The sequence below is a fragment of the Diabrotica undecimpunctata genome, chromosome 7 (genome assembly GCF_040954645.1).
Source record: "Diabrotica undecimpunctata isolate CICGRU chromosome 7, icDiaUnde3, whole genome shotgun sequence".
Taxonomy (NCBI): Eukaryota; Metazoa; Arthropoda; class Insecta; order Coleoptera; family Chrysomelidae; genus Diabrotica; species Diabrotica undecimpunctata.
In genome coordinates this window covers 54,347,653-54,419,741 of record NC_092809.1, presented here as the reverse complement: position 1 = coordinate 54,419,741, position 72,089 = coordinate 54,347,653, and the positions used below count along the sequence as shown (strand labels likewise).

The window sequence follows — 72,089 nt, the reverse complement described above, 5'->3', positions numbered from 1 at the left end:
GTGGACAAAATGAAAATATAAGTATTATAATGTGCTATTTTTAAATACTGCATACATACCCTCAAATAAAGACGATCACCTAAAAGTTAATATTGAAAGGGCACACGCATATGGAAGCAGATAGTGTTCATGCTTTGATCGAGAGAAAAAGAAAGAAACTCTTCAATGTTGCCATTTTAAGACTCTCAGTAATCCCAATACGATTCACAAAACATAAGTACAATGACTCAATTGCACTATTGCCTTGTGTTCCGTCGGTTTGTCATGCGTTTTATCAAAATTTAACACATAGCGATGTAGTCACAAACGATAACCCCCAGGAAGATGAAGATGGTGTGGAGCCTCCTTAATAATTTTGAGACTTTTCTATAATTTTACTTAATTATTATAACATTAAAATATTTGTCTTTAATAAAATAATAGTACCTATAGGCTGTTTAATGTGTTTGCCTTGTTTATTTTTTAGAGGCCTTATTATGCAATATCACATTATTTAAAAAAGTTTTTAGACGTAAACAACACCATGTCCAACTATACATTTTTAAAAAAAATTTATATAATGAAAGATTTATATGATGGTAAACTTCAGGTATATAACACTTCATGGAAGCAAAAACGATTATACACACAGCAATAATAATATATTTGAGTATTTACTGATTACAAATTTAAAAAATGATAAAACTTCTCTCCTGAAAAAGAAAAAAAAGGGACATAGTGCCCTTTACCTCCGGGGTACATATATATAAATATATATCTTCGTCTTGACTGGCTTTACAACTCGTGGTGAGTCTTCACCGTATCCACTATACTGCCCCCTAAGACAAAATAACTTAACTCAATATTATGCCAATTTTGCGTCAAAGATTATGTAGGGTCTTTATACTTATACTCATCAAATTTACTAAGCGAAACAGACGTACCTGGCATGAAACGGCTTCAAAACTGCTAATAAAATATAGCTATCATACCTCAAAAATAACTGAAAAACCCTGTCGAATTAGATTTAACTGTATTTTCCTAAGCAAAATTAACCTGTCTCAGAGTTAAGTTAATTTGTTCTTAAAAAATAATATAAAATAATCTAGACATGCGTATTTTATACTTAAGAGTAAATAGGCGGTCTGAAAATCAGCGAGGTAGTGTACGTTTTTGTTGATCTGTTTTGAGTGTTTAAAATGTATTGAAAGGAAAATGAAATTTCCTCTGATTTACCAGTTAAGACGTAAGAATTTATACTTAAATTTTATGTCTAAAATCAAAACTATCGTTAAGTCGTTCAGAACAAAAGCAAACATAACTTCACATCATCATGTGAGCCTCTTTATGGTAAACTACTCAAGAATTTCTCTCCAGTCGTCCCTATGCATCGCCTTTCTTCGCCAAGCACGTATTACATGACAGTAAAATACTGAAATTTCGTAGAGTGGTAAAAACTCGTTCTGACAAACGTAGTTGCTCATAAAATACAGTCCATCTAATTTACAAACCGTTTCACGTCATTATCTACGTCAGAAATCGAAGTTGACATAGTTGCCAAAGTATAAAAAAATCCTGAATCCGTTTTAAATCAAATAGGTCACATATTTATTATTATACTCTTTACAATGACTATTTAAATTCTTAAGTGACATTTTTGAAATAAAACACACTAATTTTGTTCTAAAAGAACAGATTTTATTAAATAGGTAAAAATATAAAACAAGAGGTATTAACTTTAAAATTTAAAATAATAAAGTACAAAAAGTGTCAACACCGCAACTGTCAAATAAGTGTTACCAATTTATGCCAAAATTTCACCTTCGTTCGATTACAGTTACAGTGTGTTTCGAACAAATGTTCTTCATAGAAACGCTTTTTAACGCATTTATACAAATTAAATGAAACATATTGTTGTCTATTTCTTTAAGTTAACATTAATAGAAATCTTTAAATATTAGTTCTACGCGTATTTATTAAAATATGTCTAGTGGCTGTAATGCCAGTGTACTCGGCAAAGTGATTCTAAAAAAGAACACACCTACCTCCTAAATATTTCGTGTTGGAATCATGTGACGTCACGGGCTATGACGCCGATGACGTGCAACGGTTTGAGATGGACTGTAAGTGCAGACTAAAATGTGTTTTGAACTTTGAAGTGTGAGCCAAATTTCAGAAGATAGACGTTTAGTTTTAAAATCCACAAGGAAACTAAATTCCTGTAGTTGGCTGTATAGCATGTATCACAAAAAATTTTATTTAAATTTTTTTTTATAAAAGGTAATAATAAAAACCCTATCGGGCTACATGACAGAACGTTTTCGGAATAACTATTCCATCATGAGTGCTATCTGGGTATACATGTTTAAAGCCACTAAATATATGGGTAAATTTTCTTTGAACGTAATTTGATTAACTTTTAGTTACATCTTTGATAATTAAAAACTACGATGTGAATTAATTACATGGCAACGTAAGACTCCACTGGGCTGCTATGTGTGTTGATAGCAACTGGTTTTTTGTTTATGTTATATGTATACTACAGTACTTCTGTTATTTTTTTGGTGTCCAGGGTATCCTCAGCATCGGTCTCTATGAATCCATATTTCCAATTCTGTTCATGCTTGATACTTTGAGTGTCCACACTCCTGCTTCATACAAAAGTACAGACCAAATATAGCACTTAACCATTATTTGCCTTACTTCTAGGCTGAAATGATTATTACCAAGAAATGTCTTCATTTTCATAAAAGTAGTTTTAGTCATTGCTATTCTACCTTTTATTTCTATGTATGGATCTAGTTTGTTCGTCATGGCAGGTCTCAATTATGTAATTTTGTGAACTTTTTCAACTTCGACTCTATTTAGTTTCAGTTGTGCATAAAATGATCTGAAATAACGTTGTGTATGTGTTTTATTATACCGTTTAACAAAATATGATTTATAACAAAAATAACTTCAGCTGTCCTATCATAAATTAAAAACTGCTCGTAAAAATAAAAAAAAATGCCACCCTTTTCCAATTTTCTCTCTAATTTTTCCTAAAAATATTGTTGGTTCTTTTATTCTCTAATTATTAATTGTTCAATTTTATGAGATCTGTATCTGTATCTGTAGAGTATGGAGGGCGAGTTAAGTTTCACAGCACTTAGGCCACAATTAACCCTTTGTGCATCCTCCCAGGGAGCTATCACCCTTAGCTTATTGTCCATCCTGCCATTTCTAGGACGGTGGACAAGTCACCAGGTCACATCTCTCTTATGTGGGCAGGTGTGGGCCAGGACTCGCCGAACGCATACTCTCGTATTAACGATAACTCTGGGCATTCACATAGGACATGCTCTACAGTTTGCTAGCCCCAGTGTGTGGAGGTGTTTGCTTAGTTGACAATGACCAGTTAAAAAACCAACTGCCAAACGTAGATTTTTTCTGGTCATTTCCAAGTACTTCTTTGATGTTGACTCTTCAAGGTTACTTAGTGTTACCCTGGCCAGTTTATATATTTTCCCTTCTTCCCATCTTTTACGGTTTGCGTATGGAAGTGACATTTGACAATTTCCGCGATTGTTGTAGTTGACCAACCAAAAAGATCCCCAGGACTTAAGAGTCTTAGGCCTGCCGCGTTCCTAGATAATTGGTCAGCAATGCGGTTTCCTTTATTTCTATTGTGTCCTTTAACCCACCTCAGGATGATGGTATTACCATCCGAAGCTTGAGTTAGTGACTCGTGACACTCTATGCAGGTCTTCTATCTATGCAGATCATTATAGTTTTCCCTGCTATACCTTTCTGGGTTATCTATTTTGCGGCTATGGAGATACCAGTCAGTTCTGTCTGAACTACTGTTGGAGCCATTGGTGTATATGCAATAGGCATTTGCCACGTTTGTCTCCATACACTGTCTTGCTTCAATTTTGTAGGGTTTGTTAAAGACAAACTTTGGTTCAATTCGGTCGCGGCCTGCCTGTAGCAGTGGTAACGCATCCAGCTCTCCCCGCCAGAAACGAGTTCTCAATTGTCCCATTCCTACATCAAGGTTTGCACCAGCTGAGCGCAGTCGCATCATTGTCACTAGCGCCACCTCTTTGACATATATATCTAGAGGCGTGATGCCAATGATCAACTCCATTGCAGCAGTTGGTGTTGTTTTCATGGCACCTGTTATATTTATGCAAGTCATCTGCTGAATATGGTTTAGTTTGTTAATCGCTGTTGCCTGTAGCACTTTTGGTACCCAAGAAATAGCTCCGTAAGTTAGCATTGGCCTAATGACAGCGGTGTAGACCCAGGCGATCACCCTGGGCGTGAGGCCCCAGGTGTGTCCGACCGTTCGTCGACACTGCTCATAGGCAATATATGCTCTTTTAGCTCTACCATCTAAGTGTGAGTTCCGTGTTAACTTTCTGTCAAGGATAATATCAAGGTACTTCACCTCGTCAGAAAAATTTAGACTGTAGTTTAGAATCCTTCGGGGTATTAAGCCCGTGATTCTTCTTTTCCTGGTAAAGAGGACCATCTCTGTTTTCTTAGGATTTATGGATAATGAGTGTTCCTTGCACCATGTTTCTATTAGTCGAAGAGCAACTTGTGATCTCTCACATAGTGTGTTCTCAAACTTACCGCTTTGCAGGACAGCAATATCGTCTGCATAGGCTATTGTGTAGAAACTGTTGCTGCTGAGTTGGTCAACCAGGGTATCTAGAACTATGTTCCAAAGTAGTGGTGATAGCACCCCCATAGCACATTGTACAGAAGAATTACTGGCATCATATAATGTAAAATTTAATGTCCAAAGCTTTCTTTTGTAGAAACTAATACAATTGTAAGTGATGAAGGCAAACAGTTTGCCTGGAACATCAAGAAGAAGCAGAACTAATCTGACTTGACAATGGCAAGTGTGACCTTGCCGAAACGTCGCCAAAACAATGGTTTTTCTAAAAACCAAAACTATTTAACGCGAGTCAAACCCGGAAAACAACTGAAACCACATATAGCTCCCGTGGAAATTTCAAATCAAATATATATATATATATATATATATATATATATATATATATATATATATATATATATATATATATATATATATATATATATATTTATATATATAAATATATATATATATATATATATATATATATATATAATATATATATATATATATATATATATATACATCTAGCGGTTAATGTAAGCTCCCTTCTAAAACGGTATTATACTAACTCCAGTAGAATATACACCGTGTATTTTATTATCTAAGTAGCGCTTTATGTAGACTCCGACCAACACGTAGGATTAAGTGGACTCCACAAAAGGATAAACCATTTTTGGGATCCGTATTTACGATATTGCATATACTTCTAAACTCCTGCGATGTTGCCAATAATTGTATTAGTAGTAGATTTTCAAATTTTACAGCAGATACATTCTGGAACTTGAAATTTATTTAAATATCCATCAATTTAATCATGGAGGAATTTAAGGACTATTTGGCTAATTTATGTAGTTAAATATAAATTGTTAACCGCCATATACCTTTATTTTACTTTTTAGTTTTAATAAGCAAGGCGGTAATTTATATTACTTTTATATATTTTCAAACATAAGAAAGTGTGTATTATAAACTTGGAAAAGCGAAAATTTCCGTTTTTATTAATTAGTATATTTTATTAAAATGCATTGGCACTAAAACATTTAGTACATAAATGTACGTATATCAAATAGAGTAATCGTGTAACAGTTTCTGAAATTAGAAGCCCCTTCGGTAAGATTATAAAGTTTGTTACCACAAAAAATCTACTAGCATGCACAGAGATGAGAGAGACCTACACAGAAGAAGATTTATTTTTAGCGAATGACAGGGCCATTTATGTAGCCAACCATTGGAAATACAAAATTTAAAGCTGTTGGTGTTTCGGACACGGAAAGTAAAGTAAGTACAAAAAGAGGTGAAAGTAAAATGAAAAAAAAAACTAAAATACTTATATAATATGTAGACCTGAAAGTACGCCGGAGGGTTTGAAATAAGAATTTACGTAAGGAATGAAATAAGAATTTACCTAATATAAAACAGATCTGAAAGAGAATAAAAAACAGATCAAAGAATTAATAGAGATTAAGTACATCCTTAAGTAACATATATCAAATCCGCCTGCAGTTTTTTTGGGTAGATCGAGTAGCTCGACAGAACTGTTGCCGGTTCCAAGCCCAAATAAAGGAGGAGGGGGTCTACAGCCAGTTTAGCACCCTACTAATAGACTTTAAATCCATACAGCTCATAGAAACAGAATTATGCCTCGGGACAGGAATGATTTCATTACGACGACTAACGGGAGAAATAGGACAACGAATTTGTGGTAAACGAGAAATACACTTCGCATCGGTGCTTTGAACGTAAAGTCTCTACAAGAGAGCAGAAAATTACAAAAGAGCTTGTAGAAAAAAAAATATAGACATGTGTGCGTTAAAAGATACAAAGAAAAAAGGAAAAGGGTCAAATTATTATAGATGACCATCTCATCATTTACAGTGGTGTTGCCAAAGAAACCAGAGCCAAAGAAGGAGTCGCTCTGTTAGTACACAAAAATTTTTTACACCAAGTATAAAAATAGTAAGTGTAAAAATTATACTGGATGTTAAACCTCTGAATGTGGTAGCAATTCACTTCCAGAGAACAACAAAGATACCACCACAAGGGAAAACTTCTAGGAACACCTTCAGACTGTAATAAACGAGACCCCAAATGATAAATATATTTATAATCATTATGGGTGATTTTAACGCCCGTGTTGGCAATGATTTCGTTCCAGCGATAAAACAGCGATATAACGAAAATATCAGAAATGAAAACGGAAACCTTCTAACGGACCTCTGCAGCAAAAACCAGATACGTAATAATAATACATTTTTTCCTCACAAAGAACAATACAAATACATTTTTGAAAACAGTAGAGGACAAAGATCTATTATAGACTATATTCTGTTGAATAGAGAGCACTAACATATATGTGATAACAAAACACCGAAATACACCACAAAGATAAAAGTCGAAAGCTTACAGGATGACTCGACAAGATACCTATTCCAGAAAAGAAGAACCAAAAAAAACAGAAATACATATATCACAGAAAGTGATGGAGTCGAAGAAAGCTGAACAATACTTAAGTCTAATATCTTAGCCTCGGCCAAGAAAGTTCTCGGTAAAAGAAATATAAGTAAAGTGAAGGAAAAATGTAAAGAAAACAAAAAAGTTTACCTGAAATACATGTCAACCAAAACACAAGAGGCATAACATAATTACAAGACAATTAGAAACGAAACACATGCACTTATAAGAAAAATAAAAAATGGTCACTGGGAACGTTTTTCGAAAGAAATGGAACATAATTTTTCTCGTCTGCAAAAGGAAATATAGCGCTTCATCAGACGTCAAAGAACGAAGGTAAAGTAACTAATAGAACTAAAATACATAGAAAATGGTACGTGGATTGACTACCTAAAAAAGCTATATACAGGAGAAGAACAAACGACGCTAGAACCGGAAACATCAGAAATTACAACATATAAAGAACTTAATATAAATGTACAGGAAGTTCGGAAAATACTTGAAAACCTGAGGAACAGAAAAGCAGCAGGTCAAGACGAGATACCAAACGAATACTGAAATATTGTGGAGCAGCAATGACAGAACAATTAACAATATTAATTAATAAAATTATAAAACACAATAAAATGCCGGAAGAATGGAGAAGGAGCGAACTAACTCTACTGTATAAAAAAGGAGATAAAAACAGACAAAAAACTACAGAGGTATAAACTTGTTTAATACTACGCTAAAACTTACAACTAAAATTTTACAAGTGCTAATTAATCACAATATAAGTTTAGCAGATGAACAACCGGGTTTTTTAAGTGGTAGATCGTGTACAGATGCAAAATTTGTTATAAAGCAAATTACTGAGAAATCACTGAAGTATAATAGACTAGCATTTCTGTGTCTGATTGACCTAAAGAAAGCGTTTGACAGAGTAAGACTGAAAGATGTAATCCATCTTCTGTATAATAGAGAAGCTCTCCTAAATATTATAAAAACTATCGAAAACATCGACCAAAACAACAAAATTGAAGTCAGAATAGAGGGACAACTTACAGAACCTATAGAAATAGGCAGCAGAATAAGACAAGGGGATTCGTTGAGATTGAGCCCCAAGCTCTTCAATTTGATCATGGATCAAATCATCAAAAGCGTTAACAAACGAAGAAGATACAGAATGGGAAACAAAGAAATTAAAGTACTCCGTTACGCAGATGACGCAATATTAATAGCCCAAGATGAAGATAGTCTGCAAAGATTTGTCCACAAATTTAACATAAGAGCAAAAGAATTTAATATGACAATCTCATCTCACAAAACTAAAACAATAGTAGTCAGCAAAGGACCACAGATGTAAAATAGAAATTGATAGCATTAGCAGAAACAAGACCCGACACAGCCACAACGCAAAGAATAATGGACGCGGCAGAGATGAGAGTACTGAGAAGAATTACAGGAAATACTCTGAGAAATCGAAAAGAAAATGTAACGTATAGTGTATAAATGAATGGATACAAAATAGAAAAAAAGAATGGAATAACCACATAGGTAATGGAAATAAAATACCTGGCATTATGAATTTATTATGACAATTTCATCTCAGAAAACTAAAACAATAGTAGTCGGCAAAGAACCAACTAGATGTAAAATAAAAATTGATGGCGTCAGTATTGAACAAATAATGAAAATAATATACTTGAACTTTATTTTACTGTCGTTTTGAAATTTTAAACTTTCTAGTGGGTATCTTTATGTCTTTATTACCAATTGTTATTAACATGCGTTTACACAACGTTATAACGTTGTGTATTATAAAAGTATTCTATTTCTTTTTATCGTAGTACGTCATTACTCAGACAAAATATTTTGGTGTCTTATGGTATTGGTAACTTGATTCTGTAATAAAATTCATGGCAGACGACAAGCGGTTTCATAACCACTAAACATATCTATTTCTTTATTGTTTCCGTATATATTATGTTTTACAGTTATGATATTATGTTCGGTCTAATTGTTTTAAAAACTTTGTCGCTTGTATAAGCTTTAACTTTAATAATAATTTTATAGACCTTAATCATTTAGAAGTAAATATATATATATATAATTTTTTTTCTGTCACTTGGTTTAAATATAGTTCTTGTTATATATATGAGCAGAAAATAACACTTATTTCAGTTCGTACGATTTGCGGTAATTTATTTAATGTTAATTTTGGAATTTCACGTTTATACTCAGTTTCTGTTGTTCCGCTTATTTATCTGAGAGATGTTACTTTTTTTTTCTTGTTATTATTTCTCTTTATAAGCAATTTTACTTGTTCATTGGTGGAATAATACCTCTATGGAAGGTTATCACTTCATTTTTTGCGCGATCGTCCGATACTTCTTGTGCCGATTCGTGACTTATCTCTTCCAATTTTGACGTCACGGGTCTCCTCCATTCTGCTTATGTGATTATTCCATTCTTTTTTTCTATTTTGTGTAAATTCATTTATACACTTTACGTTACATTTTCTTCTAATGTCTTCTTTCTGTTTGTACAATGGTCAATGTACATTTGAAAATAAGTCGATAATTTTCCTTGAAATATTACTTTACTTGTACGTTACTCCTTGTTAAATTAAGCCTAGTTATGCCATAGTATTCCATAGTTTTATTCTTATTATTATATCATGTGTTTGTTCAAAATCTATAAATAACTAGTTTAATGTTTTTTTTTGTATTCCCAACATTTCTCATTAACTACCTAACTGTGAATAATTGATCAATGATTTATTTCTAATTCCACACTAATAGTCTCCTATTTGATAGTTCACCTATTCACTCAATCGTTATAGGTTTATTAGAAAAAAATCTGTATATCCTAATAATTAATATATAGCTTATACCGCTATAGTTTGTGCAGTACATTTTATCATCCCTTTTGTGTATGGGTATGCTTTTCAGCAAGTTGGTACTTGCTCTTACTTTTAAATTGACAGGTTAGCTGTTTAACTGCCTATACTGAACTTTCTTCTTCATGTTGCAAATATATATAAAAATTAATAAAAACCACTCTGACATACCGTTGACTGAAATATTGGAGACCCTATATTATTCAATCAATGGAAATACTAAGATAACACGGGGGAATATTATGGGTTATTTCTGGTTTCGTCATAATTTACACTAGTAAGTAAGTTCGTGTAACCTTCTGGCTAAGGTCTAGTGTTAGGGTTTTCAGGTCGCGCAAGCGCCCCTAACATGACTTAACGACTACTTTCGTAGCCGGGACCGACGGCTTTACGTACCCTCCGAAGCACGGTGGCAGCGCAGTTAAATTAGAAATTGAAAATTTTGTCGGTGCCAGGATTCGAACCCGGGCCCTCCAGCTTGTTAAGCCAGTAACACAGCCACTGAGCTACGGCTGCCACATAATTTACACTGAAAATACTAACAAGAGAGTGCTCTCACTTCCACATGTTAAAATTGATATATAGTACCAACAGATGCTAGTTATATACCATCAGTACTAATAAAATGGAAACTATTAAATTAATGTCAATTTCATTTAATCAAACGTACTAACCTTAAACATGGTCATTTAAGGAAACACCTCAAAAATATTGACAAAAAATTAAAAATAGCTTAAGCGTTATACAAGTAACAGAGCAGCAAAGCTCACAGCATGAGCATATTGCCTCGTACTTTTATATAGCAATTTGTTCTCACAATTTTATAGTTTTTCGAAAAATGAACTCCGATTAGAAGATTAAAACGTCAAACAAAATGTAAAAACCTATTCATATTTTGTGATACAAAATCTTCAATTTCGATATTGAATATTCTTAATAAATGTATAATCTAATATTTAAGCCTGTTTATGTTTTACAGACTTGGAAAACACTAAACAGACAAATATTTATTCCTTTATTTACTAGGTTCTAAAAAAAGTGTACTCAAAACAAATAAATATTATCTACCAAGTGTTTTATTCCAGTTTCATATGAAAGCACCAGATATTAGATATGTATTATAAATTTCGTCATAGGTGCAAATTTGAGATAAAAACCAAATGATAGAGCATATAGTGAAATATAAATATCTTAGAATAGCTGTATCGAGCGAGGATAAGATAAGGTTATTGATGAGGAAAAAAAAACCTATCGCTGAGGAAGTGAAAAAGTAATTGGCAAACGCAAATGAAATATGCATTACAATCTATCATGATACACATATATTCGTACTGCAGAAACAAGACAATTAATAAACACGTTAAGGGAATCTTAATAATAAGCAAAATTTAACTTTTAATACACAGAAGAAATAATGATATGCAGAAGAAACACAAATTAAAAAACGTTATCCACTTATTGTACGCAAGAGAGATACCTCTAAGAAAAATCAAAACGACCGAAAATATATACCAAAATAACACAATAAAAGTAAAAGCAGAAGAAGAACCATCCGACCCTAATAAAGCTGACAATGGGATAAGACAGGGATATTTCCTGAGTCCTCTATTGTTCAACCTGATTATGGATGAAATAATAAAAAAGTAAGAACTAAAAAAGATACCAAATGGAAGAAAAACAAATTAAAATTGCTGTGCAAACGACGCAATACTACTCTTTCAAATTGAAGATGATTTACAACGTGTGCTGCACCAATTTCATATAACTGCCAGAAAATTTAACATGTTAATTACCCCAAAAGAGACAAAATTCATGGATACAACAGCAAATTTACTAAGATGTTAATTGGAGCTGAAAGGTCAGATAATAGAACAAGTGATGGAGTTTAAATATCTAGCCATCACATTATCTAGCTACGGAAAGCTCGAAACTGAAGTGGAAGATCCAGTGAATAGAGCAAACAGAGCCGCAGGCTGACTAAATGAAACAATATGAAGCAATAAAACTATCGGGAAAGAAACGAAAGGCAGAATTTACAAAACAGTCATCAGACCAATGACATACGCGGAAGAAACAAGACCTGACACAGAGAGAACAAAAAGGATATTAGAAACAGCAGAGATGAAAACACTTAGAAAAATTGATGGTAAGACACTATGGGACAGAGCTAGAAGTACAGATATACGACGTAGATGCAAGATGGAGAAGATCAAGAACTGGTTAAGACATAGAAGAGTAGAATGGAACGATCATATAAGCCGAATGACAACAAATAGAGTAGTAAAGACGGCAAGAGTCGGTCAACCCATAGGAAGACGATCAGTTGGAAGATCACGAAAACGATGGAACGGCAACTTACTGGAGGCACATTGAAAAATGAAAGTCATGTCTATATAAATAGAAGAAGAAGAAGAAGAAGAAGATACACAGGATAAACATTAAAATTGCTGCAAGAAAGATAAAATAAATCAGTCATATTAATGTAGAATAGCAGAGGACAGAGTGTTTAGAGAAAATAATGAATCAGTCATATTAATGTAGAATAGTAGAGGACAGAGTATTTGTCATAGCTTTGGACAAGTGCCCAATTAAAAAAAGAACACAGGTCGTTCAAAAAAGACGGAACTCTAAAAAGAAAATAGAATAAATTTAAAAAAATAAAAGCATAAACATGTCTTTTTCTACTTTTTTAATATTGAAAATACGTAAATAGAACATTGAATTAAAATGTAATCTTTGATAATCTGTGATAAACCCATCACCTGAACAGTGGCACCGATATATGTAGTTGAAATTGTTTACACTTATTTTAACTGTTTATTTTGTTATTATCTAGATATGAGTTGCGACCGATATCACAAACTTATTTATTTTTCACAAAGAGGCTCTTTAATACCTAAAATTATTACTATACAAATCTGATTCGAAATATCGTCAAAAAGTAATACACGGCATGTAAAATTTAAATTTTTAATAAAAAGTAAAAGATTAGGCATTACTTATGGGATTCAAAGAACGCGCGTTAAGGAAGATTGAAGTACTAATAAGATCACCGCAATCGGGCATACCCCGGGTAATGATTAATTAATTAATCGGCTAATTCTTCAGTCACCCCTTTAATATGATTTTGTCAAATTGGTCCTTGTTAGAACCAACTGTTCTAATAACATATGTCTATAACTGTTAAGGGTATATCTAGAGATCAAGAAACTTTACTTTACTTAAACTTATCAGACATATGAGCTAAACACGAATGTAACTTATCTCTAGTGCAGGAAACACATATAGGGCCTAACCTAGGGTATTTGGTATATAGCTGATCGCTGAAAACCACATCATAGATATAGACATGCTATTTCTGTCGCAAAAGAAGCAAAGAATAACTTAAAGTAAGAAAGGACAAAACCAGTCAGCCGAGAGAACCTTTTAACGATGTTGAGCTTGGATCCACCATCTACATATTTAATGAAAAATAATACAACTACCGACATTGAGGATCTGAGCACAAAGCTTATTACGAAACCTGGACCAAAAACACTCTACAATGGCTTATCCGCATGATGAACAACTGTATTCAAATTATGGAGATAGCCAAAATTTAGAGACAAACCAAAGTTGTTACCTTGCTTAAACCTGGCAAAAAAAAGACGGGTACGAAAAATATCCGGTATCAGGGGTGGTATTTTTCAATCTAAATGCCGCTTACGACACCTTAAATTACAGAATATTTCTCCAAAAACTATATGATATCCCCTTAGATAACAAGCTCACTTACATTGTCTGCGTATGCCAACATAAGAAAATATTTTTTGTATCACTCACTGGTAAGAGTAGCAGATGAAGAACGGTCTCGCTTGGGGTAGCATAAAGGCACCTACACTGTATAACATTTACACAAACAAACGATCCATACCGGTAGATACTAGGACTTCTATTATATAGACGAGACACCTATTATTGCACAATAAAAATAAACTATGAATAAATTTTCAGCCAAAACCCCTGAAAAACTCGTGGGTGCTCCTTCAATTTCCTCAACATAGACGTTTTCAAAATAGTTTGTATCACACCGGGTCAGTCATAGATTATTGTTTAAAACTAAAAGGTAAATTGAGGACCAAAAATATTATTCTTCTCAAGCTTGTCAGCTAAAAATGAGGCGCACGTCCTTCCGCCCTTAAAACATAGACGCTTGTACTATATGCTTGTGCTGCCGAATATACCTTGTTAGACAAATTAACCATTCTTTCTTTTTGTGCACACTACTACCCATTTTAACACAAAAATATCTATTGTAGCACTTAACCATATTTATTTTGAGATAACCTTCTATCGAGATATCACATGTAGTACACAAATAAGACCAGAACTAAAATATTAAAAAAGCTTTATACAATATATCGCAGAAGATTGAATAAAATAAAAGTAGTTTTTATTAATCAGATGCTTACATAAAATGTACAAAGACACTCACGTAAACAAAATATATTACGAAATTTCTGTAATTAAAAAAAACATCAAGTTCGGCATTGAACTAATAAAATTATATTAAATGAAAAAACAACATCTTTAAAAATACAGAAAAAATAAAATTTTCTATGCAAGCGAACATTCCATTCAATAATAAGCCCAAATCCTTTTGTATCTTCATACCTGTTTTTTAAAGAACCAGTTACATTTTAGTACGTAGTTATACCAGGTAATATGATATCCTCTGTTACACAGTGTAATGCGTATGACATTCCACTGTCTACAAACAGTAGATAAAAATAAGGAGCCCATATAAACCGTTCAGGGTATATGTTGAAAATATACGGTATAATCGCACAGTTGCCAAACTCTCAGAGCTTAGTTAAACCGATAAACGTATGGTTCAAATATACAATGAAGAAGATCTGAACGACCCCTATAATATATACACGTGAACTAAGCGATATACATTTATGATACAGGGGTATTTACGGGCTCCAAAAATTTTTTATAAATTATTAAACTCTACATGCTGATGAATCGACTGAACCAATATTACGGAATTGTCAAGTGAGCTCCGTATATCGGTATCCACTTGACCACGGAGCTCAATTGAACCTGAATTTTAACATGGGCGGAGTTCACTTAATGCCGTAGATATATATATATATATATATATATATATATACATATATATATATATATATATATATATATATATATATATATATATATATATATATATAAATATATGTATACACATGTATTCAACATTTATATTAGGTACAAATTCCATCCATCCATCCAATGGGACTACAGCCCAATTTGAGCCTTGGCCTCCTTCAACAGGCTTCTCCAATCATCTCGATTTACCGCTGGTCTTTTCCATGAACGCGTTCCCAGGCAGTTCCTGGCTTCGTCTTCCCATCTCTTTTTAGGTCTTCCAACAGGTCTTTTTCTCTGCATTCTTGCATTTAGTAATTTTCTGGGGATTCTATTCTTATGCATGCGGACCACGTGCCCTGCCCACCGTAATCTCTGCAGTTTAGTGTGTTGTGCTAGAGTTATTTCTCTATTATACCTAATTCGTCAGTTGTTTTCACTTATTGGGCCCAGTATCCTACGTAATATATAGGTACAAATTAGTGATGCTATATTGTAAGACTTTCTGCGTTTAATACTAAAGGAAGAACAACCCTACTGCAAGTTCACCACCGTGGAATTTAGTGTGCCGGCCAGATAAAACTTCAATATTTTATTCATCAGACTGATTTTTAGAGCCTAGGAAAAATAGAATGGTACATGTTCATTCCAGTCAACCTAATAATAGGAGGTGTCAACGCGAACTGAAGGAGTTAAGTTCTGTGTATGAAGTGCCGAAATTTTGTCAATATTTTCTAATATAAACAAAACTGTTATATCCAAAATTTGAATCATATAGTTGATGGAACACAGTAAATCGTGAAATGATGTTATAACCGATTTAAAGTGAGTTATACATTAGTTAATTTACTTTATATTATTTTGAAGACAAAACCAACAAAACACTAGTTCTGTCAATTTTAATAAATATTGTTCTGTGATACTAGCATATCAGAATAGTCGCTAACTTCCTGATTCGTATAGCATACACAACCCATAAATATTAGCGATCAAGCTATTATCGCTTCTGCCTGCAGCCGCGAGATGAAATCGAATATAAGTTTAACAACTGCAAATAACACTAATATAACTGAAAGTAACAGCCCTCCAGTATCATATGTTGCTGCTGCCAGATCGTTACCTAAAACTACGTACCTAAAAAAAGAGCAGGCTATAGTGTTCCATATAACTGATAACAATCTTAAATTATTTGACTACGTCAAATCAATTAGAAATATTATTGGGCGAAAAAACATCAGCTTCGCTTCCAGAATGTCGAACAACCTGTTACAGGTTTAATATTTCCTTTGTTTATTTTCCTTATGTGGTCAATGAAACTAGAAATAAAATAGACAATAAATTGGATTTGAATTTATTTTATAAAAACTTACTTAGTTATAGTAAATTTAGGTTATTGTTTAATATTAATTAATTTTTCTTCTGGTAGTATCTTCATGTATCTTTCAAATTGTTCTTGTTTATGTTATTGTTTTCTTATCAAATGTTTCCTTTATCAAAACTGTCACATGTTAGGTTAATGGCAGGGTATGCTTATCTTGAGTGACATGACATTTAGCCTCTTCTTACAGGTTATTTGACATCAACTTCTAAAGGTCAATTTATTGGTTCATAGAACTAAAAGTTGTACTTTGAATTGTTGGTCCTAATAGGTTGGAGACAGGATATCTTGTCATCAGTTCGTTTAAAAGTTGGATTTGTGGGTTTTTTGAGTTGTTTTTTTGTTGAGGAAAAAAGTTGAGATTTTTGGGTTCACATGTGCCAAGGGTACTGAATATACAGGAAATTTCTGGATTTAAAACTCAATTTCACCTCAACAGGATCAGGAATCAATTCTATTTGTAAAATAGGCGCTTATAGCGGATCAAATTCTTGATCGAGAATTATTTTACATTAAGGTCACCTTACATCAACGGTAAGTCCTATCTAAGACCTATTATTCCATCAATCACAACTTAAACACTTTCTAAGACTATTCTTTTACTTTCAGACCTTATACTTTTATTTTATATTCGTCTCCTCCGTCAAATCTTCCATTTGGTGTTTACTTTTTATTGGCTTCCATACAAGCTGTTCGTCGTTTGGATCTACAACTTCAAGAAGCTGATTGTAGGGTTATTGGATATATAGAAGACCAAGCTATAGACCCTAAGAAGGAAAGTAAACAATAAACTTGGTGAGAATTAACCATTTTACCTTCCCTTCATCCATCTTGTCTACCTTATCATATTTGGGATAATACTAGTCACATATTCAAATAGTTTATCTGTGGTTACATACAACTGATGTATTTATAATAACCTTCTCTTCCACCAGACGTTTAGATAATTGAAACTATTGATATCTGAAATAAAAGTAACCTTAAATTATAATTAGTAGTTTACAGTATAATTAGATTAAGTTAGATATTTAGTTACTAATTAGGGGTATAGATTAGAAGGTTTATTTAATTTAGTTAAGTTACTGTTAGAAACTTAGTAGGAATAAATTACCACAAAATACAAACGGTGTGATATAATATTAAGTTAGAAACTTACCGTTGATAAAGTAGTGTACACCTAAGGTATATATATATATATATATATATATATATATATATATATATATACGCTGGGGTTATTCAAATCACTGTAATAATCCATATTATTTGCTCTAAACATTCTTACAATTAACTTCACTATTAAATAAAAATTTAAACTATAAACATAAAGTGTAGTTATTGACAGGTGACAACCATAGATAGGTGACAACAACACCTCCGCTGGGTTATGGCTAATGGTCTGATACGCGGCATTATTCGATAAAATTGGGCCATAACATTTTACCCACCCCACTCTCCGGGTATATATTGGATTTAAACCAAATCTTAAAGAGCTGGTCCGACTATACTACCTTTAATTTATAAAAATAGAATTTTTTTGTAACAGTGGCGCCCTACGTGGTTTAAATTCTTTTCTGTTGTTATTTTTTTTTGTGGTTTACATTTTGTAGTTAGAAAACGGAAGGTTATTATAAATAAATAAATAAAATAATAATACTAGTGCTATATTGTACTTAAACCTACCTACACCTTAATCTATAATAAACATATATACAAAACATCAACACAACAAAATTATCATATTTATATATATACAACTTTCTAATTAAATCTTTGTATTATTTATAAAAAAATTAAATTTTTTTTGTAACAAAAAATTTCACATTTTAGGAGTGACTTTCTTTTAAATTTCTTTTCTTCCTGGAAGGAGGGGAAATTATGTGTTTACATGACTATATTTTTGTGTATACTCTTCCATTTGTTACATAATTTTTTTGCGAACTTTAAATTATTATAGAAATAGACACTTTATTCGGTATTTAGATAGTACCATTCTTTTTGTTGTTAGTTGTAAGTTCGAAAAACTGTTTTATATTTTCATTGAATGTATTAAGAATTGGATATTTAATATTAATTATCATGGAAGTAAACAGATTAAAGAATGAGGAATTAACATATGAACTACGGATAAGAGGCATACCGGTTGGCGCTACAGTTGAAGAAAAGCGAGCAAAATTACGACAGGTACTTCGATCTGAAAAGGAAACAGGAAATCAAGAAATAGCTACATCTTGCATTTCATTGACTTTCGCTGAAGAATATGCAGTTTGTCGAGATAAAGTAAAAGAGTTAGCTGAAATGATAAATGAAATTGATCCAGATAACTATGAAAATGATTTTCGTAGAATATGTGCACGACTGATACACTTATCTCATCGATTGGAAAGGTTTAAAGGCGATAACCGTGAAGATGAGCAAGAACGATGCAAACTCACTACGCAATGTAACCAATTATTTACCAACTTAAATATGGCATATGAAATGGTTAGTCCAATGCGAAGAAACCGTGGTGATGTAACACGAGAGATAAACCGATATCTACTCTCACGTGAGGATCCGGCTGCCGCTATCGGAACAGAACCAAATGGTCAACGGAATCCAGTGGTTAGTAGGGAAACCGAAGAATCCCTTCTGGATACCTTGAACCCCCCAGGTTTACCCAATATCTCAAGAAGCCTAAACATCATAGGAGACATTGTAGACCATCCGGAGGACAATTTAAACCACCCTCCTCCATATACGAGCAAATTTTTGACTAGGCAATCTAGTTCGTACCTGGATTCAGCCCGAGCACCTTTTCCACGAGGACTAAACAAAACACACGAGGAACTTCCTAGTTCATCCAATTCCAAAGTTCACTTTACTTCTGATATTTCACGGATAGTGGCTATTGATGAAATGGAATATCCCCGTAATATGACAACGCTAGAAGAACCTAGTTGTTCCCGTAGATTTGTGGATACCGCAGGATCCCTTGCCCCGCAGTTTGGTAACCTTCGTCTGGGACCTAATACTACTTCTATACCTGGTTACGGAGAGGGGACATATTCTTCAAATCCACTCGTTTATCGATGGAATCTCAGATTCAACGGGCGTTCTAGCGTTAACGAATTTTTGGAACGAGTTGAAGAACTCCGGCTCTCACGTGGCATAAGTAAAGCCCAACTTCTTCTATCTGCCCCGGAACTCTTCGAAAAAGAGGCGTTGTATTGGTTCAGGACAGGAAATTTTCATTCTTGGGATGACCTAGTGACTCAGTTACGAGATGCGTTTAGACCATATGACTACGAGTACAGTTTATGGGACGAAATTCGCCGTAGGACTCAAGGTAGCCAAGAGAAAGTTCTGACTTACATAACCGCAGTGGAGAACTTATTTCGCCGATTAGACCGTCAGCCATCCGAAGAGTATCGTGTAAACATCTTACGAAGAAACCTTTTACCATACATCCAGAGTCAATTAGCCCTCCATCAGGTTAAGACAGTTCACGAGTTAATACGCTTAGGTAGAGCCGTTGAGGAGACAGAAGAAAGAGTGAAGAATTTCACCCCACCTTCTACCTCCTACAGAAACTTACTTGAACCGGAACTGGCATACCATCGTCCATCTCAATCACCACATATCTCCGCGATACGGACCTCCTTAGGAAGCACTGGCCAACAAGGAAACTTTTCCGACCACGCTGATAGTAGGACCAGTACTTTAGGAGACCCTCCTACCTCTTCTTCTACTTCTCACTCCACCACTACTACCCGACAACCACAGTGTTGGAACTGTCACAAAGATACGCATAAATTCCGAAATTGTCCTGATCCGCGTAAAAAATTCTGCTTTAAGTGTGGTTATGCCGGAGTAATGGTAAAGAATTGTCCTACCTGCACAAAAAACTTCCGGGCCGGTCCACAGTAAGTCGGTCGGGATCAGCTATTGAAAATCCGACTTCCAAAATTTCTTCTATGTCCGTACTACTAGATTTTGTATTAGCTCATGCAAAGCATGACACTCGACCTTATTTGTCCATCACGATTTTAGGTAATCAATTTTTAGCTTTGTTGGACAGTGGATGTTCTAAGACAGTTATCGGTAGTCTTGGTTGGGAATGACTCAAAAGAGTGTGTACACTGAAACCTTCGGGACAACCTAGGGAATGTACTCTCGCCAATGGTGTAAGGTGTCCTATTCTTGGTTCCATCACTATACCCATCCAACTACAAGATAGGGTGAAAATTATGGAAGTAATGGTGGTACCTAGCCTTCCACACACCGCTATCCTGGGCATAGATTTTTGGATTTCCATGAACATCGTTCCTGACTTATACTCCGGACAATGGTCTTTTCGGACAGACAATGATTTACCACTAAATCACATAATGGCCATCCATTCCGTCGAGCGTCTATCTACGACACAAAAGATGCATTTGGACGAATTGATCGAGACCACTTTCCGTGCAATGGGTAGTAAAATAGGATGTACTGATTTAGTCGAACATGAGATAAGAACCACTGCTCAACCTATAAAACAAAGACATTACCCTCTTTCACCGGCTTTGCAAAAACATGTGAATACTGAACTAGATAAGATGTTAAAAGAAGACATAATAGAACCATCGACTTCCCCTTGGGCTTCTCCTATTGTTTTGGTCAGAAAACCTGATGGATCCTACCGATTTTGTGTCAATTACAAAAAACTTAACGAAGTTAGTGAGAAGGACGCATATCCTATACCTTTTGTCTCATCCACCCTGGACAAATTACGGGATGCAAGATATCTTTCGACACTAGATATCAAGTCAGCTTATTGGCAGATAAAAGTGGCTAAGGCTAGCAGACCTCTAACGGCTTTTGTTGTCCCCACGCGAGGACTATTTCAATTTAAGAGAATGCCTTTTGGGCTACATTCAGCCCCCGCGACTTGGCAACGATTTATTGATCGTGTCATAGGATATGAACTGGAACAATTCGTATTCGTCTATCTAGACGACATCATCATTTGTACTCCAACCTTTGAACAACACCTGGATGTACTGGCTAAAGTTTTTCGGAAACTTAAAGATGCGGGTTTGACGCTCAATCGAGAGAAATGCCATTTTTGTAAACCAGAACTTAAATATTTGGGATATATAGTTAATGAATCTGGTTTACTTGTGGACCCAGAAAAGGTTGAAGCAATTGTTGGCATCCCAAACCCCCAAACCACCTCAGAGGTTCGTAGAGTTATTGGACTGGCATCCTGGTATCGTCGCTTTATACCGAATTTCGCCACCCTTATCGCCCCGTTGACAGCGTTACTTCATAAAAATGTTAAATTTTGTTGGGACGATTCATGCACGGCTGCCTTACAGAAAATCAAAGAACATCTGATATCAGCTCCAATACTTACCTGTCCTAATTTCGATCTGCCCTTTATAATCCAAGCAGATGCGAGTGATTATGGTATCGGAGCAACATTATCTCAAAAATTCGAGGACGGAGAGAAAGTAATCGCCTACCTAAGCCGATCTCTTAGTAAGGCAGAACGTAGGTATACAACCACCGAAAAGGAATGCCTAGCGGTATTGCATGCCGTAGAGAAATTCAGACCCTATGTGGAAGGAACGCGATTTCAGGTAATTACCGATCATTACAGCCTCAAATGGCTGTACAACTTTAAGGACCAGGCCGGTCGTGTAGCCAGATGGGCAGTACGTCTACAACAGTATGATTTTGAGATTATACATAGGAAAGGAGCAGAACATGTAGTACCAGACTCTCTTTCCCGATCAGTTCCTTGCGTCGAAACCATACAAACCACTCCGTCTAATCCTCCGATAAAAGATTCTTGGTACATCCGTCAACTAGGAAAAATAAAGAAGACTCCAGATAAATATCCCGATTGGAGAATTGAGAATGAACGACTTTATAAACTATCCAAGGTTCCGTATCCGAACCTCATCAGCCGAGTTCAAGAATGGAAAATAGTAATTCCCAAAGAAAATCGCACTTCTCTCATTCATGATCATCATGCACCTGTCACTTGTGGACATCAGGGTGTATATAAAACCTTGGGTAGGATAAATCAAAAATATTATTGGCCAAAAATGAAAGCAGATATTGCCCGTTATATTCGTCGCTGTGAAACTTGCCTCAAAACTAAACCCGAACAGAAAGCACCACGAGGGCTGATGCTAAGTATGACTCCGACTACCTCACGTCCATGGCAAATTTTGAGCTTAGATCTAGTTGGACCTCTTCCCCGTTCGTCAGCAGGATACACCTTCATATTCACGGTCTGTGATGTATTTAGCAAATTTGTTTTGTTCTTTCCTCTTCGAAACGCCACCTCTTCAAAAATCGCAGAACATATAGAAGATAACGTATTTCTACTATTTGGGGTACCTGAAAAGATTATTATGGACAATGGGAAACAGTTTCATAGTCATCAGGTCAATACGATTTTGAACAAGTATGGTGTAGAAAAACGTTACCTTTCAAACTATTCCCCTCAGGGAAACACTGTTGAGAGATACCATCGAGTACTCAAGACCATGTTGAGTGCCTATGTGGAAAAGAACCATCGCCTTTGGGATACATACTTGCAAAAGGTTGCTTGTGCTATGCGGTCTGGCCGCCATGAGGTCACCCAAATGACCCCAAATTTTATTATGTTTTCCCGAGAGCTAAACCTTCGAGGTTCAGACAACACAGCCTTGGAAATTCTCGACGATATCTATGATCCCTTATCTCGATCAAAAGCACTTCTGGAGGTATTTCAGGATGTAGCTGAACGAATTCAAACTGCTTTTAAGAAGAGTCGGACTCGCTATAATCTTAGAAGAAGAGATGATAAGTTCACACTCAACCAACGAGTCTGGAAACGAGTATACACATTGTCAAATAAAGCTCAAGGAATAACATCGGGATTGGCCCCAAAATTTGAAGGACCTTATCACATTACCAGGATCCTATCTCCATGGTCCTATGAACTGAAAGACGATAAAGGACGAAACTTAGGAGTATGGCATGCGAAAGATTTAAAAAGTCACCCACCAGATGCCGATAAAACTGACGATTCAGACTTAGAATAGCATTAATGATCTTCTTATATTTATACAAATTTTAATTATTTTAATGGCTCCATTACGGTTTCTTGAGGAAAACCTTTTTTGTAGTTAGGGGAGAGTTGTTAGAGGTTTAATATTTCCTTTGTTTATTTTCCTTATGTGGTCAATGAAACTAGAAATAAAATAGACAATAAATTGGATTTGAATTTATTTTATAAAAACTTACTTAGTTATAGTTAATTTAGGTTATTGTTTAATATTAATTAATTTTTCTTCTGGTAGTATCTTCATGTATCTTTCAAATTGTTCTTGTTTATGTTATTGTTTTCTTATCAAATGTTTCCTTTATCAAAACTGTCACATGTTAGGTTAATGGCAGGGTATGCTTATCTTGAGTGACATGACACTTAGCCTCTTCTTACAGGTTATTTGACATCAACTTCTAAAGGTCAATTTATTGGTTCATAGAACTAAAAGTTGTACTTTGAATTGTTGGTCCTAATAGGTTGGAGACAGGATATCTTGTCATCAGTTCGTTTAAAAGTTGGATTTGTGGGTTTTTTTGAGTTGTTTTTTTGTTGAGGAAAAAAGTTGAGATTTTTGGGTTCACATGTGCCAAGGGTACTGAATATACAGGAAATTTCTGGATTTAAAACTCAATTTCACCTCAACAGGATCAGGAATCAATTCTATTTGTAAAATAGGCGCTTATAGCGGATTAAATTCTTGATCGAGAATTATTTTACATTAAGGTCACCTTACATCAACGGTAAGTCCTATCTAAGACCTATTATTCCATCAATCACAACTTAAACACTTTCTAAGACTATTCTTTTACTTTCAGACCTTATACTTTTATTTTATATTCGTCTCCTCCGTCAAATCTTCCATTTGGTGTTTACTTTTTATTGGCTTCCATACAAGCTGTTCGTCGTTTGGATCTACAACTTCAAGAAGCTGATTGTAGGGTTATTGGATATATAGAAGACCAAGCTATAGACCCTAAGAAGGAAAGTAAACAATAAACTTGGTGAGAATTAACCATTTTACCTTCCCTTCATCCATCTTGTCTACCTTATCATATTTGGGATAATACTAGTCACATATTCAAATAGTTTATCTGTGGTTACATACAACTGATGTATTTATAATAACCTTCTCTTCCACCAGACGTTTAGATAATTGAAACTATTGATATCTGAAATAAAAGTAACCTTAAATTATAATTAGTAGTTTACAGTATAATTAGATTAAGTTAGATATTTAGTTACTAATTAGGGGTATAGATTAGAAGGTTTATTTAATTTAGTTAAGTTAGTGTTAGAAACTTAGTAGGAATAAATTACCACAAAATACAAACGGTGTGATATAATATTAAGTTAGAAACTTACCGTTGATAAAGTAGTGTACACCTAAGGTATATATATATATATATATATATATATATATATATATATATATATATATATACGCTGGGGTTATTCAAATCACTGTAATAATCCATATTATTTGCTCTAAACATTCTTACAATTAACTTCACTATTAAATAAAAATTTAAACTATAAACATAAAGTGTAGTTATTGACAGGTGACAACCATAGATAGGTGACAACAACACCTCCGCTGGGTTATGGCTAATGGTCTGATACGCGGCATTATTCGATAAAATTGGGCCATAACATTTTACCCACCCCACTCTCCGGGTATATATTGGATTTAAACCAAATCTTAAAGAGCTGGTCCGACTATACTACCTTTAATTTATAAAAATAGAATATTTTTGTAACAAACCGATTGTGCATTTACCTAAACAATATAGAATGTGTGGACCTATAACTCACAAATAATCCTGTTGTTCGCATAAGAGACTTAGACCATAGTATTAGAAGACTAGTTACACCAGCTAAACGTCTAGTTTTATCAAATATAAGTCCATTTCTTCTACATGAGCTTATCGAGTCAGCACTCAAAGATTATGCCTACAGATTGCTTCACCCATCTCCTTCCTAATGGCAGGAATTCCAGACGACGAATATAACCATATTCTTTCCTTCCGTAGATAGGTCTACATAATCTCACCGAATGATAACTATGAGATCCAAACTTCATTGCTAAAAAACTGAGTGCTAAATCTAAGTATGTAATTAAAAAAGCAAAAAAGACTTTTGGAAAAAACACGTCTCATCCATAAATACTGACATTCCTTCTGAGGAGTGGGCAAAATTTGGAAAAAAATTAACCACATGACAGGAATGAAAACTTATTCAAAAATTTCTTCCATACTTACTCATAACAGCACAGTCACTTGTAGTCAACAAATTGTTAACATCTTGGGTGAAACTTTTCATAATAAAGCAACAAATAGACTTACTTCAAATTGGGAGCTTCCCATGCCTACTAATCTAAACTCCAGTTTATCTGATAGCAGAAAATCCGATTAAATTTCTCTAAATATGCCGTTTACATTACAATAATTATCAGACACATTATACTGTTGCAAAAATTTAGCTGCAGGTCCAGATAACATTCCCTTTATCTTTATTAAAAATCTTTTTAGGCCTAGCCTAGCTAAACTGCTGAAAATTTGCAATTTAATATGGACCAAAAAATTATTTCCAAATTTTTGGCAAAAATCCATAATAATTCCTGTTAAAAAACAAGGCAAAGCTTCAACTGATCTAAATTCCTACAGACTGATTTCTCTTACATGTACAATGTGCAAACTTATGGAGAAAATGATCAATAAAAGACTCCTGCGGTTCCGAGAAAAATATAAAATAATAAATTTGGCACAATCAGGTTTTAGATCACATCGAAGTACAACAGACAATCTAGCAGTCCTCCAAACATCAATCATTAACGCCTTTCAGTGCAAACAAGACCTAATAGCTGTTTCGTTTGATATCGAAAAAGTATTCGATACTCTGTATGGGCCTCTTATTATAGCTAAACTCGAGGAGTACAGTGTATCTGGAAATATAAATCTTCATTTATTAATCAATTTCTAACAAATAGAACCTATAACGTAAGAGAAAATGGCAAAATCTCTAGGACTTTCAAACAAACTGATGGCGTTCCTCAGGGGTCGGTATTGAGTCGTACACTCTTTATTCTTCTTTTAAACGATATATGTAATAAAATTGAGTAACAGTAAACAGTATGCGGATTTTAGGACTCACATTCGACAGTAAACTTACTTGAAATGCCGTTTAAAAGATCTCTTAACTTATTAAAAACTTTCTCTTATCATCATTTGGGTGCAGTCGGCAAGACTCCTTGCTTCAGATTTATAGATGTCTTATTTATTCTAAAATAGACTACTGCAGTTTCATTTATATGTCAGCTAGCCCATCAGGTTTAAAACTTCTTAATTCTGTATACAACACTGCAGTCCGAATATGCCTTGAAGCCTTCAGGTCGAGCCCTGCAGAGAGTTTATACAGAGAAGCTAATGAACTAACTTCTCCTCTGGTTACGTCGCCGGCAACTCCTTTTAAAATATTCGTCTCGAATCTCAGCTAATACTGAAAACCCAGCTTTTAATTATTAAGTAATCAACTTTCAAACTCTCCTTTTCCTGTTAAACTTCAATCCATGTCACACAATCTCTCACCACATCTGAATAATATCGATCTTTCAGCCACAACTCCAATATTAACATCACCTAAACCTCTCTGGAATAAACTGATAGCAAATTTTAATCTCTCGTTAACTAATTATGATAAGCACCAGACAAATCTATAATTTCTAAGGCAAACCATTAAAGAATTAATAGCTAACAACAGATTTGACCAAATGTTATACACAGATGCTTCTAAGAGTCCTGTAGCTCTTGGATGTGCTGTAATTTCAAATACAGATTTGATTATATCTTGTAATCTTCCGCTCTTCTGCTGCATACATACTGCTGAATTATTCTCTAATGTCCAAGCTACAAGCTTAATATCTCCAGAATATAAAAAAGTAGCAATATGTACAGACTTTTTAGCGTCTATCTATTCTCTTAAAAGTATGTACACGGTACATCCTTTGGTTCAAGCTATTCGAAACTCTTTCAATAATTTCATCTTAATGGGAGTATCCATAACCATGATCTGGATTCCTTCTCATGTAGGAATCCCAGGTAACGAACTAGCCGACCTCTTTGCAAAACAAGCCTGGTCTTATAATAAGGAGACTAAAAACATACAAGTACATACAGATTTACAGTCGTATTTTAAAATCCCTTCCAAGCTTCATGACATCCATCCTAGCGTTAAAAAGCTTGAGTTTCTTCCATGACACGAAAAAACACAATCTTAATTCGCCTACTTAGAATCGGCCATACAAGACTAACTCATAAACATTTAATGACCCAAGATCCACCTACATGTAAACACTGTGGTAATATTCTATCTGTTAAACATATTCTCGTAAAGCGGGGACTTTAACAACGAAAGAAAAAATAATCTTTTGAGTCGAAACCTACAAAATATTCGAAACCAAGCTTTACCAGGAAATTTAGAAAAAGAAACGTAGTTTAGAATTTGATAATTAATAATTGTTCCAATATTTAATATTTGTGCGATAAACGTCTGTGTTGAAAAATCAATCTTCTTCTTCTTGTAGTGTCTATCCATTTTGGATATTGGTGACCATCATGGCAATCTATATTTTGTAACCTGCGGCTCTGAAAAGATTTGTGATTGTTGTGTTGAACCACGTACGTAGATTTTTCAGCCAGAAAATTTTTCGCTTTCCTGGTCCTCGCTTTCTTCTTATTTTTCTTGAAAAATTAATTGCAGCAACCCATATAAATACTGTAATCAAACTAAAAATTTATTTAAAAATTTCTTTATAAAAGGTATATATTAATATATACCTTTTATTAAGAAATTTTTAAATAAATATTTGTGATACATGGTATACAGCCAGCTACAGAATTTTAGCTTCCTTGGGGATTGTAATAGAACTGTTGGTTGCCGACGACGATCTTTATAGCAACAGGTAAGACACCCCCTTACTCTCAATAATATGAAAAGTGGGAGTCAAAAGTAAAAACCAAAAATTATATGTCGTGTCAGCTAATAGAGACTTTGGTGTTAATACTACAGATCTTACAAAACAGCAGATGAACCATTAGAAGTCAATCTAAGAAGAAAACATGACAGTTGTTTTGAGTGTAACAGAATGTTAGACAAAAAAATAAGATAAACTGATTTTCGTGTAAATAATTTGTTTGTGTAGTACATAGACGAAAAGTCATATTTTTGCAGACATTGTTAATTAGAATCTACATTTTTATAAACTAAGGGGAACATAAATTATTTTTATTGTTATTTTTTTTTTATAAAACAGTAGGAATATTATTTTCGTTTAAATTTTACTTATATTCTATATATTTCATTAACAAAACATCTTCTTCTTCTTCAGGTACCATATCAGAATTATCCAATGTTGGCGATCACCATTGCGTTCTCAATATTCTACTACATGGAATGATTATCCTCCATTTAATATTTCAGTCCATTTACAAATGTTTTTTAATCAAGAAACCTGATTTCTTCCTATACCTCTACGGTCATATTTTGCCTTTAAGGATCAGTTGTAGTAAACTACAAGCCGATGGGACATTTTTAAGGGGCCACTTGACCGAGCATGAATCACATATAAATCAATATTACAATATGTAATAACAACTTAAGAAACTATGTCGTCAATTTTTATCGATATAGGGGAGTACTACACAGGTAATGTACACTTACAACTCAAGGGGGTGGAATTTGAAGAAGTTATGTGCACCAGAGATAAAAACAACCATAAACATAACGTATGCCAAGAACTAGAGCAACATACAAACCTCCGTGAAAGTCATGAATTATTTAAAAAAGTTAAATATTTGGCCCGAAATGCAAGCCACAACTTCAAGCCATTTAAGACCATAATATAGAAGTAAAATTACTACTCAGAACTGTATCAAGATACTTTAAAAAAATGCATCAGTCTCAGAACACAAGAAACATGCAATCAGAGAGGCAGAACCAACAATCTTACGAGCAGAACTAGAGAAGGCTCTCAACCAACTAAGAAAAAAATAATCCCCAGTGATCGATGGCATACCAGCGCAGACTCCAAAAGCAATGGGCTACATTTCGTCGATGTAATACTGGATATGTGCAACATAATATGTATCACAGGTGAATGGCCTGATGAGTAATGCGAATCAACATTTATCTCTATCCATAAAAAACGATCACTAACTCAAAAAGATTTTAATACTTAAAAATAAACCAACGTTTGATTATATAAAATTACGAGAAAGAGAAATACATCAGAAAGTGATCCAACAAGTCAACTCAAATTTAACAGAAATAGTAGAAGAAATCTTAACATCAAAAGATGTCAATGAAAAGTGGAGCAATATTCAGAAAGCATTACTAAACGATGCAGAAGAAAATTTAAAGCTCAAAAAGACAAATAAAAAACAGAAGTGGATGACTTCAAAAATTCTAGCATTAATGGAAGAGAGGAGAAAAGCCAAAGGGAGAAATGAGCCCAAATATCATGAACTACAAAGTAGAATTAAAGTAGAGATAAAAAAGGCGAAGGAAAAGTGGTTAACAGATCAATGCATAGAAATAGAAGGGTATGACAAAAAATACGATAGCTTAAATATGCATAAAAAATAAGAGAACTAACTAATACCAAAAAGTGAGCACACTATGGAATACTCAAAAATGATAATGGTAATCTCATTGCAGACATCAAAGATAAACCAACATTCTGGCAAGAAAACATAATAAAACTATTCAACGATGATATAATGATACAAGAAGAACTACAGTAACAAACAGGACCGAAAATAATAATGTGCGAATTAGAACAGGTAACTAGAAATTCAAAGACTGCAAAATCAGTAGGCCCAGATCAGATACACACTGAGCTAATTAAATGCATTGACGAACAAACATTGCATAATTATACTTTTAGATATGTTCAAAAAAGTATATACAACAGGTGTAATACCCGAAGATTGGGTGCTTTCCACGTTTGTAACACTACCAAAGTCAGTACATGCGACAGAATGCTCCCAGTACAGAACAATTTCCTTAATAAGCCACACACTTATGATATTTCTCAAAATAATACATGGAAGACTATACAAAAAAATCAAAGAAGATATAGATGACACCCAGTTTGGATTCAGAGGAGGACTAGGAACGAGAGAGGCTCTGTTCGCTTTTAACGTTCTCGCGCAAAGGCGAATACATATGAACCAGGATCTTTATGTCTGCTTTATAGATTATAAACAGGGTTTTGATAAAGTACGACATCAGAAACTCGTAAAACTGTTAAAAGAAAATAACTTAGATAGTCGAAATATACGGGTTATTGCCAATCTGTCCTGGAATAAAAAAGCAAAGGTTAGAATCTAAAATGTCGATACAGAAACTATAGAAATCAAAAGAGGTGTTAGACAGTCAAACAACATAAGTCACTATAAAATATGGATAAATGAACGTTAAGAAAACCAAGTGCATAATTATTTCTAAGGAACATACACTAGGAAGACTAGACATCAAGGGAAAGTAAGTAGAAAGAGTGAATAACTACAAATATCTGGGAACCTGGGTAAATGAAAAGAATGAGCAACGTAGAGCAATAAGGACACGCATTAAAATTTCATGACAAGCATTTACAAAAATAAAAACAATGTTTGTTAATCGAGACCTTTCTCTGGAGCTAGGAGCCCTAAAATGCTATGTGTTTTCGACTTTCTTATACTTATGGAATGAAAAGCTAGACACTAAAAGTGGATAATATAAAGAAGTTGGAATTATTTGAGATGTGGTGCTATAGAAGGATTTTGAAAATACCATGGACCCAACGAGTTACAGATGCAGATGTGTTAAGAAGACTACAAAAGGATGGCGAGGTCATAAAGCACATCAAAACAAGAAAGCTAGAATATTTAGGCCACATTACCAGAGTTACGAAATATAAGATATTAAGGCTCATAATGCAAGGTAAAAGATTCATAGGAAGACGAAGAATTTCCTGGCTAAGGAACCTAAGAGAGTGGTATAGTTGCAGCTCAGTAGATCTTTTCAGAGTATCAATAATGCACGCATAGATGTGATGATAACCAACCTCCAATAGGAGAAGGAACTACAAAAAGAAGAAACCATATAAAGCAATTACATAACTATTGCCCTTATTCCTTATATAAGCAAAGTTCTGCTACATATAATCAATGAATGGCTAAAGAACTTTCTACTCCCAGAAATAGCCGAAGAACAATGAGGATTCGTACCAGGAAAAAGAACGCGGGAGGAGATAATAAACACCAGACAGATAATAAAAAAAGAAAGAGAACACAACATAGTAATGCTGCTCTGTTTTGTAGATTACACATGAAGGCTTTCAATTCAGTAAAATGGGATTATCTCTAGAGTATCATGAAAAATATGGTAGTACCTAACAACCTAGTTAACCTAATAAGAAATCCGTATAATAAAAATTCAGCCAAAATTAAAATACACGGGATATATTCAGATGTGTTCAAAACAAAGAGAGGAACTAGACAGGGCTGCATTCTATCACCATTATTGTACAACATATTTTCTGAATATACAATGAGAAAAGTACTATACGAATGGGATGAAGGGCGCCACCAAGTGGCGAATTTCGAACAGCCAAATTGACTAAAATATGGAAAGTCCGAACAATAACAAGGAATACTAAGTTGAGATTGGTAAATTCTTCTAATTTCCCCATTGCTAAAATGTGGGTCTATATAAGAATTCTACGCGCCTCCTGGGCAGAACATACAACCAACATGTCAATTCTGGAAGAGATACATATAAAAAAGGCTATTAAAAAAATAAAACGAGCATACCTAATTTTCTTAGGCCACATAGCTAGAAGAACGGGGATCGTTTAACTAGTGGTAATAGAAAAATATGTAGAAGACTGAAGACCAAGAGAAAGATCTCCAACACACTACGCAAACCAAGTGAAAAGTCTGGTGGAAAATCCCTTCATGAAGCCGTCCATATGGCACAGGATCGCAGCAAATGGAGGCAGCAAACCAATATTATTTATAGTGTCACCACGCCTTGACAAGTTCTCAAGAAATGAGGAGAAGCAAGGCCAATCTTCGATTTTCGGAAAATTTTCACCCCATTTTCGGCAATTTCCATATTAGCCGGTGCATTTTAATTTGGTTTTAGTCTTCTTACAAGTCTCTCTGATAATGGGTAGACCCTGAAAAACGTACAATAGGATGATAAGGGACTCGAATTAGATCCAAACGCAACCGACTACAATACAAAATGTATTTTATTTAAAATCCAGCCAGATACAGGCAAGCAGGTGTGGCTTAAAAATAACTGACGGTAAGTCAAAATCCTTAGAGATAGTAAAATGGTAGTAGTAAAAAAAGAGACATTTAGGACAGAGTATTAAATTACATTTGTTTTTTGCGAAAGTTGAAACTGAGATAACTACTACATTCGAATACAAGACTACGTGATATAATAGGAAAATATAAAGGAAACTCCTTTAAAAATTAATGAATATAAAATTACGAAGGTAATGTTTCATCGCGCTAAGAGTTTATATATTTCGTTAGATTTCTAGTAATTGGTTATGAGAAGAATTAATTCGTGATCTTGGTTTTTTATATTAACAGTCCGTCGTGCTTATCATTTAATATACATCAAATTACGAATTTCAATATCTTAAAATTTTATTAAATTAACGTAAATTGTTGTTTGTTATTATTTATTTAGGTAAAGTAAAAGTCATTTTATTATAAAACATCCTTTTAGTTGTTATCGACATAATAAAATGAAACTATTTCCCCAAACCACCTCCGGACAAAGACGCAATTGCTGAAGAGGATATTGATTTTTCTCCCACGTTTATTCTATTGTCTAATTCTACGAAATCATTTTCAGGTATATCTTCTAAAACAGGGCCTATAGGGCCAGTGGAAATTGAAACTTTGGGACGATAACCTTTTTCATCTGAGACGAATACTACTGACACCTTGTATCCGTCTGGTGATGGGTATTCAAACTGCCCATTTACTTTTAATATGCCATCTTCCTGGTTGTTAGAATGGTATGAACCAGTTTCTTGGCGCTTAATTCCATCACTAGTTTCGTACCTAAAATAAAACAAATTTTATTATTACCTTTATTTTTTAAAAGTACAAATATAGGTAAACTACACAATTGCTATTTGGAATAATCACATATATTGACTTTATTGACTCTTTTTTGTAATCACACTAGTATTTTAACCAGCACAACTAAAATCAGAAAGAAAGTTTGCTACAACTCACCGAACTGAGGAGCATAGCTACTGAAAAAAAGTCGAGAAAGTCGGGTTGGAATGGCCACACACTTTGTAAAAATAGATCATCATGAGTGAAAACCGCAAGACAACGAAAAAGCAAACGTTCAGCATAAACTGAAAGAAGATCAATTACGGACGAGATTCTTCTTCTTACAGTATTTGAGAGGAAGTTCTATACTACCTAGGTTAAAATTTATTACATCGTGAAGTTTCTTTCGTCCCTTTTGGAGTATGTAGGAATATCCGTGTTATATGCGATTTGAAATTCCTCTAATAATTTAATTTTATCTGACTAATTTATATTTACAATTCAGACATACATTATACATTTTAAAGTAGACGACTTAAAAATGATATTGCCAATATTGCTGAGTTGCGTTCCTGGGACGACTTTACTTGTAAGATAGTTCATTCGATTACATGAAATCAACTTTAACTTAAAAATATCCGTCAGAAAAATCATAGCATGTAATTTGTCTTTCAAAAGAAAAACACATGCCATGATGACAGCAATAATCTCCTGTTAGTGATTCCATAGTAAATTATGAGGGAAAAACCAGGAAAAAACCTCATAATACTATCCTGACACGGTAAGTGTTTGGTCGTGCATTTAGTTTACTTTTAATAAACACCAAATTCTGATTTTATATGTTTGTTATTTAAAAAACACAAATGATGTATCTCTTATTATAACTTCTTCTTTTCATATGGGTAACCAGATCCTACTACATTCTGCCGAGAAATTTGCGACACAATTGGTCTCATTTAGCATAATTAGAGCCCCTTCTCTGATTTTTCTCCTTTTACCATCCGTTTCTTTCAGGACTATAATTTGAATCATTCCATTGAACCCTATGTTCATTATCCCATGCGTGTTTACATATTTGAAATCTATCAAATTCTTATTCTTACATTTAATGGCCTTGATGTTTCACCTAAATAAAACTGATCGCATTCACAAGGTATTTTATAAATGCAATTTTTTGTCTTGTCTTGTTCATTGTTAGGTTTGGTTTTAGACAAAATAGATCTCAATTTGTTTGTTGTTTTGAATGTTGTTAAAATGTTAAATTTATTTCCTATCTTTTTAAGTTTTTCTAATAATCCTTTTATGTATGGTATTGGTATTTTCCTCGTTTTATTCCTTGTGTATGCTGTAGGATCTAGTTCTAAGTTGTTCTGTTCTATTTGGTCGATTGTTAAAAATTCCTTATTGATAAACAATAAAGGATATTCATTTTTTAATAAAACAGATGTTAACAAATGTCTTTCCTCCAAGAACGAATTTTCGTTACAACAAGTAACTTTGGCTCTATCATATTAGGATTTAATGATCCCCTTTTTAATATTAATATTGTAATCTGATTTGAAATTTAAATATCTATTGGTGTGTGTTGGTTTTCTATACACCTGAGTCTCATATCCAGTATCGTTTTTAAAGATTAAAACATCCTGGAAAGGTAGTGTGTTATTATATTCCTTTTCCGTGGTAAATGTTATTGTCTCTTCTTTATCATTTATATAATTAAGGAATGTGTCCAATAACTCTGATCCATAAGGCCATATTGAGAATATATCAGCTACATATCTCCACCATATTATGGGTTTTAAATTTTGTTTAGAAATAATATTTGTTTCAAAATCTTCCATAAATATATTGGCTAATAATGGAGACTAGAGTCCATTGATAGACCAAAATTTTGTTTATAGAATTCATTATTTAGTTGAAAATATATATTATCAGTATATAATGGTAATAACTTCATTATAGCTGATATGTTTAGTCTTGTTCTAGTTGCCAATGTATCATCACTCTCTAATTTTGTGTTGACTATATTTTAAAGACTTATCTAATGGCACATTCGTAAATAAACTATTAATGTCATAACTTACCAAAGTATTATTTGAATTAAATTCAATACTGGATAATTTATTTAAAAAATGTTTAAAAACACATGACACATTTATAAAAAAATGTCTATTTTTTATAAATGTGTCATTTTTATTTGCAAATGGTTGTATAATATTTAATAAAAATTTTGATAGTTCACTACAAGGAGAATTCATGGTACTACAAATGGGTCTAAGCGGTATATTCGTTTTATGAACTTTCGGTACTCCATAAAAATGAGGGGTCTTAATGTAATGAGGTGTAATTAATCTTCTCTGATAACTGGTTAAACAATCTTTAAACTTGAATAAAGTTCTATATATTCTGTTTTCCAAAGGCTTTATTGGATCGTTTGTTAATTTTGTATAAGGTCCGTTTATTATTAGATCTTTAATTTTGTTTTCATATTGAATTTTATTTACTATCATAATTGCATTCCCCTTGTCTGCTGGTAGAATAATTATGGTGTCGTCAGTTTTTAAAGTTCTTATAGCCTTTAGTTCATCTTTGCTTAGGTTTTGTTCAATTTTAATAGATTTTTCCAATTCAAGTTTACATAATACTCTGTATTCTTCCTTTTCGTGGGTTGGTAAACATTGAGATATTTTCTCTACTGAGCTTATTATGTCTAATTTTGGAATGGATAAATGAGTAACAGCAAAGTTTAGACCCTTTGACAGTATTAAACTCTCCTATCTAAAGTGTGTATACTGTTTTGTTTTAAAAGAATGTTAAATTTATTTAAATGTATATTTCTTTGTTTCTTATATGAATTTTTATATATAAACTAAAAATAATTTGATTAAAATCAGAATTTGATATTGCATTGAAAACCAAATCTGCAATACGTACAATATCTTGTTTATCAAAAAATAAATTAGATCTATGAAATTGTAACCTTTCGTGGATCATGGACAAACTGGCTCTATGTAGAATGCTTTCCAACCTTCTGCTTGAATATGCTGGACATAACTTTTTAGTGTGTGTAATGAAATGGATATAGTGTTCTTTAGAAAATACCTCACAGTCCTTGATCTTTAATTTGATTAAACCAAAATCTCGATAACATCTCATCATTAAATGGCCTGACATTAAAAAAAAAATAACGTCTATATTCTTTTTTTGCCCGGCACAGATATCACTAAAAAATACAACTTTTCTCACACACTTATTAACAAAGTTGTCCAAGTAGTGACTAAGAAAACGGGCTATTTCGTACGATCCTCGTTTAGCGATAGTTTCATTCCATATGTTGCGTAACAACAATATTTAATATTTTTATCTTATTTTGTGTCATATAATTTTATATCACACTGTATATTAGTTTAAGATTTATAAAATTCTCTGTACCATCCAATAATCTGTATGGCGTCGATAACTTGCATTCAAATGACTGTCTAGACATAAGCTTCTAAAATCGTCAAGGAATCATAACAATGAAAGGATTAGTAATTCCAAATTATCGGTTTGAGTCATTTGAAATTTCCCAACATTAAAGAAGGTTGCCCTTCTCAGGTAATTTTAACAATGATACGTCGAGGGAGCCAGGGGGAGATTTCTTAATATTAAGAAACGGTTACGAGCCGAGGGATTAGAAATCAGTTTGCATCAGTTCGAATCCAGGATTCGATGAGCTATAGGCTCTACTCGCGCCAGCCGCAGTTCAGAAGGTTTAGCACAGTCGGTATATTAATAAGTTTTACTCAGTTCGTGTCAATATTGTATCACCGACAATTGATCTAATTTTATAGTTTCATAAAGTTTAGTTTCATAAATCACATATCATAAGCAAGTTATCGGCGTCCAAAATACGATGTTGTAATAGTTTAAATAGACTTGTTAAAACGTTCTTTTTAAAACTTTCATTTGTTCCAGTTTTCTGGGTGGTCCTTCAAAGAAGTATATAAAGTGAACCTATTTTCCTAAGGACAAAACTTGTTCCCAAGGGAAAAAACCAGCGACCCATGACTGGTGCGCGAAACAAAGGCATCAGGACAAGGTGTAAGGACAAACACACCTGCATTTTCGCTCACCATACATACAGTATGGCTGCTCCTGTTTTAATGTTGTGGATTCCTAAGTTGTAAGTCCACATTTTTCTTTTGTAGTATTGTACGTTGCAGGTAAGTTTAGGCGTGGGTAATGCTTGTTGTAAATCAATACATACAACTTCAGTATTTTCATACTGGTTGCTTTCGTAGCTTTTCATCATATTCTGAGCAGCTTTCTGCTTTGCTAATGAACCTTCAGTTAAGTATCTAATTCAGCTATTCTGAGAGAATTTGGGTGGCTAGTCTTTAACCCATCAAGTTCAATTTTAATCTTAGAACAGGTATTACAATCATAAACAGAAGGAGGCTGAACACCTATATTGAATTCGTTGACAAAGATATTTCGATAGTATGACTCTATCACAGGCTGTTCTTCAGGATGTGTGTTTCTTAGCACTTCCATAAAAGCTCCATATACTCCAGTAATTGACGAACCTGGTGGCATATATTTTCGAAAAGGGTTTTTGGCCCTGCTTTAGTGACTAGAAACGGTAACAAGTGAATCAATGTAATCTCTGACCAACTGCTTTCTATATCCAACCACTTTATTTCCTGGACTTAGCTTGCCTCTGTTTTCACCCAGCACAGTTCCTATGGTGGTCTGCTTGTCTAAAACAAAGCGAACTATTTTTTCACTTACGCCATGGATGCTAATAAAAGCCTGACGATAAACACATTTTCTTTCTTCATTTATTGAAGTACTATATTCTATGGTGTGAAGCTTTCTACGCATGTTAACTTGGGAAAGGATCACTACAAGAGCAATGCGACCAATTTGCGGCATTCGAGTTGGAAGACCCTGATGGTTTCCAGGGCAACCACTAACAATAACCACGGAGGAAGCTACAGATACCTGAGAAAAGGAATGTCAAACGTTAAAACATTTAAAACAAATAGCAAAGGTGAATGCGAGTGAATAATAAAACTAAAATGTAATGGCATGTGTCGCGAAACAAAAAAACAAAAAACAAAGTAGGTATATCGATAGAAGGCAACCGTATAAACGAATTTCTGATTCTGACTATTGGTCGCCTTCAGTACGGTGCAGCCAAGTTAGAAAAGGAGCATGTTAATTTGAAAAAGGATCACTACAGGAGCAATGTGACCAATTTGTGGCATTAGAGTTAGGCGACCCTGATGGTCTCCAGGCCAACTACTAACGGTAACCACGGAGGAAGCGACAGCACCTGACGAAAGGAATGCCAAACGTTAAAACGTTTAAAACAAATAGAAGAGGTTAATTCGAGTGAATAATAAAACTAAAACGTAATGGCATGTCTCGCGAAACAAAAAAACAAAACACAAAATAGGTATATCGATTGAATTCAACCGTATATACGTATTTTTGACTATTGGCCGTCTTCAGTATAGTGCACCCAAGTTAGAAAAGGAGTATGTTAACTTAGAAAAGGGTCTTAACGTTTGGCATTCCTTTCCTCAGTTAGCTATAGCTTCCTCCGTGGTTATTGGTAATGGTTGCCCTGACAACCATCAAGTTCTTCTAACTCTAGTGCGACAAATTGGTCGCACTGCTTCTGTAGTGATCCTTTCTTAAGTTAACATGTTCCTTTTCAAACTTGGCTGCACCATACTGAAGACTTTAGTTTTATTATTCACTCGTATTAACCGTTTCTATTTGTTTTAAACGTTTTAACGTTTGGCATTCCTTGCCAAAAAAAAATGTACATTAATTTTACTGTACATAAATTTTGGTACGTTATAAAAGTATCTAAATTATTTTTTACAAATTTTAATAAAATAACACAGATTTAATAAAACATAAAGTAAAAAGATGATAGTCCAACCTGCCTTGTTTTACATCATGGTATAATTTTACCTCTCTACACATACATTAAAAATACCAAATGGTTGACGGTTAATGCCCATCTTTATTTAATTTTTTCAACTTGCATGGTAATAATTGGTATTTTTACAATACAATACAAAACAACTATGAATGCAATGGCTTTTTGAAAAGGTCACAAGTAAACTACTTTACCAGAAACTATTATTTAATAAATAATTTTAAAAGATGCCTGTATATACAATTATTTAATTCAAACTAACCAAATCCAATTATTTGTTTATTTAGAAGGCAGTTAAGATGATTAAAGTAATATATTATCACGCCGACGCAGTGTTTTGATAAAGTTTTTTAACGATTGATTGGTTTTAATGCCAATATAAAACGATATTTGCAGCTTTGTAATTTAGCAAGATAATTTAAATAATTGGATTTTAATTTAAGGTTTTATGTCGAAACCTTTATCAAAACAAGGTTTTTTCTAATTAAGTCAAGCGGTAGCCAATTGTTTTTAATTTTTTTAATTTAATTTATTTAACAGAAAATATTCCTAAATATTAGTTATATTTAGACTTGGCAAATACGCAAAATGCGTATATTGCATATTTTGCATATATATTTATAATATAGGGTTTTGCATATTTATACAAAAAATTACCTATAATATTACCTATAGATACTACCTAATATTCTTGATATTGTTTTAGCGGGTAACCGATTATAATCCCGTAATAAAAGGGTGTTTCAAAAGTTCATTGTGTGGGGTATGAATTGAATTATCCAGTTTCAAATCATTTTGTTCTCAAAAGTGCTTCGCTACTTTGATTAAACCCTACAAGGAACGGTCTATGGATATGGATAAAGTTTATTGTTCAGTTTGTTGCAAAATTGTACGTAGGTAATAATATTTAATACTTTTCCACATTTGATATTTTACATGTATAATTACTGCATAAATTAACGCTTATAACACAGGAATAATATAATTAAATTTTAATGTAACACCAATAACTATTTATGTATTTTTTATTATAAAATAAATATTCTAACTATTGCTAAAATATCAGTAACTGCCGTGCAATAATCGTGCAGTTACTTGAATGGAATTTCTTCTACTGATGCCTTTAGTATAATATTGCAAAGAAATCGGTTTTAACTGTAGTCGTTTACATTAAAAAATCTATTACAGGTTACATGTCAAAAGAAATTTCTCAACATGTCAGACCTGCGTCACATTTAGCATAAACAGACAAAACTAAATCTGAAGATAAATATCCAACTTTGATTTCTAAACCCTTTCGGTTAAATTCAATAGAAAGAAACGAACAAGATACTTATAATAAAGCGTTTAATAAATACGTGAGATCAAAATTCTGTACAAACACAGGTATACTGTTATCAGAAAAATCTAATGATAAAATATGTTTAAAATAAGAGATTTGTGAATTATTTGCTGAAACATTTTCCAGTGCATTTACAGTTGACACAGATGCGCATATTTTTTCAAATGTGCCTGCTACTCACAGAATAATGGAAAGTTTATCAACAATTGATATCTCTACTGAATTGGTTAAAGAGTTATTAGGTTCTTTAAAGACTACTTCCAATTTTATTGGATCGTAAAATATTTCAGCATTACTATATCATAATTTTTCCGATAGTTTAGCGGCTCCAATGGCATCTTTACTGGTGAAGTCGTTGCAAACAAATTCAATCCCAACTTTATGGATATCTGGTATAGTATCACCGATAGATAAAAGTGAAAATAAACTTCTTTCGACTAATTATCAATCGATTACAGTTTCATTAACATAAGTTAAAATAATGAAAAAATTAACAGCTAATCAATTGGTATACTTTTGGTGAGAGCACAATCTTATTGCAGTCTCTTACTAGCAGCCTCCTTTTCGCTCTTATTTTCGGCTCTCTTTCTCGCTCTGTTTTATATGCCGATGATTAACAGCTATATTACTGTCCAGATATCGTTATTACTTGATAAAATTCCTGCACAACTGCTGAAGCTATTAGATGTAGAACAAATAAAAATAATAACTGAAATATTTAATGAATTATACAAGGCAGGAAAAATACCGGTAGAGTGGCTCAAATCGGAGTTCGTACCCAAAAAGCCAGGAGCAAAAGTTTGTGAAGACTATAGGGCCATTAGCCTAATGAGTCATCTGCTTAAGCTGTTTTAAAAGTCATCCACAAAAGAGTTTACCGGAAATGCGAGGAACAAATTGCGCCCAATCAGTTTGGATTTGTGAACGCCGTTGGTACGAGGGAAGCTTTATTTAGCAGGCAGGTATTATTTCAGAAATGTAGAGATGTCAGCTGTAATGTTTATGCATACCTGATTGACTACAAAAAGGCTTTCGATAAAGTCAGGCATAAACAAATGATGGAAGCGCTAAGGAGGACAGTAACTAACGGAAGTTACTTACTAGAGACTATACAGATCAGGTCAAAATCTTAAGAAAAGCGAGACAGGGGTGCATAATTTCATTACTGGTCTTCAATCTGTACTCAGAGCACATTTTTAAAGAGGCTCTTAAAGATATTGATGAAGGCATCTCAATAAATGGAGTCAAGCTCAATAACCTGCAGTATGCAGATGATACAATACTGTTTTCCAATACCGTAGAAGGGCTGCAAAACTTAATGAACAAAATAACGGAAACAAGTACCACAAGTGGACTGGATATAAACAACAGCAAAAATAAGCCAATGATCATCAGCAAGGAAAACATAACTGGAGCAAATATGTGAACCAAATTAGAATTGAACGTGTCTCACAGTAAAACTACTTGGGAACTATAATCAATGACTCGTGGTGCAATACTTAAGATGTGTTCAAGAGCCATGGCCTAACCCTAGAAATAAAAATAAGGCTCCTTAAATGTTATATGTGTACTCAGTGCTTCTGTACGCAGAAGAAAAGTGGACATTAATGGCTGAAACTCTATCAAAACTTCAGGTTTTTGAGCTATGGTTATACAGAAGGATCCTGAAGATACCATGGACAGACAGAGTCACAAATGAAGAAGTACTGCCAAGAATAGACACAACTGCGGATTTGGTCAACATCGTGAAGGGCCGTAAGCTACAGTACTTGGGATATGTAATAAGCAATCAAGGCAGATACGAGCCACTCCAATGCATTTTTGCAAGATAAAATTGAAGGAAAAAGGGCCCCAGGACGAAGAAGAATATCCTGGCTTGTTAAACTAAGTGCATGGTACAGAAAGTCTTTAACACAGCTATTCTGTATAGCAACCAACAAAGTCATCATAGTCAGAATGATCGTCAACTTTTGGAACGGATAGGCACCCTAAGAAGAAGAATATCGTTATCATTCTTCAGAATAACCTTAACGAGCTATCAGAATTAAGCACAAAACATACTATTCCAATACATACACGTAAGTGTTGTGTCGTTAAATGTGCATATATAATAATCCATATATAACATATTTTTTGGATGGAGTTTCTCTGAAATCGGTACAGGTTAATGATCTTGGTGGGTGTTACGATTAACCAAACATTAAGTTGGTCTATTCAAACATCAAAAGTTGTTAGTAAAGCAAACTCTGTTTTATACTGTATACCAAAAGCTTTTTATAGAATATCTCCAGACTTTCCAGAATCTCTACAAAAGTTATGTTAGACCTTACCTAAAACTTGTAGTGTCAGTTTGGTCACCCTAATTCCAAAGAGATAATCATTTATTAGAAAGATCACAACGAGGAGCTACTAAGCTACCTTTTAATTTTGGAAGATTAAACTATGAAACCCGACTGAGTCAGATCGAGTTGTCTCCATTAACTCATAGACAAGAAAGAGGTCATGTCAGATCTACTTATAGAATTCTTATGGTGCATTTTTAAGTAACAGAAGAAATCTCAAAATTTTTTCTTCCTGCAGCTGTTCCTAACCATAAATTATTGCCTTTTTTGTCCGATGCTGTATAGTATATGGTCAAGGCACGACAAAATTTACAAATATTTTATTTACACGTTACTTGTTTTGCACATGGAATGAACATAGATGCGGAATCGATTAGAAACAATTTTTTGGGACCTTCCCTGGCAATTCAACTTTATAAAGAAATGCTTACGAAATGGTGACAAATACGAACTACTAAGGAATATAATACAGGGTAAAATCAAAGGCAGAAGAAGCGTAGGAAGACGTAAAATCTCGTGGCTACGCAATCTCCCTGAATGGTTTGGATGCAATTTAATTGAACTATTCAGGCGTGTAACCAACAAAATTATAATATTGCCAGAATGATTTCCAATCTCCGATAGGAGCGGAACTTGAAGAACCCGTTCTAACACGAGTTGAACATGGTTGGAAGCCGCTTTTTCTATTCAGAATATTTCGTAGATTTAAAAAACATAATTGAAAGTTTACCGATGAAAATTCCCAATCTCTGCTACATGCCAAAGAAATTTTTAAAAACAACGTTCTTTAGCGCTAACTTTCAATCATTAAATGAAATTTTAGTTTGCTTAAAAAAATTATTACTTAATTAGAATCATCAAAGTTGTCCTTGGTAAAAAGCATAACCTTAATAAAAGAAGTTAGATTAGCTTGTCAAAATGTTAAATGCTAAAAAAGATATTTTTCAAGAATTTTAAACAATAATTAACGGCCACAATGATTTTTGAAACTTACTGAGGTGAGAACTTACTCGAACCATATATTATTGTGAATCCAAAATATGCTCCCATTACATCCGTTAATGTGTAAAGAAGTTTTAGATGTCAAAGAATCACATAGGTGATTCTTTGACTTACGAAAAGAATTACAAGTTGATTTTCGACATAAAATGCAAACAAAGAAAAATATCGACAATTAACTCTAGTGAATGACCCATAGGAATATCACATGAGAAGTAATTTTTTATTTCAGAGAGCTATAAATGGAAAACAGCTCCCAAAGGAATGGACAGGGGCATATATGACATCTATATTTAAGACAGGAGATAGAAAACGATGCGAAAACTTTAGAGGAATAAGCGTAATATCATGAATAGGAAGATTATATGGGAAGATACTGCGAGAAAAAATAGAGTAAGCGATAAAAGGCAAAATCGGGGAGGATCAGGCAGGCTTCACGTCAGGAAGATCATGCATAGACCACATATTAACACTGGAACAACTGTTGGAAAAGAAAACAGCAAAAAATAGTGATATACACTTGACATTTGTGGACCTGAGAAAGGCGTATGACTCTGTACCAAGGTCAGAACTATGGAAGGCAATGTACAAATTAGAAATACAGACGGAACTCATAGAAGCTACAAAAGCTCTGTATAAAGATAATAAAGTGTCCATTAAAATGGGAACAAGAATCATAGGAGACTTCACCACAACAAAAGGGCTCCTGCAGGGTTATTTTACATCTCCAACCCGATTAAAAATATACTTAGAAAAAGCCTTGACTACATGGAAAAGAAAATGCGAAGGCATGGTGTTACCGGTACGAAACGAATACCTATATACGTTAAGCTTTGCAGACGATCAAGTAGTGATTGCACAAGATTAAGACGACCTCAGCTACATGATGAAGAAACTACAAGAAGAATATACCAAGGCTGGCCTAGATATTAATCTCGCGAAAACAGAGTACCTATTTACAAGTGAAGAAGACATAGAAGATCTACAGATTGATGACAACGTAACAATCAAAGAAAAGGACAAATTCAAATACTTGGGGTTTATAATCACGAAAAAGGCAACAATAGAGTACGAAATTACACAAAGAGTAGGACAAACAAGAACAGCAATCCGACAACTTAACTCAGTATGGTGGGATAGACACCTAAATATGAAGACAAAAACACAGATTTATAAAACATTAGTGCGAAGTATTATGACATATGAGGCTGAAAATTGGATCATAAACAAGAAAAATAGCAGTCAGATAGTAGCAACAGAGATGGAATGCCTGCGAAGATGCTGCAGAGTAACAAGAATGGATAGGAGAAGTAATGACGAAATAAAGCAAAGAACATCAATAGAAACAGACATACTAACATATATAGAACAAAAAAGACTAAAGTGGTATGGACATGTAAGAACAACTAGCGACAGCAAATGGATAAAGAGAATAACCGAATGGAGCCCCGTAGGAAGGAGGAAAAGAGGACGACCCCGAAAATCCTGGAGGAATGAATTAGATGACGCCATGAGAAAGAGAGGCCTAAACTATGGAGAATAAGAGATGGAAACGGTTGCAACAAAATGCAACAAAAATAAGGCAACTGAAAATACATATAAATGGGTACGTTTCAGAGCGTGGTCTGCAAGCAGAGATACCGCAGAAACAGTACAACAATAAAATGCACAAGAAAATATCAATAATAAAATGTACAATTAGAAAATATGGTAAAATAAAAATGCAGAAACTAGGTGGATGACAAAGCACCATACCTAAAGTCTTCAAATACGAGACGAAGCTCGAACCAGTAATACATTTAAATTTCCGAAATACCATGATTTCCAATTAATAGGCAATTTTTCCTGTATGTGGAGATGCGTCCGTTACGCTGATTGGCTAGTGAATGTCAGCGTCCGGCGACAATGTAATGCATATTTTTGGGTAAATTATTGTATACCTATACGCATATTTTTCACTTTTTTTGCATAGGTATTTGTCCAAGTCTAGTTATATTCAACATTCGCAAGCCTCTAAAATCAGTTAGAATCATGTATGTTTAGAAGAGAAACGGTCACCAGAGAGGCGTTAATTGGTGTTATTATATTGACGCAAAGGTGTTTGGATATGATTCAGGACCTATACTTATCCTCTATAGACTTCAAAGAAGTATTCGATAAAGTCCAACCCCACAAACTCATGGAGATACTCACAAACATGAACATTCATTGACAATCGGGAAATAAAATTCATAGCGAATCTTTTTTGCAAACAGACAGCACAATCGGGAACAAACACCTTGAAAATAAAACGGTACAAAATATAATTACGGTATATTATAGTATCAACCCACAGGAATTAAGAAAAAACGTTTGAAACTATTTATCTTTAGCAAATATTATATTTTTAAAGTCACGGTCGAGGTTAAAAAAGAAATTAGTTTTTGTCTCGTAAAATATATCACCCACACATTTTAAAAGACAAATATCCAAACTAACAAAAATGGACATATTTAAGTGTTTTTAAATTTGATATGCCTACGCAATTACCTACTAAATATATAGTCAGAGATATAATCAGATTGTTTATTTCATCTTAAGAAACTTTCTTTGTAAAAAATAGCTAAATCTTGATTCCAAAATGACCGAGATGTTCATCTTTGTCTTTCAGATAAATTAATGTGCGTTAAAAGAATATAAACATCCTACATCTTCATTGTTATTTATCTTATCCAGCCGATCATTTATGATCAATTAAGAAATAAACATCTATTATAAATAATAATATAAATATCTAATACATAGGTACTCAAGGACTACGGGTTTAATATTTTTTATCATAATATGTGTACTCAATAATTTTAAATAAGAATTCTTGGTAATATTTTAAATTAAAACGAAATTAGCTTTTTAATTACCCTTAGGTAATTATTTATACCTTTAGATACAGCATTAGCCAAAATTAAGAGTACCAAGAGTAAATATTGTAGTTATTTTTTAATGTTCAAAATGTGCAATAGTTCGGCGCAAACGAAAGTGGTTACTACAGTTGTTGTTGAAAACAGCTTATTATATTTTGCGGTAGTTCTCCAATGTGCTGGCGGAACTTTTAACTTAAATGCTGATTCCTTCAACATGACCCAAATGTATGTATCAGAGCGTATACAAGCGTAAAGAAGTCTCGCAAAAAGAATGAACTAGTTATAAAAACGGTTCAAAGACAACTGAACAAAAATTTAGTTTGGTAAAATATTGTTGAGAATCTCGATGAGAGCTTAAATACAATTATAACAACAGTAAAGGAAATATGTGAAAGGAATTAAAAAAAGGTCAAATATAAAAAAAAGAACTCGAAAATAGATTGGACACGTTAAACATTTATAAAAAAGTGAAATAAGCAGCGGCTATCTTCAATAAAAGACAAACTGCACTGCTACGTAATGATTATGGTAAAGTAATATTTGAAGTAGAGGAAAAACTTAAAGGATGGTAAAATTACATTATGAACCTATTCAAAGACGACAGGATTAGCTCACCTCCGGATAATACTTACTGCGACAAACCTCTAATAACACGTCCTGATGGAATTCCAAGTAAAATATACAAGCTTATAAATTCTAGCAACGTTTAAGAGGCATTAATTTCGTTTTTTAATACCATTTATACCAGCGTACACCTAGCTAATGGTTGGTCCAATTCATTGTTTATATACTTGGTTCACAATTTGTTGATAGCTCACTACAAGTTTAACCCTAATTAGAAAACTGAAATACAGAGAGGATAGGTAATACGATATAATAGTAAAAACCAACCTAAAACTGACGGTTTAAGACGTTTTCGACTAACCCACCTTATATCTAAAGGAATACAATACCTTATAATCCTATTACGGGGGTATTTTGAATGGTTAGAGATGAACGACCAGTGTCGTAGAGTATATGATTGAAACATTTATTTGAACTAAATAAATATATTTTTTAAATTGTACTTATGTAAATTGTATTTTTCAATAAAACTGATTTATTTTATTCAAAAATAAAAAGTTTCTTGCCATTTGTAAAAAAAACATTTATTTAATTAAGGAAAAAGGCGCCAAATGTCGCCTGCCAAATTTCCAATGTGTTTTAAATGTATCCATTATTTTCGAATCCGGAGAAAACTAATAAATATTTTTGAAAAATTTAAACGCAGAATGAAATATTACATTATTACTCAGGGCAGAAAGTCCCTGAAATCTTTTACAATGTTTATTTTAATATGTTATGTAACAGGGGTGAAAATAAAAGAGAAAATTATAGTATAATTTCTAATTGAAAATATTGCATGCAAAAGAAACTTTTTATTTATTCTAAAAAATATTTCATTCTGCCTTTAAATTTTTCAAAAATGCTGTTTAGTTTTCTCAGGATTTGAAAAAAAAAATGAATACATTTAAAACACATTGAACATTTTGACAGGCGACATTTTGTGCCTTTCCCCTTTAATACCGTACGATTACAACTACTATTACTTACCTTATATAATTACGATTAGAAAACTATTCAAATTCAAAATAAATAGGATCAACTTCGGAATCCGAGTCGTCTTGAGGGTTAATAATTAGCGGTTGTGTCTCTACGGTCGCATCAATTATGTTATCAAGATCCCACATTTTTTGTTCTTCTTCTATTACATGCCTTACTGCATCTTTCCAGTTTTGTTCTGTAATATGTTGTAAAGACTCGTATAACAATTCACGTACAGCTTGTATTTTATATAACGTATTTTTTCTAGCCACATAACTTTTCATTTGTGCCCAAATGAGTTCAATTGGATTTATTTCGCAGTGGTAGGGTGGAAGTCTAAGGACTGTAATGTTTCGCCTTTCTGCCATTTTGTCAACTACGTATTCCTTGAACTTAGATTTGTGTTGCCGGGCAATTTTTAGAAGTTCTGCTTTTACCATTCCATCTTCAACCTTACCAGCCAGTCAAGAATATCCTGTTTCTTCCACGCAGTCGTTGAAAGTCTTTCTACTAGTCGTGAATGATAAGGTGCATTATCTAATACTATAATTGAATTTGGTGGTATGTGTTCAATCATCTGCTCAAAATACTCTTCGAAAACATCAGCTGTCATCTCCTCGTGATAGTCTTTTGTGCTTTTGGACTGAAATTCCAACAAACCATGCTTAACAAATCCTTTTTCACTGCCAATGTGACAAATTATTAATCTACTGCCTTTACCAGAAGGTGGGGAGATACCAGTAGACCAACCTTCCATAAAGGCTTAAGGCTTGCCTGGAGCTTAATATATTTTTATCTGACCAAATTTTTTTTAGAGTATGACCTGAGTTTACCCACGTTTCATCCTGGTAGAAGATGGGCCTTCCTCCAGCCCGGAATTTTCGTATGGATCTTAGATAATTTCTTCTCCAACATATTATCTCCTCCCGGTCAATCAAAAGTGATTTTCGGTCTGATTTCTCCCACTGAAAATTTAATTCTTTTAAAACTTGCCACAATTTAGTTCGTCCGATATGAGGCAAATCCGGGACGTCTCTAACTTCTTGTAAAATTTTGTTTAGGTTTGGTATTTCTTTTTTGAAAAAAAATCCATGAATTTTCCTTCGAATACCATTTTTGGCAAATTCATCAATTTCAATAGGCTTTTTCCCTCTCTTTAAGTGTTCGTTTGTGTTTGAGTTAGGTATACCGTGTTTTTTTCTTTTTGATAGGAACCTATATATAGTTGACTCTCCTACGCCAGTCATGTTGGCACAATTTTCTACTATGTTGTGAACAGTGTTTGTGGGATTCTGAGAAACCAGAGCATCGTGAACATTCAGGACAATAGTCTTCTCTCTTGGTGAATAGACAGACTTACTGACTGTACGTAACAGTACCGTTGTAAAACTTGATGATGTTGATGATGAAGCCATTACAAACAATCCAACAAAACGAGCACAAGCGAAAGGTACGTATATGTTCGTAGGTATATGGAATAAAAAATCACTCACGCACTGTATATTATTCGCAAAAGAAATATTTGAGACGCTAATTACTGCCGTAGACGCGGACACACCGACGAGCCGTAAATTACATGCGATCAAAAACGTACTAAACAAAAAAATTGTTTTCGTTCGTAATAACTTCACCCTTTTAAGTTAAGTTTCGAATATAAACTGAACAAACGAGGCACGTGGCCAAAGCATACCCATTATATTATTAAAAATCAGGGGAATTTCATCCTAATTATCTTGCAACGAATAGTACCTTTGGATATGAATTCCAGGTTTTCTAGTAAAGTGATTAAACGCGAAGATTAGTATTGAAATATCCAAAGAAAAAAGGTTGTATTGTTATTTACAAAATTGTTAATGGTTAAATTCTTATTTTTATTAATATAATATAATTACATAACATTAGCCGTAAAAGTTTTAATTGTTTTTTTGCTAAATATATTAGTATTAAAATATTATTAATATTATATATATTACCAGTTATATATATTAACAGTATTAAAAAATATTATATGATTATTTAATGAATAAACACCTCAGGAACGCCTATGGTTTACGACCGTTTTATGAGTTTGAGGCACATTTCGTGCTCTCAACAATTTATGAACGGAGAATAGCCCTATCTAAGAAGACAACAGCAAAAACCTGTGCTGATTATAGTACCATCTGTTTCTCAAGCCATTTACTGGAAATTATTCTAAAGTAATCAATACATTTTTAAAAAGGTAAAGGTATTTATAATAAATGTGAGAAATATTTAAGCGACACACAGTTTGGTTTCCATAACGGATTTGGAACGAGAGGGGTATTGTTTGGGATAATTGTACATGCTCAAAGGTATATAAATATATCTGTAGATATGTACTGTTGTTTTATTGATTTTCAAATGTGTTAAGTACTCTATATTGATCGAAGTTCTAAGAGAGATTTGCTTGGATGACAGAGACGTTTACATAATTGCAAATTTTTACTAGAATCAAATAACATCAGTTTAAGTAGATGGTTTGGAATCTTCTCTTCTTCTTTGGGTGCCTTGTCCGTATTCAGACGTTGGCCGTCATCATGTTTACAATTCCCTAAAACCATTTTCTGTCGGCTGCTGCGCGAAATAATTCTTCTACTGTGGAACCACACCATTGTCTAATATTACGCAGCCATGAAAGTTTCTTTCGACCAATCCATCTCTTTCCTTCCTTTCCTTCCACAGGAAGGTTTCCTTCCAGGTTTGAAATTACAAGGTCTTAACCCTTAATATCCTACTGTTACACATAAGTTACGCAATATTATGAAATTTAAACAGCGCGCTGCAAGAAGACTTGTGATAGAATCGCATAGATGGTGGCAGTATAGTGAAATATGACAATTCTTGTAATGCATGTTTACTGGTTTGCAGATATGGCGATATGTGCGAAAATTTTGTGCCTGTATACATTTAAAATAAGCTGTTAATGAATATTAAAACAAATGGACATCAATCTAAAGGAAGTACATTAATTTTTATATCTTGAAGTTTTTTGAAGTTATACTTCTATACGCGCGCTCCACGTTGGAAATTTGTACGGGAGTGAATCGGTGAAATTATTACATATGTAAGATAATGAGTAAGAGAGAGACAGAAGACATATTTTCTACCTTTACCTCTCTCGAGAATAAAAATGTTCCTTTTGTATATACATTTAATATTATATAAATATATTAATATATAATAATAATATAATTAAATGTTCATAATTATTTTAGTCTTTTGTATTTCATAATAATAATCTTAATAAAGATGAGATAGCCAGACTAAAATGAAGATGGGCAGGACACATAGCCAGAATGACAGATGGGCGATGGACAAAGAGGTTATTGGAATGGAGGCCAAGGGAAGACAAGAAAAGCGTCGGTCGACCACTAACAAAATGGACTGACGATTTAAGAAGACTCAATAACAATTGGCAAATATTTAACGTGTTTGGTTCATACGCTGGTGTATGTGAGTTTGAATCCCAATATGAATTTCCTTTTTTATTTTTGAAACATTTTAAAACCCCACGGTAATTTTATTAAATATGTGTAATATACGCAAAAATGCTAAATTTTAAAATAAACATAACCCGAGTGGTTGGTTTTTGAAGTTATACTTCTAGACGCGCGTTCGACTTTAAAAATTTGCACGGAAGTGAATCGAAAATTTGCACGGGAGTAACAGGATCGTTAGGCATGTTAAATTATAAATTAAAACTTGTAAATATCTCAAGAAATTTCAAATGGGTACTTTTTATACACAACAAACAACAATTAAATATTGTATTTATCAATGTCAGATAAATTGACAGTTGTATCACTAAACAATATTTTTTTTATTAATATTGTTATCATGGTAAATTAAACATAATATACGTAAGTAAGTTACGTATATTGTCATTTTTAAATACTTATGAATATTTCATTTTTATTAAATTTGTATTAATATTATTATGATGGTAAATTAAACATATGGATAAGTAAGTTATGTATACCTATTGTCATTTTTAAATACTGATGAATATTATTTATTTAATATCTTAGCATTTTTGTATAAAATGGTATATTAAATTAATATTAAGTACATTGTTTCTTTTGTAAACAACTGACCTAAATTTTTTTTAATGGAATCTTAGGTTAGAGTTTTAAAATATTCGAACCATAATCGTAATACACATCGCCTAATTAGCCGTGATCGTCTAGTGGACTAGTTGTTCGGATCTCACGTTGTGGCCGTGGTAACCCAGGTTCGTATTCTGGTCACGGCAATGTGCTTACATGTCACGGTGAGGCAATTTTTTGTTTTTTTTTGGAAAAATATATTTAAAAATATTAATTACTGTGTTTAAAACAATAAAATGTATTTTGAACAAATTTTTACAAACAGGTGTATATAAAAAATACTCTAAGCCGCTCCAAAAAAAATTTGCTTTAAAAAAATTATTGTTGGAAACGAAAAATTCGATAATAGGGTAGAATTAAAAATGATACTTTTGTTTATCTATATAAAAATAACGATTTTACAAATTTTTACAAACAGCGATTCATTGCTCAGTTATTAAAGTTTAATGCGTATATTAAACATAATGCGTAAGTAAGTTATGTGTATTGTGATTTCTAAATACTTATGACTATTGCATTTTAATTTGTATTGTATTATTATATTGAATTATGTTGCAGTGTATTGTATTGTATTTTTATAATAATAACAAAATAAACAATGAATTTTACTGCAGAGTATGTGTAAAAAAATTTTTTTGCATTCAACTCCTTTCATACATATATGAAAATAAAAATATACATTTTCATCAAAATATTATTATATTTTGATGAAATCCTCCTATTACAAGTCAAATGTTATTTATATACAGCAAACGATGCACCATATACATATATACCCAATTCTGTTTCTCTTTCTGCTCTCTCTTACCTATAGCATTACATATGTAATGATTGTGCAGATTGACTCCCATAAAAATTTGTAACGGCGAACGCGTGTATAGAAGTATAACTTCTACCGGCAGTCCTACTGGACTGCCACACCCGTTTTTTAGTTCAAAGAGTAAGTTAAACCTTACATGAAGGTACATTACCTAAATCTTTTAATATTTTTTTAAATATATAGTTAGGGACGACTTAGTTTGGTGTAGTGCCAAAATTCAGCATTACAAAATGTGCAACGCTAGGATAAAGTACTACCGTATTTTTGCAAAAATAAACGCATTAGTAACGGGACGTGATTTCACTACCAGTGGTTTATTCACCGTAATTTATAAATCATATCAGACATCATAATATAACAATTGCACGGTAACTGTATCACCAAAGGTGTTTATATAATAAACATTACAATATTCTCGGCGATTTGGGGAACAGCGATTATTAGATAACATCTGGGGATTTACCAACAGAGAATTTCAGGGAACTGTGAAATGCGAGGTATTTCATATTATTGTATAATACATAAACGCATAAATGGGTGTTTATTTCTTAGAATTTACGGTTTTTTCCTCATTAGGCGCGGTGTTACCCTAGAAGAAGCAGTTCAAATCGCTTACGGTGAGAATGTAGAGTTAGATGCCATTTACGCAGAACCTCCAGAAGTAAACGTTCTAACAGACAAAGAATCTGGAGACAAAAATGATGATGGAGATCTTGACCATTTGCCAGGGAGACAACTTCGTGCCCAAGCCGAGGTAAAACATACAAATAATGAGAATATTAGCGCCACTGAAGCCAACGCACCTAGAGATGCGCCATCAAAATGTACATATTCTTGGTTAAAACGAGGTGATTTTCAAAATCATCTGGATACTTTTGCAAAACAAATTTTTTCTGAATATGAGAATTTAACAACTGTTAAATAACTGCTTAACTTATCTGATGCTGCACCATATATGGTGCAGCATCAGATAAGTTAAGCAATAATTTATCATTAGGCACAGCAGCAGGAAGAAAAAAGTTTGCTAATGCTTCTTGTAGAAACCGTGATATTGTTAGAGCGTTGGTTTTTTTCACTTGCTTACAGGAAATTAAATACGATTTTGGAAATCGTATTTAAGTACACCAGTACACCAATCAATAAGTGCACAATGTATCTTCCTGACGAGTCAGTGGTCTCGTCCACACATATGTAAAAGTAATTATTACCTATTTCGGCTTTTATTTTGTGGATAACTGAGGAGTATAACAAATTAACATTATTTCTCTTTAAAGTTCGTTCACTGGGAATGTTTTGTTTGCTTTTGGATACTGAAGGTTGATATTTTTCACCGGATGTGGTTTTTACTTTTTTAGCTAAACGTTTCGGGGTTCTGACATGCTGATTTATTTGATTTTTTTTTTCAGATGAAATCTAAAAAAGAATATAAATATTCTATAGTTGTACCCATCTTTAAAATCTAAGATTGTATAAATAAACTAAAAATGAACCGTTTTTGCATAACAATTAAAATATTTAAATTAAATCAAATAAAAATCGGTGTGTTAGTCTTGAAAATGTCAAGAAATGACTGTGCAAGAAGGAAGAACTCCCAAATATTTACAAGAGGTTCTTGGTCTTTTCTGTTCACATTTAAAGAAAAAATACTGTGAGCATAAATTAAAAGCACTTAATTAATTTAGTCCAATATATGATATGTTTTTGTTTTTAGCAAAATTAAAGCAAACTATGCTATTGTTAGAAAAAAAATGTTAGCGACCTTTCAGTAGACTATTGAATGATTTGAATGTTAAATAGGTATCCTATTTTTTATCGCAAGGAGTTTAAAAAATGCTTCAAAAAAGAAAAAATACATCGATTTATTTCGAACTAGCCTTGTGTCGGTACTTTTCTTAAACATAATCTAATAATTTTAAAATCTTTGTTTGTACCACCGTGTAAATTTTTAAAATAAAATAAAAAATAATACGTATGTACTTACGGTTTTGCTACAACATGAGCAATAAACTTTATCCATATCCATAGATACATAGCTCTTTGTAAGGTTTTATCCAAGTTGAAACATTGCTTATTTTCTGCATTTTCAAAGCACAATAATTATTAACAATTAGAAATACACGTTGTTTAAACGTCCAATTTTACAAACAAAAGTGAAACCAAGTGAAACTGACCGTCAAAATAAACATTTTTACCTAGAGACATAAACTGGCAAACACAAACCCTTAATTCCAGGACAAAACGTGACAAAACTATAAGCCGCTGTCTTTTATTAGTTACTATACCAAGAATTTGAATACCAAGTGAATATAAAAAACAATTAAATATTGGCATTTTCATGCTATCTGTAATTTTGAATATAAAATATATAGTTAACACCAAATTTTCAAATTATATGCACTTTATGCTCACTTTTATAAAAATATGCAAAGTTTGACATTTTTCATTTTTTATGCATTATATGCAAAATATGCAATGTGCATATGTAAATATAGTAAAGATATATTTGGATATGTAAATTAATGTAGTAGTTTTAAATTCTGGTCTTGGTCATGATCCTGATCTTAAGTAAAAAAAAATCACTGAGAGACGAAACGACACATCATGTATGAGATTTAAAATATCACCATTTAAAAAGAAGTCTTCTTGGTCCATCCTTAAAACATTTGAAGCTACTGCGGCAGCCAATCATTGGACCGAACAAGGAGCATATGTTACTGATACATACTAAAAACAAATTATTTCATCCCATCAATTTGGGATGTTATGAGAGATCTGTAGAAAAGAATAAAATATGCTTAGCTATTTTTCTATTTTAGATATAGCCAAAGCATTCGATAAACTGTGGCACAAAGGCTTGTTCCTAAAACTCAAAAGATATTTTTTCATCCACTATAATATCTACCTAATATAGTCATATTTGAAAGACAGACCTTTAAGAATTAAACAGAAAGACGAATATTCAGAACTACTCCCAATTAAAGCAGGAATCTAACAGGGCAGTGTTCTGGGACCTACACTATATTTATTAGGTACCTGTAACATCCCGGTTACGAAAAATTATAAACTGGCCACATTTTGCGACAATACTGCAATAATAATAGTCGGTGAAATATTCAAAGAAACAAACTAGATACCTACAAAATGCAGCGAACCAAATAAGCACTTGGAATAATCAATGACACATAATTAATGAATGAAAGATAGAAATTTAAAGTGGCAAGAGCATATCAGAAAGAAAACTGAAGAACTGAAACTGAGATATAAGAAGTTATATTGGTTATAAGGTAGAAGCTCACAACTTATAATCAAAAATGGGGTATTAGTTTACAAACAAATGCTTAAACCAATATGGTCCTATTGTCTACAGATATGGGGCGGTACCCTACTATACCCATAACTGAAACTGAAATATAAGAAGTTTTATTGTTTATTGGGTAGAAGCTCACAACTTATAGTGATAAACAACGTTTTAGTTTACAAAAAATGCTCAAACCAGTATGATCCTATGGTCTACAGATATGGGACGGTACCTACTAGTGAGAGTAAATATGCTTTTCTTCAAAAAGTAAAAAATTGAATAAAAAATAGCATAGATAACGCTCCGTGGTATATCTGCAACAAAGACCTACATCGGGAACTCAGTATAGTAAGAATTAAAGAAGAAATAAAAAAGATTACCAAGGGTCACGAACACCGACTCCATAACCAAACAAACACGGAAGTATTAGAACTGCTTGAAAAGTAAGACATAGTTCCCAGGCTGAAACGTAATGTAACCACGATAGTGGTAAATGTATAAATGTCAGTTTAAATTCGGGCAATGAACCTAGCCACAACAGTTAAGTGTAGAACAATAATTATTAGATTCTAAGTTGGAACATTAGGAATATGTACCTAGACAGTTAAATAGCAGAGTTGATTAAATATAAATGTTGGTTAATCAAGGGATTAGTTACATTGTTTTTCTAATAAATAATTTTTGTACAAAAATTCGTAAACTCAAAGGTTCCAACTCTTTTAGACAAATAAACTCCTTAACTCATGGTCAAACACTAATTACTTGCCACAAAGCTATTGCAGAAACATTTGCTGATATTTATCAACAAAATTCTAGCAATAATGATATACCTCAGGAAATGTTAACGCACAAGGAAACTATAGAATCCTCTATTATCACCATAAACGATACCAATGATCCTTTAAATATCGCTATAACTCTTCAAGAATTAGAATTTGCTATTTTGATTTAAAAAACGCCTCAGCTGGACCAGATGACATACCACCAATATTTATAAAAAACTTGCCATTTACAGCTAAACTAGTTTTATTAGATTTATTTAATACTTGTTTTCTAAAACATAAATTTCCTGATCTTTGGTCCGAGGCTGTAATAATTCCCATCATCAAGCCCAACAAACCTAAAGATAAGCCCACTTCTTACCGCCCCATCTCGCTAACCTGTAGTATGTGTAAAATCCTGGAAAAAATTTTAAACCTTCGTCTAGTATGGCACCTGGAAAATAGTAATCTCCTTTCCCCTTATCAAAGTGGCTTTCGAAGAGGTAGATCGACGTCAGATAACCATGTTACTTTACAAACCTCAATTAATGAAGCTTTTGCAAACAACCAAAAACTGATTGCTATTTTTTTTGACATGAGCCAAGCTCTTGAGAGAACTTGGAGACACTGCATTTTGAAAAATCTAAGCAATAACGGGATTCAAGGTAACACACTAGCATTTGTAAACAATTTTTTAAATAATCGATCAATAGAAATTAGAACAAATGGCCTTAAAAGCTCAACCAGAACATTAGATAATGGTATCCCTCAAGGTTCCATCATAAGTCCAACATTATTCTTAATAGCTATTAATAGTGTTATTCATGAAATTAGAGCACCAATTAAAGCCAGTCTTTATGCTGACGACATCGTCGTTTATACTAAATCAAACAATATAAAATCGGCAACTAAAATTTTACAAAACTTTTTAACTCAGATTGAAAATTGGACGTTAAAAACTGGGTTTAAATTCTCTACAGAAAAAACACACTACATAATTTTTAATAAAAACAGATCTCGGTATTCAACTTACCTAACTTTAAATAATTTAGCATTAAAACAATCAGAAGAAGTTAATTTTCTAGGTTTAACTTTTACCAGAACCTTAAATTGGAACTTGCATATCAATAATCTACAACATTCCTGCCAATCTAGCTTAAATATACTCAAAATTATGTCTAATAAAGTTTGGGGCGCAGATACTAAAATATTAATAAACTTATATAAATCACTCATTAGGAGTAAACCAGATTTTGGTTGCATTTGTTATAACTCTGCAAGCAAAACTACCTTAAAAAGGCTTAACGGTATTCAATCTACAGCTTTGAGATTAGCACTTGGTGCATTTAGAACTAGTCCCACTAGTAGTTTACAAGTCCTAGCTAAAGAGCCACCTCTAAACATAAGGCGACAACAATTATCATTAAACTATATTGCCAAAATTTCAATTCAAAAACAACATCCCCTTTTCTCTCAAATTTTCCACCCTGGCATCCTCTCTTTTAAAAAGGCAACAAACTGTATTCCTCTAATAGAAAGAATAAAAGTCACAAATTTTAACATGGATCAACTTAGTCTATTGCTATATACAAATGCAATCTCTCCTCCATGGACAACCCGCCTACTTACCATTGACCTAACACTAAGAAAGTATCCCAACTCATATACAAACTTCTCGATAATTAAACATCTTTTTGCAGAAATCATATCAAATTACCCCAACTACTTACAAATCTTTACCGACGCCTCTAAAACTCAAGATGGACATGCTGCTGCTTACTATTCTGATGAAGAGAACTCCTACAGCATACACTTACCTACAAATTGTAGTATACTCACAGGTGAAACCACAGCTATATTAAAAGCCTTAACTTTTTTCAAAACGAGTAACAATATGAAGTGCGTCATCATTACAGATTCACTTAATGCCTTATTGAAATTAAAGCAAATTTATACAACAAATCCCATTATACAAGCAATAAAAAATGAATTAGAAACACTTCATTCCATGGGAAAGGACATAGCTTTCATTTGGGTACCATCGCATACTGGAATCTGGGGAAATGAAAAAGCAGATCAACTAGCAACTACAAGCCGTATCAACTTAGAAGATACTACAAAAATGACAAAATATCCTTATTGTGACATGAAACATCTGATTAAAGATCATTGCAGTAACATTTGGCAAAATTACTGGGAAAATTCAGAAACGAAATTAAACCCAATATGTCCAAAGGTGAACAGCTCTTTAAATTACCCCACAAGTAGACGACATCAAGTAATTATAAACCGTTTAAGAATTGGTCATACTGCTGTCACACACAAATTTTTAATCACTAAAGATCCACCGCCAATTTGCAATAACTGCTCCACTTCATTGACAGTGAAACACTTCCTACTTGACTGCCCATGTTTCCAAAATCAAAGAAGAATGCATGGAATTCCAGACGACCTCAAATCCATCTTGACAGATAAGAATTTAAATGTATTAAGTTATTTAAAAGATATAAAATTGTATAATACTATTTAATGTACATAATCGTATTAAAACTATTGTGTTTGTCATCCCACTAATAACCCTGAGTGGTTGATGTGTTTTAAATAAAAAAAAAAAAAAAAAAATTTGTACCTTTATAATATTCTAATTTTCTAATTTGTAAATTTATAGTATTGTTGCACATTAAAGTTATATTACTTACTCAAAATTATATCCTTTGTCGGTTAATTCATTAGTATATTTCACAATTCGGGCATCTCCGCTGGGTAGACACTGCACGCACAAGACAACTGAGGCCAAAACGATCACCACTAGACTTTCAATCATTCTTCTTTATCTGATTGGCATCGTAAGAGACTAATAACCTAAAATGTATTGTTTATACTTTTATAATGAGTCACGTTGAAAAAATACATTGCGTGCGAAATCGAAGGGGAGAGCAACTAAGATGCAAGGATGTTCACTTTTTTCCGGTATTTCCTTGAACTTATCGCAGGATTTTACAATAATAAGAGTAATTGGTTAATCAAGCAAAATGTATGTAATAAGTACCTTATATCGAAGAAAAGTATTCAACTGTATGTACGTGATGGCATGGCTGAAGTATTTATAAGAAACTTTAAGAAAAAAATAAATTATCACCAATTTAGATATAACAAGAACCTTTTTAAACTAATTAATAAAAACGTAGGTACATCGTAAATATCTCTAAAATGTTTCATTGCCCCATTAATGCTTTATTTGTAGACCATTGACATTTATAGTATATTTTAACGTTCTTTACATACAGTGTGTCCGTAAAGTATGGAATAAATTCGATATTTCCTAAATGAAAAGCCTTTTTAAAAAAATCTAAAACAGGTCGATTTTTAAATTTAATGTTCTACATTTTACAATAAAATTTCATTATACAAGGTGATACAAATTACCGTGATGACGTCATCGGCTCTTTTTTTAAATGTAACATCCTGTATTTTAGGACATTTTGAGATCCACAAAAATGAGCGGACTTCAAAAAAGTATAATACTCGGGTCTAATGGGTACAATTTGAAAGATATGCGCTTAGAAAATAAATTATTTATTATCAATTGCAAAAAAGTAGCCTACTCCTAGTTTTTGGTAAACTGTAATTATTTTTGGTAACTTCCAATACCAATTAAGTAGTACAATAATTGTATTAATTCGTGAATGTTTTGTATTATTGCTTAGAATTAATTTTAAGTAGAAATTAATTTGAATGTAAAGCAAAGAATTGAAATGCTCATGATGATTGGGTATGGAGACAAATCGCGAACTTAGATTGAAGTGTGTAATTTATTTAATGATAAATATCCAGAAATATCACGCAGTCAACAGTAAGTAAGATTGAAAAGAAATTTCGAGAAACTGGTACGGTTAAAAATGCACGCAAATCAGATCGTCCCTCTGTAAATTATGTTACAGATGTTCTACTTGCTTTTGAAGAAGATGCGTACACTTCTGTTCGTAAGGTTAGTAGTGATCTCGATGTTTGCAAAACAACGGTACACAAAGTACGTAAAAGTAAGTAAAGTAAGTAAAATGCACAGTTGTACAGGAATTAAACGAGGATGATCCAGATAAAAGAATACAATTTTGCGAAATAATGATGGATAATAGCCACCGATACCCTCTATTGGATCAAAATATTATTTTTTCTGGTGAGGCTACATTCAAATTAAATGGCGAAGTCATCCGTCAGAATTGTAAATACTGAGCAAAAGAAAAATCCAACTGGATGCGGGAACATGATACACAATGCGGGGTATTTCGTACCTACTTTAGTTAATTTATTCCCCAGTACAATTAATCTTGGAGGTTTTCATAAAAGTTTATGGTTTCAACAGGATGCATTATGCTTTAGATGTTCGAAGGTAAACGAAATTTTTCCGAACAGATGGATTGGAAGACGTGGACATATTGAATGGCCAGCGAGGTCGCCAGACCTCAATCCTTTGTATTATTTTATGTGGGGTCATTTAAAGAATGTTGTTTATGAAACGAAACCTGTATATATTGGAGACTACAAAACAAGAATTCGTAAAGAAATAAACAATATTTCTCAAGAAAGCATAAACAAGGTTCTACAAGAATTTATACATCGTTTGGGTTACTGTCAAATACAAGAAGGGGTACAATTCGAACATTTAAGATTAAGTCATGTATTAATTACTGGATTACTTTTAAGTTATTTATTATAATTTATTTATAATTTATTAATATTATAAATCAATAAAAATTAATTTTCTAAGCGCATATCTTTCAAGTTATATCCGTTAGACCACCGAACAACGGTTGTTCGGTGGTTAGACGCCCAGTATTATACTTTTTTGGAATCAGCGCATTTTTATCGATCTAAAAATGTCCTAAAATACAGGGTGTTACATTTAAAAAAAGAGACGATGACGTTATGACTGTAATGTGTATCAGGTTGTATAATAAAATTTGATTGAAAAATGTAGAACATTAATTTTAAAAATCGATGTGTTTTAGATTTTTTAAAAAGGCTTTTCATTTAGGAAATATCGAATTTAGTCCATACTTTACGGACACACTGTATATGGACGTTTGTTAATTAATTTAACGAAAGAAGTTTTTTACGTTCTATTTTATTTTTATGAGATTTTGCTGCAATCTATTATGTAATTTATGCATTTGGAATTATCACTGCAATCTTCAAAAGGTCAGGGAACAAATCATCTTATTTTATATAAAGTGTATTATATCTTCTATGTGACTTTTGCTAAATATAATAATTATTGTTATCGTAGTGACCCACAAATTATATTTTTATTAAATCCAAAAACTTACTTATTATATCTATATTGAGCACGTCACTGACATTGTTTCACTAAATTTACATACAATGTAACGCATTTTACACTGGAGTATTTCGAAGTTATCTTCTGAAGACGCAATTTACAACTAACGTGGAATGCTTCAGGCAGTCCTATATATAAACAGATTAACATAGTTTTGAAAATGCGCTTCTTTTAAGACCGTCATATTTTTTGCAAAGCACGTACCTAAAATATTTAAATTTGGACCTACAGTTTTAGGATGTGATAAATATTTGGCATGCAGAATAAACTGCTCTAAAAAAGTGGGCGATATTTAAGATTTTGAGTAACTAATATTTTATAAAAGAACATAAACACAAAAATTATATTCTCAATATCTATTGTAGAGATCAAATTTTGCTTCACTAGGAGAAGATCAAACACCAAATGAACTCTTAAAATATGGAGGTGATCATCTTGTACAACAACTGCAACTTTTTATTAATAAAATAATCACCACGAACAGAATACCAGATGAATGGAGGAGAGCGATCATGGTGATGTTCTTCAAAAAAGGAGATAAGAAAGACTCCAATAATTATCGAGCAATAAATCTATTAAATATAACACTCAAATTGACAACAAGAATAATAGCGACAAAAATAAACGAACGAATATCTCTCCAAGAGGAACAGCATCTCTCCATAATAACAGCCGAAAATGAAGATGACCTACAAAGATTAATTAAAGAATTCGAAGATACGGCGCTCATATACAACATGGAGATCTCAACAGAGAAAACTAAAGTGATAGTGATATCAGCGGAACCGAGAAGATATAAACTAGTCGTAAATAACAAAATAATAGAACAAGTGATGGAAACTGAATACTTGGAAATAAAACTGTCAAGCTACGGAAAAGTGGAAGAAGAAGTACAAAAACAAGTGAACATGGCAAACAGAGCAGCAGGATGTCTCAACAAGACAATCTGGAGAAACAAATACCTCACAACGGAAACGAAAACCAGGATATATGTATAAATCAACAATAAGACCGATAATGACGTACACAGCGGAAACAAGTGCAGATACCGCGAAAACACAAAGACTACTGGAAAGAACAGAAATAAAAGTCTTACGAAAAATAACAAACCAAACAAAAGAGACGGAATAAGAAGTGAGGAAATACGAGCGAGATGTGGTATAGAGGAAATAAACTCGTGGACCAAAAGAAGAAAAGAGAAATGGAACCAACACATCGAAAAAATGACAGAAAATAGAATACTACGAATAGCAAGAGACAAATCGCCAAATTTAAGAAGATCATTGGGACGACCGAGGAAAACATGGTCAGACAACGTCATTTGAGGCTAAAAACCGAAGTAAAACAGGCATTTTGCCTATTTAAAAAGTAGGAAGAAGAAGAATAAGAAATTTTGCTTATTCTTCCTTGATAATGTTTAATCTTTTATTCGTTTCGGTGCATGTAAAACGTATATCTTTGTTATGTACGAAGCGGGTAAAATTTACAATATAGGTCAAACTAGCTAGCAACAAGTGTTCTCAAAAAACTTGATATTGTACAAATTTTTTTAATAAAATTAGCTGAGTACTTTCGGCATGTTATCTTCAGAGTTCGTCTTATAGGTTACAAATACCTCATGGCAGAGAGATGGTCGACATATAACACATTAAATAACATAAGAAGACGTCTTTGTTATAAGGGTGAAAATCCTTTTAAAGTTGTAAAAATCTAATTTAAAAGGTGCCATTTAAAAGATTCAGCCATTGGTAGGATGATAGGATGTACTAAGAACTGTATAACCGGTTTGAACTTCGGATATGTGTTTAATGGAATACACATGTCCCTAGGAACTGAGTTATACGCGTCTGCGAATTTAGGTGATGTCTGATCGACGTAACATTTACCACACGTGCTACATGGTATGGAGTTAATAACATTGGAGCTTTCCGTACTTTGCAGTGGAGTCTTTATTTTGGTGTATAGACTGTTCAAGGTTTTAATATTTCTAGTGACAATCTTAATTTCTGTGTTTTGCTAAATAACCAATTTCGGTGTAAAGTTGGTATATGTCGTAGAATAGACTGATGGACTATCAAGCAGTGAATACTGCTGTGAAATTTGTTGTGTCCATAGATCAGACGAAAATTCAGTTATGAAAGCCATTAAGATGAAACTTCAGCTAAGAGTTGATGAACGGTATTCCAGCTATAACCTCATACAGAGCATTATTTTTGGTGGTGGCGGTATAGCGCTATTGGGAAGTATATACCAAACTTGTAAAAGTAATTGGGCAAATGACAGCTGTCATGTACGTTGAAAATATTTTAGAAGATCAGGCTTTTCCATTTGCCGGCCATATTAAATATGACATAGTGTCGTACGGTCGGTTCATCTTCCAGTTTCTGGGATGACTGGATGAATACAAGTCACTGCTCAAAAAGACGAACAAAGACTCTTCAGTTATATCTTCTTATTATTGGAGAAATTAGTACAGTTCGTACTGCCACCAACAAAAGGTTTACTGGGATTTCTGCTACCAACGGGGTGCTACTGGCTATATAGAGTAGTTTAGCAGTTTCAACATCTTTAAAAAAATGCAAAAAAATTAACAAAAATGTACTTCTAACATTTAATAAACAAAATTTTAATCCTAATTTCAATTTTTATTGCAGTCTTCTCAAATCTGTTTAACATGCTCTAAGCATAGCGATTTTTGGCATTTGACACAAAAATATCGTGTTTAACGATTGTGTTTACGCCATCAAAGTTATGGATTTGGAAAATGCAAACCTAGATGAGTACTATGGTCTTCTGAGATCAAGAAGTTATCTTGGAATCTCCCTTTTATTTTTTTGAATTGTTCCAACAATTGTAATTTTGTGCTGCTCCAGCATGAGTTTTACAATTTCGTAACTTGTAAAATAATTTATCCATGGTTATATTTCTAGACGATCCAAACACAGGCTCACATATTCTTTTCTCTAAATCTGGATAGTACTAACGCGATATGGCCCTGGAAGCTCAGTTCCAACGTATACTTCCTTATTTACCGTGTAAAAACATTTGGCGTCCACTAAGGAAAATACTTTTATACCATATGTGGCTAACTTATTCGGGATGTGCAGGCGGAATTCGCAACGGCCACGGAATATAAAAAGCATCTCGTCTAATGTTAAGTAAGATCCAGGAACGTAACTAAGTTTGCATTTTTGATTAAATTGGTTAAAAAACTTTTCTTATTGTTGTAAGTTTGTCTATGGTTTTTCTTTCTTCCCTAGTATTTACGTCATCAAAACGCAAGCAATGAAGCAAGAATACAAATCGACTTTAAGTCATCTCTATCTATCTATACAGCCCTTGCTGTCCAATTTTGGACATAGGCCTCCTCTTCCTTCTTCCACGTCTCTCTATTGTAGGCCGTTTGTATCCACTTCGGGCCTGCGTGTTTCTTTAAGTCATCTGACCTTCCTCTTTTTCGTTTGTAACTAAATGGTCTCCAGTGTATAATCATCTTATTCTATTTATCGTCTTTCTGTCTGATGGTATGTCCAGCGAACTTCCACTATAGTTTTCAACTATTTTTATTTATTTATTTTTAACAAATGATAACTGAACGGCGAAGTGTTCACTTCGAGTTGTTTGTTATTTGTGAAATAATTTTAAAGTCGTGAGACCATGTTTATTTCCAAAAAATTTCGAAGTGTTGAGAATTTCTTCAGTGACAGAAGTCTAGAAGTTCGATGACTGGAATAGGTTATGGTGGAATAGGTGAGAAAATAAGACGCGGGGTTTCTTAAAATGGGCTGCTCAGCCAAAATATGCCTTGCTTGTTAATATTAAGAACTAGCCTGTCCTCCGACCGAAGGATCCACTTTTTTTATACATTTAGTTATTACATGTGCGCAGTGATCTTTCCGTCGGATGACCAATAAAATCAAAGATAATAATCTTTGCTTTAAATGGCACAACCTCTGTTGTAACAATCTCTGCTCTGATTAACCCTTAAGCTTCTGGCGTTACATATATGTAAAGCAGAAACCGCTAAAATCATCAGACTGAAATTCGGAAAGTGATTCTAATGTTAACTAGATGGCAATGCATGATTTTGAAAAGACACTTGTTTATTAGTTTTGAGCGTTTTGTTCAAGGATTTGACCTAACCTGTTTATTTAATTGAGTGTTTGGTGCGAAGGTGTTTATTATTTTCGGTAAAAATGGATCTCAAGTTAGAGTAAGTATATTTTAACTATTTTTTTTTTGTTATTATATTTTGTTTAAAGTGTTTTTAATTGAGCATAAACTAATATCTTTTATTATTGCTAATATAAATTTTTCGACATTTTATCCTGGTTTTTGTTACAGAAAACGGTTTTCTCTTCAAGAAGCGCTGGAGATAATTGATGCCGATGAATCTTTAGACGTTGATGCTATATATACTGAACCCCCAGAATTTAATGTGCTTACAAACGAGGAGTCTGGTGATTAGGAAGATTATGATATGAGGTTGTCCGGGAGAATTCTTAGGGCACCTGTTGAACTTGTTTTACGAAATAGTAAAAGAGATTCCGAAATATATAATGATCGACGAGGCTAGGCCTTCCAGATCATCAGCAAAAGTTAAAAAACAAGTGAAAGAAAAGATGAAGTTTTCCTGGACCAATGGTGATTTGATAAGTCAAAACGCAGCTTTTCCTTCCGCTAATTTTTCATATTTCTCAAACCTTTCCCCAGCTGAAATTTTTGACAACTTTTGGGATGAAAATATAATTTCCCATATTACAGATGAGAATAGAAAGCATGCTCTTTTTAAAAATGCCCAAGATCCAAATATCACTAGAGAAGAGGTAAAGTGTGCTCTTGCTATTCTAATTTTGGGTGAATACAACCACAACGCAGCTAAAAAGCACTACTGGGACTCAAAACGTGACATCGGCAATGATTTCGCCAAAAATTCAATGAGAAAAAATAGGTTCGAACAAGTGATGCAGTTTTTGAATTTTGCTGAAAACAGTAAACCAGATCAACAAGACAAAGCCTGGAAAGTTCGCCATTTGATGAATATACTAAAAAATAAATTTTTACAACATTTTGTGCCCGAATCAGAAATCAATTATGATGAAAGTATGGTTAAATAATTTGGTAGGCACAGTTGTAAACAGTTTATAAGAGAAAAACCCATACGTTTTGTGTACAAAATGTGGTCATTAAACACTAAGGCAGGATATCTCATAAACTTTGATTTATATCAAGACAAAAATCCCAATAGTACGGTCAATAATGAAGTGTTGTAAGGAAAGGCGACTGCTTCGTTAGTGTCAATGTTGAGGGAGCTCCCCGAGGGTAAAAAAATCTTTACTTTAAATTGTGCACCTTATTTAGAAGTCCATTTTTACTTTCCAATATGAGAGATCATGGTATGTGGTGTACTGGAACTATCCGAGATAATGATTTGCCGCGAGATATTCCATTGACAGACAAAAAAGCATTGAAAAAACATTCAAGAGGCGAGTTTTTCTCTATATTAGATCGCCAAAATGGAATCATTTTGGTTCGTTGGCTTGGCAACAATATTGTTACAGTTGCTTCAACCTGCTATAGAGTCGCTCCCATAAATAATGTGAAACGGTTTTCTCAGGCCGAGAAAAAAATTGTCCAGGTAGCACGTCCACATTTGATTGGAAAATATAATTCGTTAATGGGAGGAACTGACCTTATGGACCAAAATGTAGCTAGATCTTCTTCTTCTTAGGGTACCTGTCCATTCCGAACATTGGCGATCATTCTGGCTATGATGACTTTGTTGGTTGCTATACGAAATAGCTGTGTTGAGGTCTTTCTATACCATGCTCTCAGGTTAGCAAGCCAAGATATTTGTTCCAGAAATGAACATATCTTTTTAAAATATAAAATAAAAATATAGTTCTTTACACTTTTCTTAGTGTAGAATAAGTAAAATAGTCACTTTATGAAGTTTGCTCGGAATACCCGACTGGTTGGCGCCACCACAGCCTCTTAAATAGTTTTCACACCTAAATACAAGAGGGGTAATCTACACTTTTACGCACCAAATTTTATTTTATTAGTTCGCTCTCACACGCCCTTGAGGCAAGTGCAGTTTAAAAACACTCTCAATTCACATATAAAATATTTCTCTACGCCGAAATCGGGCATTTTTTCTCATAAATACGTTTTTCTCCTTTACCTGTGATAAAGAAAGAATTATTTGATACTGTACTGTCAGCTACGGTCGTTTTGAACCTCTTTACTCTAAAAATAGTTAATTATAAGTCGATAAACTAAAGGTGATTTTATTTCTCTGGAGTTATATTTGCTCCCATTAACAATCCTTATCCTTCAACGGTCACTGAAGAACCAAACCTATGGAGATACATCCATTCACAAGTCCTTTGAAGTAAGGCTTGGAATCAAAAGATTTCCAACCCTCGAATATAGGGAGCCAGTTACAAGTCCCCACTCATTTCGTGGTCCTATCGAGCACAGATTATTTGATGAAACAGGACTGAAGAAAGAAAGGGATTACACACGCCGGAGAGCAACAGGAAGAAAGAATAATAGTTTTTCGTCCCTAGAAGAAAGATTGCACAAGTTGACCTTCGTTCAAGATTAGACACGTGTTTTTTTATGAAAAGTGCGTTATGTGCTGGTAAGCGACAGCGGTAATTAAATTGGATACTTGAAAAACATTTGGTGAGGTTAAAACTCTTTCTATATATTTCTATAGTCACTGCATGCACACATTTATATTTGGTAGATATTTGTCTCGACTTTTAGTTGTTTATTAATATTTATATTAACTAATGGCTTTGATTTGACAACAGATCTTTCTTCTCAATATCGCTAAAGATAGCTGACAATTATTTATTATACAGATTGTCTCACAGCCCGCTCTCAAGAAAAATATTTATTTATCACTCTAGTAAAAATACTCTATTAAAATTAAAATCGCGTCTTAGTTGAAAAAGACATTTACACTAAACAAAATCATTCACTCTTATTTCTCGCGCAGCATATATTTGCAAATAAATTCACTTTAAATAAAAAATGGAAGCTTTAAAGAAAAAGCGCAAATCACTTAAAGCATCAATTACACGTATCTCAGAATGGTTTATAGCCAATAAAGACACAGAAAACGAAATACTTGATTTTGAAAATAGGAAAGAAAAACTTTTTAATTTTTTCACACAATATGAACAAATTCAATTAGAAATCGAACAGACTGATGACAGTGACCAACAATCAGCTGATCGAGCAAATGTTGAAGAAAAATACTTCAACACACTCAAAGGTTTGCAAAGAAAAATAATGGAATTAAATTTAACAGGAAATAAAGCACCTAGCTCAAATAATAATGCTGTTTCCAGTGCGAGGCTGCCTGAAATTAGCATGAAAACCTTTACCGGAAATTTCTCAGAATTCAATGAATTCTTTCAACTATTTGAAACTCTGATCACAAACAATTCAAGTTTAAATAATGTACAAAAGTTTATATATTTAAAATCCTTCCTCAAAGGAGAACCTTTAAACTTAATTAGCAGTATCGAAGTAGTAGATGCAAATTTTGCTATCGCTATAAAAACCCTAAAAGAAAGATATGATGACAAATCACGAGTGATTAGTACTCTTATAAAAAAGCTGTTAAAGTCTCAATCTCTAGTTAAATGCACTCCTCAGGTACTAAGAGATTTTCTTGTACACACAAAGCAAACGCTTCAAGCTCTTAGTAATCTCGAAGTTCCAATTGAACATTGGGACCTCCTTTTAATAGAAATATTTTTAGAAAAAATAGATTTTGCTTCTCACAAGGCTTTTGAATATGAAGTAGGTTCTAAGAACGTTCCAACACTCAAACAATTTTTTGAATTTCTAGAAAAAAGATGTGATGTTTTAGAGAAACTTAATTACACTGAAACTCAGTCAAAGTTTAATAATAAAGTCACTCAAAAAACTGCTCATATTTCCACTATAAATAATAATAAATCTAGCTATGAAAATTGCATATTTTGTAAACAAACTGGTCATAAAATATATCAGTGTAACTTATTTAAAGACACAAATTCTCGAGAAAGGTTTAATTTTGTAAAGCAAGCACAGCTTTGCAGAAACTGTTTTGGCACTAAGCATTTTACTGATAAATGCATCTCTAAATACACATGTAAAATTTGCAATAAAAAGCACAATACACTTCTGCATGAAGAAAATAATTTTTCTCACACTCATCAAAATAATTTATTCTCTCCCACTCGAAGCAATCAAAGTGCTTCAAATTCACATGATGGTAATCAAAGTCATGCCAATAGGCAACAATCACGCTTTAATGCACCACAAACCTCTCAATCGTCCGCAAGTATACAAGGTGATTCACAAACTCGCCATAGTGCACCACATATCTCTCAAAGTCATTTTCATGCTCCTCAAAGGAGTAATAATGCCCAAGTTACTCAAACAATAAATTCTCCACATTCATATAATGAATCACCAAACACTTCTACTCACTTAAGCACTCAGACAAATGAATATTGTCTACTCTCAGACACACAAAGTCAAAATTCATCTTGCATCTCTTCTCTCTCCACTTTCAATCCAAAAAACGAAGTTTTGCTAGCCACAGCGCTGGTAACAATTTACTCTAAAAGTGGACAACCTGTACACGCAAGATGTCTTGTCGATAATGGATCTCAATCGAGCTTTGCAACAAAGGATTTAGTAAATAAACTAAATTACTCTACCACTAATAAAAGATTACAAATTTCCACAATCTCTCAAAATTGTTCCATCTCAAATGAAATGGTAAACATTGAATTTTTCCCATATAAAAACAATGATATGAAATTTGTAGTATCATGTGCAGTTTTGGATAATATTACGTGTAAAATACCTCAGGTACCTCTAGATCGTAGCAAAATAAAAATACCAGCTGGCATAAAGCTCAGTGATCCCTCTTACTCCTCCCCAGGGAGAATCGATCTCT

At 33.2% G+C, this 72,089-nt stretch overlaps 1 protein-coding gene across 1 annotated transcript; it reads right to left on the bottom strand.

The window, feature by feature from the left end:
• Positions 1-33,215: 33,215 nt before the first annotated feature.
• LOC140446760 (endocuticle structural glycoprotein ABD-5-like) lies at positions 33,216-63,222 on the bottom strand. The gene is made up of 3 exons (XM_072539352.1): positions 63,108-63,222; positions 60,480-60,642; positions 33,216-33,669 (listed from the first exon to the last, which is right to left on the bottom strand). Exons 2-3 carry the CDS (start codon positions 60,602-60,604, stop codon positions 33,354-33,356), a joined length of 441 nt encoding a protein of 146 aa, XP_072395453.1. The 5' UTR covers positions 60,605-60,642; positions 63,108-63,222; the 3' UTR covers positions 33,216-33,353.
• Positions 63,223-72,089: the final 8,867 nt, after the last annotated feature.

Excerpts from the sequence above, each read along its gene's own strand:
- LOC140446760 (XM_072539352.1), bottom strand. The coding sequence starts at position 60,604 with ATGATTGAAAGTCTAGTGGTGATCGTTTTGGCCTCAGTTGTCTTGTGC. Across the intron at positions 33,670-60,479 it reads GACAAAGGATATAATTTTGA|GTACGAAACTAGTGATGGAA; the intron begins GTAAGTAATATA and ends GTTTTATTTTAG.